Source organism: Oncorhynchus tshawytscha, linkage group LG32, assembly GCF_018296145.1.
Source record: "Oncorhynchus tshawytscha isolate Ot180627B linkage group LG32, Otsh_v2.0, whole genome shotgun sequence".
Lineage (NCBI taxonomy): Eukaryota > Metazoa > Chordata > Actinopteri > Salmoniformes > Salmonidae > Oncorhynchus > Oncorhynchus tshawytscha.
Genome location: NC_056460.1, coordinates 1,479,209 through 1,551,297, shown reverse-complemented (window position 1 = coordinate 1,551,297; position 72,089 = coordinate 1,479,209). Strand labels below are relative to the sequence as shown.

Below are 72,089 nucleotides of genomic sequence, written 5' to 3'. Positions count from 1 at the left end.
AATTTTTGTTTCTTTCTTGTTAACGGAGCTTGCTCATCCAGTGATACACCCGCCCGGTTACCTCCTGCGGGTGTTCTTCTCGTATCAGGCGAGAAGCGTAATGGTGTGGTCTAACACGGGTCCTCGGGCGGAACAGCTGCCGTTGCACTTTGGTCATGCGGCCAAGTGGCTGCGTGTGCACCCTGAGGTTGAAGTTGCCCGAGTAGGTTTAGATCACAGGCACCTGTACGAGGAGGTCAGACAGGCAGGGAGTCCGGCGCCTGTAGTGGGCATCTCGGAAGTGGTCTGGGAGGGAGTGCAGGCGCGGGGTCTGGACAACAGGCTCAAGGACCTGAATTGGTTGAGCCTCCATAAGTGCTTGCCGGTACGTTCCATCATGTACCGGCATAGTTTGGCGCAATCCCCCACCTGTCCAAGATCCTCTTGTGGCAGGGAGGAGACTGTGCGCCATGTCTTTTGGGACTGTGCCTTTGCCGGAGTAGTATGGGCTAGGGCACGGGTGTTGTTAGGTTTGGTAAGGGGGGATTTTGTATTGATGTGGGCCAGGTTAGAGAGAGGTGTAGGGAGAGCGAGAGGGACGGATAGGGACAGGTTTCTGCTCTGGCTTCTCATGAGTTTCTTTAAACGGGGGCTGTGGGAAGCCAGGCAGAACATGGTGAAGACAGGGAGAGATTGGGGGTGGAAGGGATAGTGAGGAGGGTGGAAGGAGATTTGAGGGGGAGGATGAAGAGGGAGGAGAGGAAGTGGGGGCAGCATGCTGCTCGGGAGAGGTGGAAGGGGGGTTTAGGGCTGGGTGTCATTTAGATTTGTAAGGGGATAGATTAGGGACGGGGAGATAGGGAAAGGTAGTTTGTAGGGTGACGGGGAGGGAAGATGCTCCCCTGAGGTTTTGTTTGGGGTTTTTGTTTAGTTAAATTAAAATGCCATTATTGGAGTATGAATTAAAATTATGAGTTGTAAAGAATGAATGGTATTGAAGGTAATACATTATTTTTTATTTAAAAAATAAAAAAACATGCCTCATAGCTCCAGTCTCAAACTTAACCCCGTTCCTGCTGAAGAAGAGGAGAAGGTCTGCTGGATGGAGAAAGAAGCTCTCGTGAAAGAGGAGGCAGAGGAGTCTGTTATAATACAAAAACAAGTAGAGGGTGAGGCTGTTACTGTGAAAGAAGAAGAGAAAGACGTGTCAGTTAAAGAAGAGGAAGACTCGTTCAGAGTGAAAGAGGATGAGGAGGAGGAGGACGACGTTTTAGTGAAAGAAGAGGAGCAGGAGGTGACTGTCTCATCGAACAATGAAGAAGAGGAGGAAACTGGATATCTAGGCCCGGTTTCCCAAACGCATCTTAAGGCGTTCGATGGTTCTAACGATGAACGGGCCCTGATTAACACTAGTAAGTACTGTCTTAAAAACAGAAGCACAAACTCTGGGTTGTTGAACTGATGTTTGTTGTTAAAGGGGAAATTTGCAATTGCTACATCCATATTTTTACTTTTAAATTATTTATTTATAATCATGGATTCTTATAGAATATAACACATGCCTCATGAGCTTAGTTCAACTGTTGTACCCCATCAAAACCCCAAATAAGTTTTTTTACTCCAATGTTTAGAAACAATGTAAACCAACACTGTATAGCCTCAACATGGTTGAAACTATAATGTTGATATCATGGAATGTCAGTCCTTACATCCATAGGTCTGTCTATGAATCTGAGAGTAGTTACATTTCTCCAGCCCCATCCATCTTATTACCAAAATAGTGGTGTAATAGCTTTGTAATTGGTTGAACTGCAGATTGGTTGATTGATTGTTGTGTGGCTTTTTTAAAGGGGCCACCTAGTATTTAAACAAACAAAATGTCTCCACAGAGGCCTGAGCTGTGTTAGAATACTCATACTAACTGCACTATTCCTGATGTTAATATAGTGTGTATATAGTCTGATTATTGGTCATAGTATGATGTAGTTAGTATGCCAAAAGTTCCCGGATGTCGTACTAAATTCGCCAAAATATGACATATACACGCAGTACTTTAAGGGCCCATGATGCAATTCTTCAGAAAATGGGCGTGGCTTCACGTCGTTTTCAGATGTGAAGAAAATGGAGGAAAATATTCAGGCAAAGTCCAACGAGAACGGATACAAATGAACTGCTTTAAATAATTATGACAAATGTTGAGAAATTTAGTAAAGTAATGACTTTTCAAATAAGTTACGTTACACGTTATGTTAGCCACACTATCCTTACAAAATGCATAGCATATCTTTACAGCAGTATGTATCGGTATGTAAACTAGCTACCTAACGTTAGTTGGCTACTTATACATCAAACTTGCCAGTATAGTAACTATATTCTAACTAACTACCCAATGTTTATTGACTTGATTAAAGCGCAGAATAACTGATGAATTTAATAACGCTCAACACCCGTTGAATATGTCCAGGTGTCAGTAAACATCTGCAAAAAAACGCTCAAATTAAATTGTTGCCAGCAGCACAGTTAGTCACCAACGCTCTGGATAACATGAAAACAGCCTAACCAGCTCTGCTAGGGCAAGTAAAATGGTAAGAGTGAGGTTTTCTCTGATTTGTCTAGTAAGCTATCCAACGTTAGCCAGTTAGCTTGGGTGCTTTACTGTCATTGTGAGGTCAGAACACTTGGATCGACCCTACTCCTCAGCCATATAGTATTAGTTTACAAACAGTGGCGTTATACGAGCTTATGTTTTGGTTTCTGGTGGGGTAATACAGTTGAAACATTTGAGGCATTGCTAAGTTATATTCTTCAATAATCAATGGTTATATAGTAAATGGGTCTTTCTATAACTGCCAGTGTAGATTTCCTGTAGGGGTCAAATTGTCATTAGCTGTGTTAGAATACTCATACTAACTGTACTATTTGTGATGTTAATTGAGTATATAGTATGCTTATTGGTCAAAGTATGATATAGTTAGTATGCCAAAAGTTCCCCGATGTCATACTGGTTAAATATGGTTATATAGTAAATGGGTCTTTCTATAATTGCCAGTGTAGATTTCCTGTGGGGGTCAAATTGTTAGAGCTGTTGATAAGTCATTGTATAATAATCTGGCAATTATTTTCATGCCATTACATTTAAAGGCGAAATATTGTATTTTCTTAGCAAGGCGTTGCTCAAATAATGTTAGCTGCTAATCGCTAGTGAGCGGGCTAGCCAGCTTGCTAAATATATTAAGAGTCCGAGCAAACGTAGCTAGCTAATACTGCCTGGTACCAGTGCTGTTGTAGGCCTAGATAAGCATGTTTGTGCAGCGGTATCTTATCAGAGAGGAGTAAGCGAAGTATGAAAATGTTGGTTAGCTAGCAGGCTACATGAAGTAAGATAACATGTAACGTAACATCTAATTAGGGTCAACTACCATGTCTTCATCTCTGAGGTTTATTGTCAGACGACACTCATCAGGTGTTTTGCCGCCACCTACTGTACAGGGTTGTAAAAAATAACCAACGCAAAAAAAAAATGGGATTAATAAATCATACTAATTACGTAAAATAAAAAATAAACACTAACCAAATTCATTCCACTACCCTGAATTTCAAACAAAAATGGTACTATTCAGATCCCTACACAGGTTCAGGAACCTAGGAGTGGGGGGGACTTCTTGATTCAGTACTCCCTGTAACATTTTGTCTGAAGTCCTGGAGATCCAGAAATCTGTTTGCCGCCTTCACAATGATGTCTAGCTTCTTAGATATTTTATTAGTTTATTATTAATGCAAGTTATCACTGCGGCATTGGGGGCAATGCAAACGCAATTTTGGAAACTGCTAGTTTTGGACGAAGGTTACTAATAATTTATTAATGCAATTTATCACTTGCTCTATAAACACAAAGTCCACCTCTTTCACTATTTGTCTGTTGGATCCTTCTCCAACATGGATTCACTGCAAACTGTGGGACATGAACTACCTTCTCCTCTCTACTCCTTCGGCTATTTTCACTGCCTCCACATAGGACACCTGCTGGATGGGCCTGATCATCCTAGCTACTATGACCTCCTTCATCCGTACAGGGCACCCCGGGAACTCGGGAACGTGATTCCCATCACAGTTACAACATGCTTCATCTGACTATGACATTAATTCCTTCGACTAGCACTTGCCACATGTCCAACCTTTTTTACAATTGTAACACTGCAGCGGCTTCTGTATATCTCACTTACCCAGGTTTTACATAAGATGGGAGAACCACTTCACCAAACCACAGTAAAACCTTCCATCATTAATTTTAATCCACGTGCATCTACCTGAAATGTTTAACCTAAACCACACAAAGCTTTCTCCTTTTGCGCTGCTGACACACAATCGGCATCATACCACTCGAACCGATTCCACTTTACCCAATTCATCCTTCACCATCTTTGAGACCATTAACAGGTCACCCACAAAAACATCCTTGCTGATGATCAAAGTTCAACGTATTTGTAAGACTTTGATTACTTACTGTTTGAGGTGAGGAAAACAACATTACTTTGAGAAGCTCCACAAATCATTAGTGGTGGTGTGTAAATACTATCAGACATCCCCAAATAGGTGCATTGCTCTCTGCATCCACTCTCTGCCCTCTGTTCGCTAAAACGCAATTTGGTTGCAGAAACTCCTCCATGCTAATGCGGAAACCGCTAGTTATACCAATACCATAGACCTACTGTAGGACCCATAACTTCACCTAACAACAACATAGAGCTACAGAAAGGTGCCATATTGTAGACCAAAAGTTGTCTGGCACACTGCTTAGGATTTCAACAACTTTAAAATTGTATTTCTTGCATAAAATCGTCGATGTTACTACTAATGGGAAAACAAGGCAAAATAGGACTATTGTTGTTCACTTGACTGTCTTCAGACAAATGTCAAATAATTAACATTCATTACAGACATCATTGTTTGTACAACATAATGGCTACACTGTTGGCATCACCTTTTTACAGTGTATTTTTGCTGTTTTGGGCCTTAAACCACCTGTCCGACTTTTTGTTCACACAGGAGAAAGACGTGACTATCATGGATCCTCTGGTCTCTCCGCGTCAAAACGCCTCAAGAAACACCAGCAGAGACCCACGGGGAAGACATCTCATTGCTGCTCTGACTGTGGGAAAGGTTGCAAATCTTCATCAGAACTTAAAATACACCAGAGAACACACACAGGAGAGAAATCTTATAGCTGTGATCAATGTGGGAGGAGTTTTACTACATTTAGCGGTCTGACAATACACCAGAGAACACATAGGAGAGAAACCTTATAGCTGTGATCAATGTGGGATGAGTTTTACTACATTTAGCAGTCTGACATTACACTAGAGAACACACACAGGAGAGAAACCTTATATCTGTGATCAATGTGGGAATAGTTTTCCAACATCTAGCCAGATGACTTCACACCAAAGAACACACAGGAGAGAAACCTCATAGCTGTGATCAATGTGACAAGAGATACTCTGATAAAAGATCTCTGATCAAACATCTGAAAATAAATACATGAAGAAGTTGTTTCATGATATCAATTAAAAAATGTCACAATGTAGAATGTTTTAACATTGTAGTAGAAGTCTATATTCCACTACTGAAGAAGCATGACTCAAATCACCTACTCATATTTCAAACATTCAGCCTGACAAAATATACATGTTTTATTATTCCATGCCTCACCATTAAGTGAAGTATTTTAACAAAGTGGTGTACATTTGGTTATGATTTTCATATTTACAATGTATGTAACATTTAGTAATCATAATTATTTATTCAACCAGCTGACCATATTTGGGAACAATTATATTGACAATGTTGCCCTGATTTTAGAATATCAGGATTCATTCTCAGATGTGCTAACCCAAATGCATGACATTGGGGACTGGGCCCGATCCAACAACATGCCAAGATGTTCACAAATGAACCCTGTCAAAAATAATAATCACAGTAGAAGTAAGGTGGAACAGATCAACACTCACGGATATTGCAGGAGTTGGTTGCTGATTGTCTCAAGGGTCGGCAGTCAACACGTTTTGCATTTAGCCAGTGCGTTGCCATGGACCACAATTTATTTTGACTGCACGTTTTTCCGTATTGGAGATGAGTTTTGTTTGGGCTCGTTCCAAGAGGACGAGAGTTCTAGAAGCTAGTGGGTTTTAGGATTCTATTGAAAGAAAAATGATGTAAAAAAAAAAAATGTATATTATTATTTAGAAATATGTGTTTTCTTGTTTTTAATTGTTGACAGCCAGTAGACACCGTGTTTATATTGTAGAAGCATTGTAGTTGATTATGTGAAATGGAAGTTTTCTGTTGGGGGTAAGCAAACATGTCTTGCTAGATGTGGAGAGTCAACACCTTTAGTCGATCCACTTTTTGGTTTGCTTCCTGTTTTTAAGTTTGGTGTGGGTTTTTCTTTTGTTTCCCTCTTCTTGGGCAGATTTAGTGGGTCTCATGGTCGGTGTCTTTTAGGTCCCAGTTGTTACTAGTCAACTTTCAGTGGACACAGAGCAAAACTTCAACATTGTTATAATAATTTTATTGCATCAAATGGTGTTTTTTATGCAACAGAATAGAGGGTTCTTAGAACTATTGTGTCTGTGTGTTCTACTGAGGATGGGCCTCTGGGCGATAACACTGACAGGAGATTTACAATGTCTTTTGGGTGACAAAACCTAACGAGACCGCATTCCAGAGCATGAGTTAATGTTTCTGTTCTATATGGTACCAGGGAGAGATGACCTCACGGCCAGACCCTGGTCTCTACACAGAGTACTGTTTTTACAGCAGATACTTACAATTTTCAGCTGACAGTATCTTTCATACAAATCTTAACCTTGTGACCCATTCTATACATGTTGTTGGTCATGTAGGTTGAAAGGGGTGTATCTTGGCTGTAAAAGAGCTTTGTCTTTTGTATCGTGGCTCTCAACGAATCATCTGGGGGTGATTTGTTGACCAGCCATCATTATCGTAGAGCACTCAATTGATTCACTTTATATTTGTGCGTTGTATTGACCTACTCCCTTATTAATAAGTGAATAAATATTTAAATTGAACTCTGACTTGTGTGGTAAGTTTGTCTCCTCATTTGTTATTAAAGAAATTAACCACATTTGGTGATGGGCATGTTAATCTTCACTTGGTGACCGCTCCCTGACGACCCAGGTAAATCGTGCATGAGGGATCCCTCAAACATGGGATCTCGGGGAGACCACACTTTGGGAACGGAGCAGATGGTCCCACCTTTGATCTGGGAGGCAGCGAGCCGAGTGGATACCACATCTCAAACGCAGTAAAAAAAAAAAAAGAATGACTAGCGAAACACGTAAAGTGGAGTGTGTATTCCTGAGTGAGGGGGGCACCTTGGAGGTGTAAAGAGGGCAGAGTCAACTATCTGTTTGAACTGGATGAAAACTAGAATCTGTGTTTACTAGCTAAGACCATTTATGATATAGTATAAGATAGTAAGGTGCCCCTGTAATTTTTTAAAACCTGGACCCCATTTTGGAAGTATTGAAAGATGTAAATGTATGAGTTGCATTATCCTAGGAACTAACCATGAGATAGAAATGTGAAAATATTCCTGCAGGTTCAAATATTGTTGAAAAACAAATTGATTAGATATGTTTGGGAATAGCATTGTGTGACAGAGTTGTGGAAATGAGTCTTAATCTGACGTTTGATAGTAACATATAGAAATATGCTTACTCAGATTATTGAAATTTGGATAATAAGCGGGATGATATTTTAGAAAGCAGCAGAAGGTCTATAGTTCCTGGGAGGCTTAATTTTCCCGTGGTCTCTGGGAGGTTAGAGAACCGTTGACGATCCCATGGTCATTGTCTGGGAAACAAAAGTATTAAAACAAATTCTGCTGGGAGTATGTTTGGAGAGCTGCTTCTTCGCTATGGAGAGTCCTTGAAAAAGCAAATTGAATGGTTTTCAAATAATACCAAATAGTACCAAATAATTTCTTACATTTTATACGGATTCTGTGAATATATGAAAACATGATGAATTGTATGTGTGTTTAATGATTACTAGAGATTTGATCAAGTAAAACTGGGAATATAATCATATACAATTTAAGCAACCCATATGTAGACAAATGTAGGTGTTAAATTGGTATCTTTAATGGATCATTTGATAAAGATGAGGTTTAAGCATTATTCAACAGCCTACAAAGTCTGGGAAGTTGTCTCAGAAACTGATGGGAGTGTGTCCACTTTAGGGTAAGTAACCCTAAGGATGAAACTATAAAACTCTTATTGGATTTTCTCCGTCCGGGTACTACATTTGAAATAAAACTGCCCTTAAGGCCTGTGGGGGTCTTCCCAGTATGAGAGGAGTTGCTAGATTTATTGAATAAACCTTTTTCCCATCAAGTTCGAGTGAACCAAAGTGTCTGACTAACTGTTGATGTTGAAGGAGCGTCCCGTCCACTAGATTATACGTCACAGTGTCAGAATCACCTGAAAGACACATATCGCCGTCTGCTGACTGGAGTTAGAATCGCAGTTGAGAAAATACTTTCAGACAAAAAGCTAAAAAAGTTAGTTGAAGAACCTTTTGTGGGAACCCATATAAGTTATTTGGTTCCTCAAATAACCTTTTGGGGTTCATTTTTTAAAACTCCCTGTCCACCCTCCCTGCATTATAAAAACCTATTTTAAAAATAATAACAACAATATTGATTTAAATAATTGTGTATTTAGTGGCACCACAAATGTGAACTAATATTTACAAAACAATTTACCAAACAAAACACATTACAAAATTGCAACATTTCTGCAGACATGTCAGACCATAATAAATAATAAAATGACTTTGTAAAGTGCTTTTCATGACATTCATTACAAAATCTAAAATAATGATGTACAATGTCGTGGAAATTTCCTCTGTTTCCCAAATCATGAGCGCAAACCACAACACAAGTCAGAGTTAGTTATCAAAGTCCATCATTAATTATATGAGCTTTATCACAACCCTGTGACTCTCAGGTAATTCAGTGTCTATCAATGAATTCTCTGAGAGCCCCTTCTGCATTGCAACTGCGATCCATTAATAGCAAAGAACACACATAGTCAGACAGCATAGACATAATAAATCGTTCAGCTTTGTCTCCTTACTCAAACCCTAGAACCATAAACCAATCCTCCATATCAACAGGCATATATCAAATTGTCATTTAGATACAACCAACTCTAAATACAACCTCCTGGACAAGCTCACGGAGAGGAGAATGATTGCTATAGGTTAAGATAGGGACAACATTAGAGGGAGCATAGAATGATTCCAGACACTGCCATCCTCCTTTCCCCGATGGGAAAAGTAGGGAGTGACTGGCACACAGACACAGTGGAGCAAAAGATATGTTTACACATGATGACACTTTGACCTCTCCCCTCTCTGCGGCCCATGCAACTTAGTCTTGACATAGAACAGATACTGCAACCCTGCCACAGTATTATACAAAAATAACATTCTTGATGAGAAGTAACTTACAAACATATGATGAATATAAAACATCTTACCTATGTTACCAACCAATTCTGATTATTCCACAACAACAATAAAAACAACATACATTAAAAATGAATCATAGGTAAACTAACAACATCGTAGACCTGATGCTAAATGCAGATTTTTCAGCTTTAGTGTGTATATCATATCCACTTAGTTATGTTAGGAAGTTTGCCATCTTTGTGACCGGCCCTGGTAACTTCACCCAACTTCTCTTATCCCCAGAACACAGTAACTTAAGAACAAAAAGTGTTTTTCTGACATTTTTGGGAAATTTAAGGGAAAATAAAAAATACAGCCATAGCAGAGCCCCAAGTCCCATGGAGACGTCCTCGAGGGCGTGGATGTTCTCCCCATCAAAGGCCAGCGGGATTTCACTCTCGTGATGAAATGGATTTCCACCGATGTGCAGTAAAGGAGTGAAGAGCGGTGAAATCTGTGTCAACAAAAGTAAGAAAAGATTAATACACATACAATTAACAAAGAACATAACAAATTTTCAGCAGTAGTTTTATATAAGCATGCACACCTATGTTTATGAAGAAACAGATGATTGGTGCATAGGCATACCTTGTCACGGACATAAAGGTAGGGCAAGAGCAGAATCGCTGCTGTGGTCTCCAGTCCTAGTAAAGTAAAGCAATGATCTTACTACACTTCCTAATTTTATTACAAAATACATTAGAGAAAGGGAAGGAATAAGAGCAAATACCTCTTATGTATTGTCCTTCAGGGACTGTCAAAATAGCAGGATGATGTCCTCACCCTTGCCTCTCTACCTCTGCTAGTCCTTGAAATCTCGTTTTGTCTATATTCCATGGACTTGATTAATTTCTGAGAAGATCTGAAAAGATAATGAAGATAATTAACGAAGACATGTAACGTTTCCAAAATGGGACAGTATTGTCCATGTAACGTTCCCAAAATGGGATAGTATTGTCCATGTAACATTTCCAAAATGGGATAGTATTGTACATGTAACGTTATGCCCCCTTGTGAGTTAATAGTATTACATGCTGTAGCAGGCTATATAAAGAGGAAGACCTCCATTGACGATTCAGTTCATTGTAACATCTCGTCAGGACAGGTCACCGTCCTTACTTAGTTAGTTAGCTAACGTTTGCTAGTTCATTATCACAAAACTGAGAACTGCTCTAGATTGGAAACTTACGTTAATGAGTGTAAAGCCATGTTGGCTTTATGGAAACGATATACAATATATGGGAACGAATATAGTTGAGGGAAATAATCCAAACCTAGTTGTGCCTAGTTAGGACATAACGTTATCTAGCGAGATAACGGTACTGTACTGTAGCTCATAAAACGCCGACGGTCAAACCCGGCTTTCTAATATTTACGGTAATTAACTATAGTAACGTTACGGAAGATATTCACAGAAAACTATCATTGTCTTCGTTATTCATTATTAGTATGTTATATTATAATAATAATTATTTCTAGACATGTTCAGAGGCAAACATCAACCCAACTTAACCTTTTTAACTTGTTGTCGCATCCAAACTTGTAATTTTCAGTTGTAATTGCGAAGTTCCCGGAAGAAGTCCAGCAACAACGGAGGTTCCTCGATGAAACCCACCTTCTAACAAGTTCTTTGAAGAACCTTTTGATCTGACATTCTGTTTTTTTTATTGACCAAGAACCCTACGGTTCTTAGGGGATCTGAGAACAACTCCAGTTGAACCCTTCATTTTTAGAGTTGTAGTCGGCTCTATTTACTCTTAGATTCAAAACATGATGATTAGCATCAACGATCAAGTCAGCTGCTGCTGCTCCAATACAGTATGAGATGAGACGGTGAACTGTTGTTGAACTGGGCAGTCAGCTGCTGCTGCTCCAATACGGTGAACTGACGTTGAACTGGGCAGTCAGCTGCTGCTGCTCCAATACAGTATGAGGTGAAACGGTGAACTGATGTTGAACCAGGCAGTCAGCTGCTGCTGCTCCAATACAGTATGAGGTGAAACGGTGAACTGATGTTGAACCAGGCAGTCAGCTGCTGCTGCTCCAATACAGTATGAGGTGAGACGGTGAACTGATGTTGAACCAGGCAGTCAGCTGATGCTGCTCCAATACAGTATGAGGTGAGACGGTGAACTGATGTTGAATTGGGCAGTCAGTCATTCATTCTGTACTATGAGTTTGGTCTAACATTGTTACTGCACATTGTGGTGGACATTCTAACCAATCAGGAGAGACTTTGTCATTTCTTCAAACAATCAACCTTTATTTGATAAGAATTGCAATAATGTAGCTGGTCAGCCCTACACTCTGAGGTGGAAGGCCGAGAGCTCGATGACACAAGGAGTTCAGAAGCCTTATATAGTCAAACTATCTTGTGCATATAGAAAACACGTGATCTTGGTATGTGTCCGTGTGTGGAGAATGAGACACAGACTAACTGTGAATTGGCCGTCTCGTTCTGTAGCAACAGCTAGTTATTCTAGTCTTCTAGTGAGGTGTCAAAACAACAGGAAATAAATCTAGACACAGTTCCTCTGAAGTAGATCAACGAATCCCTGAATTGGGCCAAGCGCCTTTGGCCTGTCTGTCGAGAGGGTGTGTGGTTGCACACATGCACAAACATACACATAAACGTCTCAACCTTAAAAACATCCTTGAACACATTAGAAGTTATTATCAAAGATTTTTCCTTCACAAAATTGATAAATCAGATCCAGCCTGAACTGTGTGATGTAGTAGGGAGTTGTAGTTTCTCTAGAGATAAATCAGAACCAGACTGAACTGTGTGATGTAGTAGGTGATGTAGTTTCCAACAGGCCAATATTCTACATAATTTAGCGCATAAAACGTAATTGACTATAATGACCATAATTTATTGCCTTGTCTGTGTTTCTTTTACACATGCTATGTAAGAGAGAATGCACAATGGTCAATGCTATCCGGGATCCTTGTGACATCCCTATCCTAAACCCTAACCCCTACCTTAACCATTTTCAATGTCAACTTCAATGGGCTAGGGACTTCCCAAGGATGCATCTCTACCTGAAAAAACATTATCTAAGTGATTGATAGTTGGTATTCAGCAGTCATAAAGCCTTATTTACTTTTATGAACTACTAAAATAGTGATTTTGTTAGCCAGCAGCTCTACACTTTATTGAGTGACTGATCCATTCATCCTTCATCAGCCTTACTCTCCTCTGAAGACCCAGTGAGGGTGGAGCTCAGTCAGAGAGCTGTTGAGGAACTGGTTATGAAGAACACTTCTACAGCCAGAGTGGTGAGAGGTCACACATGGTAAATATTTCATCACGTTAGCATAAGGGATCATGTTCCATCATCTATGTTAATTTACATTTGTGCAAATTGTCCACTAATATTGGTGTACTTTCTCACCCCTTTCGGCTGTATGAAAGTTAATTTCCCCTCAGAGACACACATTTGGTCTTTGATATTATGATTCCAAGAACACAGGATGAGATGTTACTATCCTTTGTGCAAGCACTTCCAAGAGTTAATGAACAATGAGCCTGATGAAATTTGGGGAGCGCATCGTCAGTAGTGTACCTTTGGTTCCTAGGGTGTTTCGGCCTTTCACACTATACACCCTCCCCAAAGACGGCCAGCGACAGGGTGATCAATCCTACGCTTGCATCCCATTCCCAATTAGTCATAGGAGTTGCCTTGTTGATGATAGCCAACATCCCATGGGACTATGCATGGCAGGGGCGTCCTCCTCCCTGAGTCAAGCATTGTTGACCGCATACATCCTGGCCCTCTCACTTCGGGGCCCAGCTGGGGTCTTTCCTCTTCATCCAGAGCCACTGACTGCTGCCTTCTGCCGCCTCCGATACAGCTTTGATTGCCGAACGCTGGCTCTGGCCCTTAATTCCAAGGTCTCTAAGCAGTCTGGTTGTAGATGTTGCCACAAAACCTCTGCAGGCCACCTGCACTGGTCGGACTTCTGTGTTCCAGCCATGATGCCGTGCTTCGGCAGCTAGATCGGCATAGCGCAGATGCTTTCGCTCATAAGCCTCATCTACTGAGTCCTCCCAGGGTACTGTGAGCTCAATGATGAAGCCATTCTTGAGCGAACGGGACCAGAGCACCATGTCAGGTCTTAGGGTGGTGGTTGCAATCTCCGGAGGAAACACAAGTTGCCGGCCAATGTCAGCTCGCTTGTCCTCCAGGGCGGACGCAAGTTTTTTAAGGACTTGGTTGTGACGCCAAGTGTAGCGTCCTTGGGTGAGGCTTGTTTTACACCCTGTGAGAATGTGCCTGAGGTTGGCTGGCATGGAACAGAGGGCACAGTCCGGATCTTCACCATACCATTGGTGAAGATTAACTGGAGTTGGAAGGACGTCATATGTTGCTCTGATGGAAAAGCTCAACCGCCTCACTTCCATGGCCCACAGATCCTTCCAGCTGATCTTCCTCTTCTCCACACTGTCCCATCGAGTCCACTGTCCCTGTTTGGAAAGAGAGGCTGCCTTGGCCCACCTTGCAGCCTCCTCCTGATGGCGTACTTCCTGCACTACCATCTTCCGCCACTCTGGTGCAGTGGCCTTACTCCAAGCAGCACGGCTAGTTAGCCCAAGGCCTCCTCTCCCTTGCTGAACATGACCCACAATGTCAGCATGTCTGAGGGCTGCTGTTGCCTCCTGGACTGCTTTTCCTGGCCTCCATTTGCGCCCAGTTGCCAAGGTCGGCGCGTTGTTGCTCACCACTGGGTCTCGAGATTCATTCAGTGTCATCTGGAGCCTGGTTTTTGAACACTTGAATTCCTCTGTTAGACTGGTGAGGGGCAGCTTGAGTAGCCTGTGACTCCTCTTTCCATCTTCTCCACTGTTGAGATTGGAACCTCATACACTGCTAAGGGCCACAACACCCGGGGTAGGAGACCAAACTGTTGACACCAGGCCTTTAACTTTCAGGGTAGCTGGGTGTTGTCGATGGACTGTAGGCTACTACTGATCTCTTTGCGCAGCTGTTGCACCTGGTCTTTGTCCTTCAGGCTTGCATCATACCACCTTCCAAGGCTTTTTACCGGCTGCTCAGACACTGTTGGGATTTGGTCATCTCCGATGAAGAATTTCAGGTCAGAGTGTACTGCCATGAGGTGGTGAACTCTGAGGTGGTGAAGCAGAACTGCAGATCCTAGAAATACGACTTCACCAGGGTTGTGATGGTGTCCGGTATGTGGAAAAATCTGAAGGCAGACCACAGGAGTTCATGGGGCACAGAGCCAAATGCATTGGCGAGGTCGAGAAAGACTACATGGAGGTCCCTTTTCTCCACCTTGGCCATTTGGATCTGGTGCCAGATCATGCTGAAATGTTCCAAGCAGCCAGAGAACCCTGATATTCCTGCCTTCTGTACAGATGTATCGACGTACGCATTCCTTTGCAGGTACTCGGCCATCCTCTGGGCAATGACCCTAAAGAAGATTTTACCCTCGACATTCAGTAAGGAGATTGGGCGGAATTGGCTGATGTTCACTGCATCCTTCTCCTTAGGGATCAGGACCCCGCCTGCCCTACGCCACACTTTGGGTATTATCTTATTTTGCCAAGCTGTTCTCATAAGCCTCCAGAGGAACCTCAGGACGTCTGGTGCGTTCTTATACACTTTGTACGGGACTCCATTTGGCCCCGGGGCTGATGCTGTTCTTGCCCGTCGAGCTGTGTTTTCCACCTCTTTCCATGTCGGAGGGCTGGTCTCAATATGATGTTCCGGGGGTTCAATGGGTGGGATATCTGATGAGACTTTTAAGGAACTTGAAGGGATCTTTATAGAATCGAGTTCTAGTTTGTTCTTTCTTCCTTCTGCGTTTCCGTAGGTTCTCTGCTCTACGGAGGGATGCCAACCGGGTTTTGATATCAGCCTGAAGTGCCTCTATGCCCTCCGTTTCCACTTCTGAGGCCTTCTTCCACTGTTTCTTAAGCTGTCACCTTTCTTGAACGAGGCGCTTGATTTCTTGTTGCCTCCTGGAAACTGGTGGGGTTGGAACCTTTCTCCCACCTTTTGCCTCTTCCACTCCAAATCTTTCTGTCCCGTACTCATAGATAATGTCCCCCATCCTCTCCAACATCTTCTCCACTGTGCCTCGAAGTTTCTCGAGGGTCAAGGAAACAGTATTCACTGTTTCCCACAACTTCTTGTCACTGGCGCCAGGTCACTTCACATACGGTCTGTGCCCTGGTAGTCTCCTCTCGACTGCAGGTCTGGGAGGCTCGGTGAGTTCCACTCCTGTTGTTGGTTCCACCTCAGTTGTTACTTCAGTGCTTGAGTTTACGTCCTCCATGACAGTGGTACTGATGCACTGCAAACTATGGTTTGCGTCCAGTTGCTGTGCTTCATTCGACTGATTTGATCGCTTTCGCAGAAAGTAATCAATGCGAGGCCTCTGTCTCTCTTTACCCAAACACCCCTTCTTCCCCTGGTGGATCCTCAACCCATGGTGAAGGTCATTTGTGTAAAATGTATTTTTCCACACTCATTCACCCCATCTCTTTACATTGCTTATGCTTATTTGATGGTCTGACTGCATCCAGACTATGTCAAAGGCCCATCCTGGTAGATCTGAACCTAATGCAAATTGAAGTGATCAGATGACAGAAGTCACATTTAGGTGCCATATCCATTACTTTGAGTTTTTTTTATATATTATGACTTAATGTGTTTCTTTGTGTTGCAGGGGCAGCCAAGAAATGTAACGGCAAGACCACAGAACATGACCTAAGCAGTGGGAGACCACCTCAAGCCCCTGGTAGAGCCGGGGGTGGTGTTTACCACTCCACCACACCTTCAGCAAAAGTGGGATTGATACTTTTTTCATACCAAGAGGGACCAAGAGTCTGTGGATTGGTTGGTCATTGGGTTAATTTGTTTTGCAATATGTTCAAAACAAATCAAGCTTTATTTATACAGCACATTTCAGACATGGATGCAACACAATGGCTTCACAGGAAAAAACAATGAAAAAAACTGAAATATTTAGTACACAAACATAAGATAAAAAAATAATAACAACTTAAAGACTAAGAGCATCCTAAGGAAATGCCATTGATAAAAATTTTAAAAAATCCAACCCAAAATATAAGCTAGTTTTTAAGGAGGGGCTCTGAAAGAGAGTGTCCATTGAAAATTGACAAGTAACAACAACTGGGACATAAAAGACACCCACCATGAGACCCACTAAATCTGCCCAGGAAAAGGAAAATAAAATAAAAACCCACACCAAACTTAAAGACAGGAAGCAAACCAAAAAGGTGGTTAAAATAATTTATTACAATCAATACCATTCATACTATTACAAAATCATAATTTTCATTCATTCTTAATAAAATTCTATTTACAAAAACATCAAACAAAAACAAACCTCAGGGGAGCATCGTCCCTCCCCGTCATACCTAACCAATACCTAACCCTTTCCCTATCTCCCCTTCCCTAATCTATCCCCTTACCAAACTCACTCTAACACTCCCAGCCCTAAACCCCCTTTCCACCTCTCCCGTGCCGCATGCTTCCCCCCACTTCCTCTCCTCCCTCTTCATCCTCCCCCTCAAATCACCTTCCACCCTTCTCACTATCCCTTCCACCCCCCAATCTCTCCCTGTCTTGACTAAATTCTTCCTGGCTTCCCACAGTCCCTTTTTAAAGAGACTCATGAGAAGCCAGAGCAGAAACCTGTCCCTATCCGTTCCCTTTGCTCTCCCTACGCCTCTCTCTAGCCTAGCCCATGTCAAAACAAAATCACTCCTAACCACACCTAGCATCACCCGTGCCCTAGCCCATACTAGTCCGGCAAAGGCACAGACCCAGAAGGCATGGCGCACAGTCTCCTCCCTGCCACAAGCAGATCTTGGACAGGTGGGGGATCGCACCAAACTATACCGGTACAAGATGGAAAGTACCGGCAAACGCTTATGAAGGCTCAACCAATTCAGGTCCTTGAGCCCGTTGTCCAGGCCCCGCGCCTGCACTCCCTCCCAGACCACTGACGAGATGCCCGCTACGGGCGCAGGACTCCCTGCCTGCCTGACCTCCTCGTACAGGTGCCTGTGGTCTAAACCTACTCGGGCAACTTCAACCGCGGGGTGCGCACGCAGCCACTTGGCCGCATGACCAAAGTGAAACGGCAGCTGTTCCGCCCGAGGACCCGTGTTAGACCACACCATTACGCTTCTCGCCTGATACGAGAAGAACACCCGCAGGAGGTAACCGGACGGGTGTATCACTGGCTGAGCAAGCTCCGCTAACAAGAAAGAAACAAAAATTGAGTCCAGCTTGAGGGGGAAATGTGGTACCACCCTACCTCCCTCCCCGATGGGACAGATCATGCGTGCCCTGGCGACCCACTCGCACCTGCCACTCCACATAAACTGAAACACAAGCCTCACTAGAGGCCTCCTCAGACAAGCCGGCAATGGGTAGATATATGCCAAATACAAAAGAGACGGCAACACATCCACCTTTAGGACCAGTACTTTGCCCATAAAAGACAAATACCTAGCCTTCCACATTGCTAGCTTCCTCTGTACCACTGCGATACGCATGTTCCAGTTTAGCGTCGCTGAGCCGGAGGTCTCAAAATGAACCCCGAGAATCCTCAGGGCCCCTTCACAGAGAGATAACCCCCCAGGCACATCCGTTCTACCGCGCCATCTTCCGAAAAACTTGACGGAAGACTTTTCCCCTGTGCAATCCGTACAATCCGCACGCGTCCTTTCTTTCCTCCCCCCATCCCCCGCTCCCCCCCAGCTGCAGACGCGTATGACCTGTGACGATCCGGGCAATCACGCCACAGGTGTTCTCTGGAGCCACACCCGTGGCAAGCCTTGGGCTCGTCACACTCCCTGGCCTCGTGCTCTTCCGACCCACAAAAACGACATTTCTTGTTACTGCACGAGGCCAGGGTATAGCCGTAGGCCATACAACGCCTGCAGAACGGGGGCTGACGTGCATAGTATAGGGTTCCCCTGTCAGCCCCCAGGGAGAACATTGCCGGAGGATGGAGGTAGCCATCCACACTGGAAGCCTCTCTTCCCATTCCAGAAACCCAGGGAGTCCCTGAGGTACCTCGCTGAGGAGACATTGTCCATGTACCTCCCCAGAAAGGCCCTCACTTCTTCGTCCTTCGTCCTTCACGTGCAGATTGTACATGGTTACGGTGACCACCCTGAAGTTGTTTCTTGCCAGGCTGGTCACCGTGTAATGACACAGGGGACCTTCTTCTTTCCCTTCCGTCACCGTCTTCATAATCTCATTGTGTTTTTCTTCCAAATATAGGGTTACATCAAACCCCTTCTCCATTGGGTTCCCCTGAAGGCATAGGACATCTTTAACCTTCAATTTTAGGTGCCCCATTAGGATGTTCCTCCCGAAGGTTTCTCTCCCCCAAGGCTCCATCTCTTTTCCCCGCCAAGAAAAGCGCACCGTGTTGGACAGTCCAATCCCCGGAACCGACGGTCCAGATGTACTTTGCGCCATCTCCTCACGGACGATGGCGCACCCGTCCCACCACCTCAAACTTATAAACAGGAAGCAAATAATCAAAAAGGTGGAGCAACTAAAGGTGTTGACTCTCCACATCTATCAAGACAACTGGAGCACTGGGCCAGACACTCTTAAATAGAACCTGGACCAGCTCAGGTGAAACACCTTCCCACTAACGAGATGGACAAGCCAGCACAAGTGTAACACATAGTGACTAACGAGGTGACACCAATCAGTGCGTCCTACGTGCTAACGAGCAAGACGTGCAAAAGTCAAACCTCAAAACATAAAATGGAAAAACCAAAGACTAACACCTTAAGAGAATGCTTACCAACAGAAAACAACTTCCATTTCACATTATACTAAAATGCTACACCTTCACTAATATAAACATGGCGTCTACTGGCTGTCAACAATTAAAACAAGAAAAAAATGTTTTTTTCCCCACTAGCTTCTAGAACTCCCGTCTTCCTAAAACTCACTAGCTTCTAGAACTCTCGTCCCTCTGAAACGAGCCCAAACAAAACCTTTCTACAAAACGGAAAAACGTGCAGTCAAAATAAATTGTGATCCATGGCAACTCACTGCCTTAACGCAAAACAGAAAACGTTTTGGCTGCCCACCCTTGAGACAATCAGCAACCAAGTTGTCCCTACCAAGGACGTGTCTGATTTCAAGCGGAAACTCTTGCAATATCCGTAGTAACTTTCCACCTCATTGCGGAGCTTCTCTCTTTTCAGGGTTCACTAGATAGGCATGTTGTTGGATCAGGGCCCAGTCCCCAATGTCATGCTCTAGTACATTTGGGTTGGCACATCTGAGAATGAACCCTGATATTCTAAAAGCAGGGAAACAATGTCAATATAATTGTACCAAATTGTCAGTTGGTTGCATTAATAATAATCATTACTAAATGTTACATGAATTGGAAATATTAAATATTTGGTTACATAGTCTTATTTTCAATGGCTTTTCAATGACATTTTGACAGGTGGGATATCCCCAATGTTAAAACACAGTTTTAACGTGTCCAAATCAATAACCAATATGCAGAAACAGTTTGGGATAAATTAAAAACCTAAACATAACATGTGCTATTTACACAAACATCTGCCACAATAATCATATTTCTTGTATTTATTTAAACAAGCTCCTTAAAAACTGCACAAGCACCAGCAACGCTGTTGTTTTGACAAGTAGCAATAAATCACTGATATCGATTTGGGGGGAAATCAGGTTGTAAAAGGGTTGTTGAAACTAACACGACTAAAAAAAACACATGGAAATGGGAGATATCTTTTACCTCACTGGTTAAAGGACAACCTGCAGAAGACAGTCATCTACAGATTGGAGTGATGCATTTAAATTTAGGGGTCGCTAAACTAAGGAACGCAACACTTATTTGTCATCACTCATCGATATCATGTTGAAATCCATTGTGCCGAGAGGAGAGAGATGAGGTTGCACGTCCTGTTAGTTTTAACAGCTCAAAAACCACACGGAATCTGGGAATAATGTGTACATCACTGGTTAGAGGACAATTTGTAGAAAACAGCTAGCTACATTCTGAAGTGATGCATTTTGATTGAAGTGGGTCACCAACATGGTAAGTGTTACAAAGCTCTTTTTGTGTTAGTCACTTTTTGTTAAATCACATAAATAGTACTCTTTCAATTCAGAGCCTGGATTTTTCCAAAGGCTAATATCCATATCATGCTGAAATCAATTGAATGGGGCAAACGTTTAGGATTCTACATTGTGAAATTCCTTAAAATACTCCTACTACAATGTTAAAAACATTCTACATTGTGACATTTTTTCATTGATATCACAAAATAACTCCTTCATGTATGTATTTTCTGATGTTTGACCAGAGATCTTTTATCAAAGTATCTCTTGTCACACTGATCACAGCAAAAAGGTTTCTCGCCTGTGTGTGTTCTCTTGTGCAGAGTCAGAGTGCCAGATCTACCAAAACTCTTCCCACATTGATCACAGCTATAAGGTCTCTCTCCTGTGTGTATTCTCTGGTGCAATGTCAGCTCTCCAGATTGACCAAAACTCTTCCCACACTGACCACAGCTATAAGGTTTCTCTCCTGTGTGTGTTCTCTTGTGTAGATTGAGAGAGCCAGATCTACCAAAACACTTCCCACATTGACCACAGCTAAGAGATTTCTCTCCTGTGTGTGTTCTCTGGTGTGACACCAGGTGGCCAGATTGACCAAAACTCTTCCCACATTGAACACAGCTATAAGGTTTCTCTCCTGTGTGTGTTCTCTGGTGTGATACCAGATGGCCAGATCTACCAAAACACTTCCCACATTGATCACAGCGATAAGATTTATCTCCTGTGTGTGTTCTCTGGTGTGAAACCAGATGGCCAGATTGACTAAAACTCTTCCCACATTGATCACAGCTATAAGGTTTCTCTCCTGTGTGTATTCTCTGGTGTAAAGTCAGAGTACTAGATGTAGTAAAACTCTTCCCACATTGATCACAGCTATAAGGTTTCTCTCCTGTGTGTATTCTCTGGTGTAAAGTCAGAGTGCTAGATGTAGTAAAACTCTTCCCACATTGATCACAGCTATAAGGTTTCTCTCCTGTGTGTGTTCTCTGGTGCACTGTCAGCTCTCCAGATTGACCAAAACTCTTCCCACATTGATCACAGCTATACGGTTTCTTTCTTGTGTGTGTTCTCTGATGAATTTTAATGCCTGATGAGGTGAATCTCTTCCCACAGTCAGGGCAGCAGTGAGTTCTCTTCCCTGTGGATCTCTGCGGGTGTTTATTGAGGTGTTCTGATCTGGAGAGACTCTTCTCTGCCTCTTCAGCATCACGAGGTTGTTGAGGCTCCCCAGAGGATCCACGATAGTCATGTCTCTCTCCTGTGTGAACAACAAAGTCAGACAGATGATTAAAGGCCCACAACAACGGTAATCCACTGTAAAATGTGATGCCAACAGCATAGCCATGATGTTGTACAACAATTGACATCTGTAATGCATGTTAAAATTACTTGACAATTGTCTTAAAATGAGCAAGAATAGTCATATTTTGTCTTGTTTTCACATTAGTATTGACATCGATGATTGTAGGCTAGAAATAAGTAATTCATGCTGTTGAAACTCTAAGCAGTGTGCCAGACGGCTTTTGGTCTCCAATATAGGCCCCTTTTGTGTTTGCTAAAATTGAGGCACGAGGACAATTTGATTGCAGAAACTCCTCCCTGCTAATGAGGAAACTGATAGTTATGGATGTACTATCTGCCTGGAGCAAAAATGGTGAGCAAAGATTTTAGTTTTTCACAATGTATTCTGACTGTGAATGGGGGAAAACTCAGGGGAGTAAAACCTCCATTTCCAGGTTGCTTATGAGTACAATTCACACTACTTTGGAGTACAATTGTATGGCTCGTTTTGAATGTCCTGTTTAATATATTGTTTGCTACAGTATCAAGAACTACGTGTAAATATTGAAAAACCGTGTTAATGATAGTATCCATTTGGGTGTTCACCTTTATTTAACCAGGTAGGCCAGTAGAGAACAAGTTCTCATTTACAACTGCGACCTGGCCAAGATAAAGCAAAGCAGTGCGACAAAAAAATAACAGTTACATACACTTGGGATAAACAAATGTACAGTCAATAACACAATAGAAAAATCTATATACAGTGTGTTCAAATGGAGTATGGGTGTAAGGCAATAAATAGGCCATAGTAGCGAAGTAATTACAATTTAGTAAATTAACACTAGAGTGATAGATAGAAGAAATACTGGGGTGCAAAATAGCAAAAAAAGTAAATAAAAAATGGGGATGAGGTAGGCAGTTGGATGGGCTATTTACAGATGGGCTGTGTACAGCTGCAGCAATCGGTAAACTGCTCAAATAGCTGATGCTTAAAGCTAGTGAGGGAGATAAGTCTCCAACTTCAGCGATTTTTGCAATTCGTTCCAGTCATTGGCAGCAGAGAACTGGAAGGAATAGCGGCCAAAGTAGGTGTTGGCTTTGGGGATGACCAGTGAGATTTACCTCCTGGAGCGAGTGCAATGGGTGGGTGTTGCTATGGTGACCAGTGAGCAGAGTTAAGGCGGCCTAGCAAAGACTTATAGATGACCTAGAGCCAGTGGGTTTGGCGACGAATATGTAGCGAGGGCCAGCCAATGAGAGCATACAGGTCGCAGTGGTATATGGGGCTTTGGTGACAAAACGGATGGCGCTGTGATAGCAAACTGGATGCAGTCTGAGTAGAGTGTTGGAGGCTATTTTGAAAATGACATCGCGAAGTCAAGAATCGGTAGGATAGTCAGTTTTATGAGGGTGTTTGGCAGCGTTAGTGAAGTAGGCATTGTTGCGAAATAGGAAGCCGATCTAGATTTAATTTTGGGTTGGAAGGAGAGTTTACAGTCTAACCAGACACTTAGATTATGTGGAAAACAAATACCCAAGTCAGAATCGTCCAGAGTAGTGATAATAGTCAGGCTGCGGCTGCAGGCAAGATCGGTTGAAGAGCATGTATTTAATTTTACTAGCGTTTAAGACAAGTTGGTGGCCACAGAAGGAGCTTGGTATTGTATTGAAGGTTTGGAGGTTTGTTAACACAGTGTCCGAAGAAGGGCCAGATGTATACAGAATGGTGTCGCCTGCGTAGAGGTGGATCAAGGAATCAACCGCAGTAAGAGCAACATCGTTGGTATATACAGAGAAAAGAGTTGGTTTGAGACATGAACCCCGTGGAACCCCCAGACTGCCAGAGGTCCGGAACACAGGCCCTCCGATTTGACACACTGAACTCTATCTGAGAAGTAGTTGGTGAACCAGGCAAGTCAGTCATTTGAGAAACCAAGGCTGTCGAGTCTGCCGATAAGAATACGGTGATTGACAGAGTCGAAAGCCTTGGCCAGGTTGATGAGGAGGGCTGCACAGTACTGTCTTCTAACGTTGGCGGTTATGATATCGTTTCGTACCTTGAGTGTGGCTGAGGTGCACCCGTGACCAACTCAGAAACCGGATTGCACAGTGGAGAAGGTACAGTGAGATTCAAAATGGTCAGTGATGTTTGTTAACTTGGCTTTCGAAGACTTTAGAAAGGTAAGGCATGATGGATTTAGGTCTGTAACAGTTTGGGTCTAGAGTGTCACCCCCTTTGAAGAGGGGGATGACCGCGTAAGCGTACCAATCTTTAGGAATCTCGGACGATGCGAAAGAGAGGTTGAACAGAGTAGTAATAGGGGTGGCCACAATGATGGCAGATAATTTAAAAAAGAGAGGGTCCAGATTGTCTAGCCCAGCTGATTTGTACGGGTCCAGGTTTTGCAACTCTTTCAGAAAAACTGCATTTGGGTGAAGGAGACGCTGGGGAGGCTTGGGCAAGTAGCTGCCGGGGTTGGGGTAGCAAGGGAGGAAAGCATGGCCAGCTGTAGAGAAATGCTAATTGAAATTCTCAATTATCGTGTAGTTATCGGTGGTGACAGTGTTTCCTAGCGTCAGTGCAGTGGGCAGCTGGGAGGAGGATTCTCCATGGACTTTACAGTGTCCCAAAACGTTTTGGAGTTAGAGCTACAGGATGTAAATTTCGGTTTGAAAAAGCTACCCTTTGCTTTCCTAACTGACTGTGTGTATTGGTTCCTGACTTCTCTGAAAAGTTGCATATCGCGGGGACTATTCGATGCTAGTGCAGTAGGCCACAGGATGTTTTTGTGCTGGTCGAGGGCAGTCAGGTCTGGAGTGAACCAAGGGCTATATCTGTTCTTAGTTCTACATTTTTTGAAAGGGGCATGCTTATTTAGCCAAACCCACTGGCTCCATGTCATCTACAAGACCCTGCTAGGTAAAGTCCCCCCTTATCTCAGCTCGCTGGTCACCATAGCATGACCCACCTGTAGCACGCGCTCCAGTAGGTATATCTCTCTGGTCACCCCCAAAACCAATTCTTTCTTTGGCCGCCTCTCCTTCCAGTTCTCTGCTGCCAATGACTGGAACGAACTACAAAAATCTCTGAAACTGGAAACACTTATCTCCCTCACTAGCTTTAAGCACCAGCTGTCAGAGCAGCTCACAGATTACTGCACCTGTACATAGCCCATCTATAATTTAGCCCAAACAACTACCTCTTTCCCTGCTGTATTTATTTTGCTAAATTTTCACCCCATTATTTTTGTTTCTACTTTGCACATTCTTCCACTGCAAATATTCCATTGCAGTGTTTTACTTGCTATATTGTATTTACTTTGCCACCATGGCCTTTTTTTTTGCCTTTACCTCCCTTATCACCTCATTTGCTCACATCGTATATATAACTTGTTTCTACTGCATTATTGACTGTATGTTTGTTTTACTCCATGTGTAACTCTGTGTTGTTGTATGTGTCGAACTGCTTTGCTTTATCTTGGCCAGGTCGCAATTGTAAATGAGAACATGTTCTCAACTTTCCTACCTGGTTAAATAAAGGTGAAAAAGAGACTACATTTACCAGGTGCTCGCTTGATGTCCTCCGTCAAAATTATTGTGTAATCTCCAGCTGCGTGTATTTTTCCATTTGCTTCCGAGGAGAAACCCAACTGCCACGAATGATTTATCATCGAATAGATATGTGAAAAACACCTTGAAGATTGATTCTAAACAACATTTGCCATGTTTCTGTCGATATTATGGAGTTAATTTGGAAAAAAGTTTGGCGTTGTAATGACTGAATTTTCGGGGGGTTTTCTTAGCCAAACGTGATGAACAAAACGGAGCGATTTCTCCTACACAAATAATATTTTTGGAAAAACGGAACATTTGCTATCTAACTGAGAGTCTCCTCATTGAAAACATCCGAAGTTCTTCAAAGGTAAATGGTTTTATTTGAATGCTTTTCTTGTTTTTGTGAAAATGTTGCCTGCTTAATGCTATGCTAGCTATCAATACTCTTACACAAATGCTTGTGTAGCTATGGTTGAAAAGCATATTTTGAAAATCTGAGATGACAGTGTTGTTAACAATTAGGCTAAGCTTGTGAGTGAATATATTTCTTTCATTTCATTTGCGATTTTCATGAATAGTTAACGTTGCGTTATGGTAATGAGCTTGAGGCTATGATTACGCTCCCGGATACGGGATTGCTCGACGCAAGAAGTTAACCAAGTTCAATTCTTCCCAAAGGGTCGTTACAGCTGTAGATCAGACAAAAACATGTCCTCACCATTACAAGTATATATACCCCACTTTGGACACTCCTCCTTCTCTCCAATCCTTACATCTTCGGGGTCGACAGGAAGAGGGTAACAGGATACTAAACCCTTACTACTCCCTTCAGGGGATCTGACTTGACCTCCTGACCTCAACCCCTCCTTCACCTAATCCACAGATGTCCATCCTCTTCCCCTAAAGCAATCCTGTGATCTCCTCCCGTCCACCCAGCACATTCCAGTCACTATGTCTTTCTACCGATCTCACTCCTTTATATACTCTGCGTCTGAACTATCATGTCTTGAATAAGTTCAAAGTTTAGAATCCAACAATAATCATAAAGTTACACTCCCTTTCAGTCAGTCAACTTCGGTAAAACATACAATGGGAAAAGACAATCATTCCCCATGCCGATCCAAACGGATACTAAATGAAACAGCCCCATGGCAGACCACCCAGACCTGACCCCGCAAGATGCGTCAGTTTTGCCAATTTATTAATTGTCTTTTGTTTGAAACACACCTGTCAATGTTGAGTAAGGATGCACACCTAATTATGCATATAGAAGTAGGACTAGTCTACCTGGCCTGCACAAGAATGTAGGCCTATAAATGTGCACATTTGGGGATGTCTGATAGTATTTCTGATTGTCTTAATGCACCACCACTAAATGAGCTGTGGAGCTTCTCAAAGCAAATGTTTCTTCACCTCAAACAGCAAGTAAACTAAGTCTAATCAAAATCAATTGCATACGACAATTGTTCCTTCAAAGTATTTTCATAAAATATTTTCACTCGGCATGAAAGGGAAAAATGTAATGATCTGATCCAGTGGAAATGTCATAAAATACCTGATTACTCTTAATCCTTTGCACAACTAGCCGACAGCTGTGTCTGTCCCAAACTAACAGGCGCGGGAAACTCTGAGGGCCCAGAATATTTTATACAATGTTGCAAGCTTGCTAGCACAAGTTTTGGAGGACCCAGTTGATAGTTGATACAATGTTTCAAGTTTGTTGTAGACAGGCCATGTGCAGCAAATGTGATTTCTAGGATATTTATTTTTAATCAGGATATTTTCTACCTGCAGGCTGCATTGTTTTTATTTGTTATGTAGGCAATTTTTTTTACCTTGTGGGCAATGGCAATAAAAGTTACTTTTAGATTTGTATAATTTTCATTTAGATTTAGATAGAATGTAGTATAATCACAGACAATGATTTTGAGATACTATTATAAAATTAAATGAAACTGTTCCACAAAAATGTGCATATGAAAATCATAACTGGCACGCAGATCGGTAGAAATAGTAAGATACATTGTCACTCTAAATGGAAAAGTTTAACAACCGCTGGTGTAGTTAATTACTGAAAACTTCGGGAGCAAAACGACAGAATTTACAAAGTCCAGCAGCAGCAGGGGGAGGAGGAGAGTTTTTCTCGGTTATATTGATGACTGGCTCCCTCAAATAACTTGTGTATCTGTTATTATTTAATCAAACAGCATGCTTAAAGCATCAGACAAGTTACGTGCATATAGTTGATTTTATTAAAACACATGGAGCGATTGGTAGAAAGAACAGATGACTCTTGGTTGACCAAGATTTATTTTAGTTGGGGACAGCACTAGAACATGATTTTGGGGCTCCCGAGTGGCACAGCGGTCTAAGTCACTGCATCTCTGTACTTGAGACGTCACTACAGGCTGTATCACAACCGGCCGTGATTGGGAGTCCCATAGGGTGGTGCACAATTGTCTCAGCGTCGTCCGGGGTAGGCCATCACAGGAAATAGGAATTTATTCTTAATCTTAACTGACTTGCCTAGTTAAATAAAGGTTACAATTAAATAAATAAAATAGTGTTTTCTGACAAACCATTTTTTACAAATCCATCCAGGCACCAACTTTGAGAAGGGTTTAAAACAAAGGTTTCAAACCAATTCATGAATATTATTGAATCTAGGTATGTTTCGCCTTTCATGTAATGGCATGAAAAAAAATTGGCTGAATATTATACAATGACTTATCAACAGCTCTAATAACTTGATCCCCACAGGAAATCTTCACTGGCAATTCTAGAATATACTATATATCCTAGAAACCTGGTTAAACTATCAATGACTTCCGCGACGCATATAAGGCCCTGCCCCGCCCCCCTTTCGGAAAAGCTGACCACGACTCCATTTTGTTGATCCCTGCCTACAGACAGAAACTAAAACAAGAGGTTCCCACGCTGAGGTCTGTCCAACGCTGGTCCGACCAAGCTGACTCCACACTCCAAGACTGCTTCCATCACGTGGACTGGGATATGTTTCGTATTGCGTCAGATAACAATATTGACGAATACGCTGATTCGGTGTGCGAGTTCATTAGAACGTGCGTTGAAGATGTCGTTCCCATAGCAACGATTAAAACATTCCCTAACCAGAAACCGTGGATTGATGGCAGCATTCGCGTGAAACTGAAAGCGCGAACCACTGCTTTTAATCAGGGCAAGGTGTCTGGTAACATGACCGAATACAAACAGTGCAGCTATTCCCTCCGCAAGGCTATCAAACAAGCTAAGCGTCAGTACAGAGACAAAGTAGAATCTCAATTCAATGGCTCAGACACAAGAGGCATGTGGCAGGGTCTACAGTCAATCACGGACTACAGGAAGAAATCCAGCCCAGTCACGGACCAGGATGTCTTGCTCCCAGGCAGACTAAATAACTTTTTGCCCGCTTTGAGGACAATACAGTGCCACTGACACGGCCTGCAACGAAAACATGCGGTCTCTCCTTCACTGCAGCCGAGGTGAGTAAGACATTTAAACGTGTTAACCCTCGCAAGGCTGCAGGCCCAGACGGCATCCCCAGTCGCACCCTCAGAGCATGCGCAGACCAGCTGGCCGGTGTGTTTACGGACATATTCAATCAATCCCTATACCAGTCTGCTGTTCCCACATGCTTCAAGGGCCACCATTGTTCCTGTTCCCAAGAAAGCTAAGGTAACTGAGCTAAACGACTACCGCCCCGTAGCACTCACTTCCGTCATCATGAAGTGCTTTGAGAGACTAGTCAAGGACCATATCACCTCCACCCTACCTGACACCCTAGACCCACTCCAATTTGCTTACCGCCCAAATAGGTCCACAGACGATGCAATCTCAACCACACTGCACACTGCCCTAACCCATCTGGAGAAGAGGAATACCTATGTGAGAATGCTGTTCATCGACTACAGCTCGGCATTCAACACCATAGTACCCTCCAAACTCGTCATCAAGCTCGAGACCCTGGGTCTCGACCCCGCCCCTGTGCAACTGGGTACTGGACTTCCTGACGGGCCGCCCCCAGGTGGTGAGGGTAGGCAACAACATCTCCTCCCCGCTGATCCTCAACACTGGGGCCCCACAAGGGTGCGTTCTGAGCCCTCTCCTGTACTCCCTGTTCACCCACAACTGCGTGGCCACGCACGCCTCCAACTCAATCATCAAGTTTGCGGACGACACAACAGTGGTAGGCTTGATTACCAACAACGACGAGACGGCCTACAGGGAGGAGGTGAGGGCCCTCGGAGTGTGGTGTCAGGAAAATAACCTCACACTCAACGTCAACAAAACTAAGGAGATGATTGTGGACTTCAGGAAACAGCAGAGGGAACACCACCCTATCCGATGGAACAGTAGTGGAGAGGGTAGCAAGTTTTAAGTTCCTCGGCATACACATCACAGACAAACTGAATCGGTCCACTCACACAGACAGCATCGTGAAGAAGGCGCAGCAGCGCCTCTTCAACCTCAGGAGGCTGAAGAAATTTGGCTTGTCACCAAAAGCACTCACAAACTTCTACAGATGCACAATCGAGAGCATCCTGGCGGGCTGTATCACCGCCTGGTACGGCAACTGCTCCGCCCTCAACTGTAAGGCTCTCCAGAGGGTAGTGAGGTCTGCACAACGCATCACCGGGGGAAAACTACCTGCCCTCCAGGACACCCACACCACCCGATGTTAGAGGAAGGCCACCATAAAGATCATCAAGGACATCAACCACCCGAGCCACTGCCTGTTCACCCCGCTATCATCCAGAAGGCGAGGTCAGTACAGGTGCATCAAAGCTGGGACCGAGAGACTGAAAAACAGCTTCTATCTCAAGGCCATCAGACTGTTAAACAGCCACCACTAACATTGAGTGGCTGCTGCCAACACACTGACACTGACTCAATTCCAGCCACTTTAATAATGGGAATTGATGGGAAATGATGTAAATATATCACTAGCCACTTTAAACAATGCTACCTTATATAATGTTACTTACCCTACATTATTCATCTCATATGCATACGTATATACTGTACTCTATATCATCCTTATGTAATACATGTATCACTAGCCACTTTAACTATGCCACTTTGTTTACATACTCATCTCATATGCATATACTGTACTCGATACCATCTACTGTATCTTTCTAGAATATACTATATAGCCTAGAAACCTGGTTAAACTATCATTATGACATCATGGATGAATTATAGAATATACTATATATCCTTGAAATCTGTTTAAAACCATAATTTTGACCTCATTGATGGCCAGTCTTTGTATTTATGGTGTAGTGAATTCAGGGGATAGTCCAGAGCTAAACTCGTTTTATCCACGTTTTGAGGCTATACAGTGTTGATTTACATTGTTTCTAAACATTGGAGTAAAAAAAGGTTATTTGGGGTTCTGATGGGGTACAACAGTTGAACTAAGCTCACGAGGCATGTGTTATATTCTTCAAGAATCAATGGCTATAAATAAATAATTACAAAGTCAAAATATGGATGTAGCTATTGCATATTTCCCCTTTAACACCAAACATCAGTTCAACAACTGCAGTTTGTTCTTTTGTATTCAAGACAGTACTTACTAGTGTTAATCAGGGGCCGGTCTCCCAAAACCATCTTACGGCTAAGTTCATCGTTAGAACCATTGGATGCCTTAAGATGCGTTTGGCAAACCGGGCCAAGAAATCCAGTTTCCTCCTTTTTGGATATGACAGTCATCTCCCCATCCTCCTTTTCGATCTAACAGTCATCTTCCTCTTCTTTCACCTATAAACTCATCTCTCTTCTTTCACTGTAACAGCCTCACCATCCTCTTGTTTTACTCTGAAATCCTCGTCTTCCTCTTCTTTCACACAACGGCCCCAGTCCACTTCTTTTTACTGTGATACACCCTCTTCTTTAGCAGAAGGAGAGTAGCTTAGTGAGCTCATGGTCGGGGATGTAAGCTAGCTAGGCTAATGCTAACTTAACCAGCCCGCTAGCTGACTAATAACAACACCGTAAATATGAAATTAAATCGGATAACTAACTAGACGACAGAAGTGGGTTTAAAACACAGTGGCTAATATACACGAAAGCGTCTAAAGAGCTCTATTGGTTCGGCTATTTTGTCTAGCAAGCTACCGAGGTGTCTGACTAACTGTTGCTGCTGTTGAAAGAAGCGTTCCGTCCACTAGATTATACGTCACACCAACAGCATCACCTTAAATTCCCAGACCGCCATCTGCTGACTGGAGTGGGTAACGCAGTTGAGTAAAATGTATATTTAATTTTCAGACAAAAAGTTAAAGACGACGCTAGTCCTAAAATATTAATTACCCCCCCCCTAAATAAATCAATATCAGTCAATAGATTTTTTTTCTGCGATTTATTTTTTTCGTCAACCGTTCCATCACATTAAGTTTCTTACCGGGCGGCACTAGGACCGGGGAAGGCTGCTGTTGCTGCTGCTGCAACAAGAGATATTTTCCTTAAGTAAGGCTTCTCTCCATTAACTCAAGTTCAACTGAGGCACATCTGCAACTAAAGAGCGGTGGAGGAAGACAATTGTAACTGCTGCTGCTGCTGCACTAGTGAATGTCAGACTTTCTTCAGCAAAGATGGCGGACATAAATACTAGGAGAGGGGTACCCCTACACAGAACTGAACTGGATCAAAGATGGCGAACAGAAATACTAGGAGAGAGGGGTACCCCTACACAGACCTGAAATGGATCAAAGATGGCGGACAGAAATACTAGGATGGAAGCAAATGTAAGGGATTATAATGTCATAATGAATCATGCAAAAACATGTACAGTTGACAGGAATGTTTGGTAATGTAGAGACAAACGATAAAGCATTTTCTTATCATAAAGTTCATTTATGAAAATCGAGATTTAGCAGGCTAGCTTTATGGGTGTTGTGACATGAGTTTGAAATTGTAATTCTGGTTGTTTTAGGGACTCCTGAAACAACCAGCAAACCAGGCTGTCGTTTTGTGAAACAGTGGGTGTATAGAATCTAGCTAGCTGAAGAATTTACAGCAAATTGAATGTACAATTGTGTAAGCTTGTCTTGCTGATATTTACCATGCAGATAGATTAAATAACGTAGCCAGCTATGTTCTTGCTTATTGTGCAGTGGATGATTAAAATCCCTGTATGCCCATGGATGTGTAGCTAGCTATCTAGCCGATCTGTGTATGGACCCAAACGTTTGGTATACATATTAGTTCAGAACCTAGCTATGAACCTCAGCTATCATAGCCAGTTGTATCAACTTCAAAACAGCCTGAATGACATTAATGAAGCCTATGGATTGAGTAGAATATAATATCATGTTGTACCAAGGATGAAAGTCATATATACATGTAGTTATTACCATGCATGAGATCCCCACATTGTAGCCTGTATATTTAATATATTCACTGATCATGTACTCTACCTTCGCAAATAAAGGTGCATTTCAGGTATGAATGTCTTTGAGATTATTTTTCAGTCATATCCAATACCAGGAGTATCAAATTCCAGTCTTTGAATGACTCTGTGTCTGCATGTATGTAATACAATTATACACTTCAACAGTGTTTACCAATCGTGGTCCTGGGACATCAATGGTTACACATTATAACTAATAGACTAGAAACAGGATTTAACTAGTTAATTCATATATACAGAAATATAATGTTAAACACTACACTACACTTCCTATGCATCATGTAAATACTCTAACACCGGTTCATCTCAACATCTAATGCCCTTCATCTGTATTGATCTGATAAACACAGGATAGGTGGAGTATTTTATCAAAATACACATCATTTCAACCAGTAGAGAATGTGAAACGCTTTATTGAAAAGCTCATTATCCAGGTGTTATAAATACAAGTTCAATCTGTACTTCAATGCACATCTGATGTGCATTATAAAAACAGGAAGAAAGAGGAGGTGGCGAGAGGTGTTACAGACAGAAAGGGAAAGAGTTAAGCTCAAAGGAGCAGGGAAGGCAGCACAGGATTAATGAATCACAGTGCTACATAAATATTCTCTCAGTTCATCACAATTACATAATAGTGTCTAGTCGGCACAATGGTTATCTTAAAAAGCAGGTGAGGTGGCGATGATGGGACTGGGGGTTGGCATCCTCTCACATCAAAACATATCTGCAGACGAGAGACAGATGGAGAGAGAGAGCATGTTTAAGCCTTGTTAGTCATCAATCAGGAGGTGAAATGCAAAACTGACCTTGGATCATTAACTCTGGGACTACAGCATCTATCTGTATTTCAATGTAAAGCATCTCATTAATAATACTTCCTGTATAACATTAACTGACCTTGGATCATTAACTCTGGGACTACTGCATCTGTCTGTATTTCAATGTAAAGCATATCTTAAATAATACTTCCTGTTGACCTGACCAAGTGACCCCTCACATCTGATCATGCTTACTTACTTACTTTATTGTCCCCATAGGGAAATTCTGTTGCAGTGTCATGTACACATTCAAAGTGGTGTTTAAATACAAAACACGATTGACAACTTTCATAACAGTTACGCACCAATAAGAATAATAATAGTAAGAAATGAGAAACAAAACTTTTAAAACAATAAATCAATCAATTTTTTTTAAAGAAGAAAAGACTAGCCTGCTGGCCTTACGGGGTCAATGGGAACATTCGCCGGAGCTATTTAGGAGGGATATCACACCTGGCACAAATTATTGTCTTGTTCTATTCCTCCTGCTGGGGGGTGCCCTATACCTGCGCCCAGATGGGAGTAATTCAAAGTCCAGGTACAGGGGGTGGCTTGGGTCTAAAATGATTTTGAGAACCTTACAGAGGGCTCTGACCTTAAAGATCTCATCCAGGCCTGTCTGTTTGACTCCAAGTACCTTGCTTGCTGTGGTAATAATGCTTCTCTGGCTGATAGTGGCATTGCCAAACCAACAAACAATACAAAAAGTTAAAATACTCTCAATAAAGGATTTGTAAAACAGAGTCAGTATAGTACAGTCTATATTAAAAGAACCCAACTTTTTTTTAGAAAGTACAGTCTCTGTTGGCTCTTTTTGTAGATCAGGTCTGTACATTTACTCCACTGAAGCTTATTGTCCAAAAGGACACCCAGATATTTACATTCCTCTATGATTTCTATATTCTGACCTCTGATAGATGTTGCAGAGGTAGGTGTTGTACGCTTCCTGAAGTCCATGCACATCTCTTTGGTCTTGTTGGTATTGAGGACCAAGTGTGATTCCTCATACCACTCTACAAAGTCATCTAGGACCGGGCCATGATGTTCCTCGTCATCATGCAACAGGTTGATCAAGGCAGTGTCATCAGCGAACTTAACGAGGTGTCTGTCAGTATGGGAACTAGTACAACTATTAGTGTACAAGATGTACAGAAGTGGGGACAAAACACATCCCTGAGGAGAGCCTGTGTTGGTATTGCGTATATCCGACACATGGGGACCTATTTTGACTCACTGTGAGCGTTGGCTCAGGAAGTCCAACAGCCACAAAACTAGCCCCGTCTAAGGAGAAGTCCCAATGAGTCTCTGTGCCAGAATGTAAGGCTGGATTGCTGTGCCCTCGATGTAGCCAGTTCAGATGCAGGAGGTGTTCACCGACACAGCTGATATAACCTAGAGGATTTAGGGAGAAGGGGAGAGAGGGATGAAGTGAAGGAGAGAGACTGTTATTGAGAAAATAAGGTTGTTAAAGTGACAGTGTTCAACAGGAACGTGTGTGTGTGTGGCCTCACCTGGTGTCCACACCACACTAAGTGGCTGCAGAGTACTTTATGCTGAAAAATATGAACGGACCCACAAGGACAAACAATTATAGCGTAATTATAGAAATTATTAAGTGTCTTAATATACTCCATGGTTGGCCCTCTTGCCTATTTTTGAAGGTGGAAGGAGCCACAGTTATACATCTGAACCTGCTTACTGCACAACACAATCCATCAATCAGATTGATACATGAGTGTGTAGGTGTTGGTTATAGGGTGTCTAATTGTTCTACATTTTTTCAATATAGGTGACTTAAAATAGCCTGTTTTGTTTTTGCATAGACATCACACCCTTACCTAAACTGCACCCTCACATGAGAAGTAGAAATCAAAGGGAGAGAAACTGTGAATTGTATAACTGCAGTTGACATACCTAAATAAATGGAAGACTACTCTTATTGCAATGTGAATGGCTCTTAAAAGAGCCTTTGGTTGTGCATAGTGTAGTCTATGGTGTTGCCAGGGAACAGCACCCTCTTTGAAGAAGTAGGAGGTGAAGATCTCCTGCACACGGATTGCCTCTCTTGCTGTGTTGTTGGACCCCATCCTTGAAACATCCTGCAGAGCAGCAGAATTCTCCTCTGGGACACGGTGGTGAGCTGCGGATCCGCTCCTGGTCCTCGTGTCCATCCTCATGAAGTTACGCAGGACACAGGTAGCCTTCACACACCTGAATTCCTCCAGGAGGCAGTCCCAGATGAACCTGGTAAACCAACCTTGCAGTGCCCTACCTGGTAACTGTAGGCAATCGTTTTGAAGGAATCTCCAGTTACAAGGTATCTGTAGGAATATGGAAGACAATGTAATTATTAGACTGTTACATCTCCGGGTCATTGTGGATTACTAAAGTATAATATCCCTGATAACAAATCATGATAATATTGGATTGATAGATACATGGGCACACATATGTGCATGTGTAGCATGTGACAATAACAGGATCATATCAAGGATGGCATCACAAATGAATACATAAATACCACTTGAGTTGATCATTTGATTCAGCTGTGCAGTGCTAAGGCAAAAACAAAAATGTGCCTCTTTTGAGTCCCCAGGACTGAGAACCACTGCTCTTCATTGGGACCTCTTCATATGTAGACTGGCTTTCATGTAGCTTTTTATCTGAGGACAGAAAACCTCACAAGAAACAGACTTCATTATAGTCAAATTACACCACACTAAATATTATTTTACTATTACCTCTGTCCTCACTTCTAGGGACTGGAACTACACAAAAGTACCTGCCCTATCCAGAATAGCCTCCTCTCTCACTGACAGTTGGGGCTGCTATCCTTTCACCCTCCTCCATGGCTGTTAGCTAGCTACCTACAAATGCATTTGAATTTTATTTTTTATAGTGATAAATACATCAAGATAGCTAGCTAACATGAAGTTAGGTAGCTGTTAGTATTTAATTCACTTAGCTATGCTCAACCGGTGTCGCTCATTCAGCCGACAGAAAATCCCCATTAAGCAACGAGTCGGAGTCAGAGGCCGAGCCTTCTCTTGTCTCTACTCCTCCCGTTATGCAGTCTGAGATGCAGAAGCTTCCCACCATTAGCTCTGACAAATTGAAAACTCAAGTCATTGGCGACTCCATTACCCGCAGTATTAGTGTCACGTTTTATCAAGGTGGGTGGAATCAGGCGCAGAGAGCAGGTTTCAGATATTTGACAATTTATTCTCCGGCTGCACGAAAAACACGGTCAACCCAACACACAGGGTGAATAATCCGTACATACCTACACGTGACTGAAGCTTATTGTCCAAAAGGACACCCAGATATTTACATTCCTCTATGATTTCTATATTCTGACCTCTGATAGATGTTGCAGAGGTAGGTGTTGTACGCTTCCTGAAGTCTATGCACATCTCTTTGGTCTTGTTGGTATTGAGGACCAAGTGTGATTCCTCATACCACTCTACAAAGTCATCTAGGACCGGGTCATGATGTTCCTCATCATCATGCAACAGGTTGATCAAGGCAGTGTCATCAGCGAACTTAACGAGGTGTCTGTCAGTATGGGAACTAGTACAACTATTAGTGTACAAGATGTACAGAAGTGGGGACAAAACACATCCCTGAGGAGAGCCTGTGTTGGTATTGCGTATATCCGACACATGGGGACCTATTTTGACTCACTGTGAGCGTTGGCTCAGGAAGTCCAACAGCCACAAAACTAGCCCCCGTCTAAGGAGAAGTCCCAATGAGTCTCTGTGCCAGAATGTAAGGCTGGATTGCTGTGCCCTCGATGTAGCCAGTTCAGATGCAGGCGGTGTTCACCGACACAGCTGATATAACCTAGAGGATTTAGGGAGAAGGGGAGAGAGGGATGAAGTGAAGGAGAGAGACTGTTATTGAGAAAATAAGGTTGTTAAAGTGACAGTGTTCAACAGGAACGTGTGTGTGTGTGGCCTCACATGGTGTCCACACCACACTAAGTGGCTGCAGAGTACTTTATGCTGAAAAATATGAACGGACCCACAAGGACAAACAATTATAGCGTAATTATAGAAATTATTAAGTGTCTTAATATACTCCATGGTTGGCCCTCTTGCCTATTTTTGAAGGTGGAAGGAGCCACAGTTATACATCTGAACCTGCTTACTGCACAACACAATCCATCAATCAGATTGATACATGAGTGTGTAGGTGTTGGTTATAGGGTGTCTAATTGTTCTACATTTTTCAATATAGGTGACTTAAAATAGCCTGTTTTGTTTTTGCATAGACATCACACCCTTACCTAAACTGCACCCTCACATGAGAAGTAGAAATCAAAGGGAGAGAAACTGTGAATTGTATAACTGCAGTTGACATACCTAAATAAATGGAAGACTACTCTTATTGCAATGTGAATGGCTCTTAAAAGAGCCTTTGGTTGTGCATAGTGTAGTCTATGGTGTTGCCAGGGAACAGCACCCTCTTTGAAGAAGTAGGAGGTGAAGATCTCCTGCACACGGATTGCCTCTCTTGCTGTGTTGTTGGACCCCATCCTTGAAACATCCTGCAGAGCAGCAGAATTCTCCTCTGGGACACGGTGGTGAGCTGCGGATCCGCTCCTGGTCCTCGTGTCCATCCTCATGAAGTTACGCAGGACACAGGTAGCCTTCACACACCTGAATTCCTCCAGGAGGCAGTCCCAGATGAACCTGGTAAACCAACCTTGCAGTGCCCTACCTGGTAACTGTAGGCAATCGTTTTGAAGGAATCTCCAGTTACAAGGTATCTGTAGGAATATGGAAGACAATGTAATTATTAGACTGTTACATCTCCGGGTCATTGTGGATTACTAAAGTATAATATCCCTGATAACAAATCATGATAATATTGGATTGATAGATACATGGGCACACATATGTGCATGTGTAGCATGTGACAATAACAGGATCATATCAAGGATGGCATCACAAATGAATACATAAATACCACTTGAGTTGATCATTTGATTCAGCTGTGCAGTGCTAAGGCAAAAACAAAAATGTGCCTCTTTTGAGTCCCCAGGACTGAGAACCACTGCTCTTCATTGGGACCTCTTCATATGTAGACTGGCTTTCATGTAGCTTTTTATCTGAGGACAGAAAACCTCACAAGAAACAGACTTCATTATAGTCAAATTACACCACACTAAATATTATTTTACTATTACCTCTGTCCTCACTTCTAGGGACTGGAACTACACAAAAGTACCTGCCCTATCCAGAATAGCCTCCTCTCTCACTGACAGTTGGGGCTGCTATCCTTTCACCCTCCTCCATGGCTGTTAGCTAGCTACCTACAAATGCATTTGAATTTTATTTTTTATAGTGATAAATACATCAAGATAGCTAGCTAACATGAAGTTAGGTAGCTGTTAGTATTTAATTCACTTAGCTATGCTCAACCGGTGTCGCTCATTCAGCCGACAGAAAATCCCCATTAAGCAATGAGTCGGAGTCAGAGGCCGAGCCTTCTCTTGTCTCTACTCCTCCCGTTATGCGGTCTGAGATGCAGAAGCTTCCCACCATTAGCTCTGACAAATTGAAAACTCAAGTCATTGGCGACTCCATTACCCGCAGTATTAGTGTCACGTTTTATCAAGGTGGGTGGAATCAGGCGCAGAGAGCAGGTTTCAGATATTTGACAATTTATTCTCCGGCTGCACGAAAAACACGGTCAACCCAACACACAGGGTGAATAATCCGTACATACCTACACGTGACTGAAGCTTATTGTCCAAAAAACACCCAGATATTTATATTCCTCTACGATTTCTATATTCTGACCTCTGATAGATGCTGCAGAGGTAGGTGTTGTACGCTTCCTGAAGTCTATGCACATCTCTTTGGTCTTGTTGGTATTGAGGACCAAGTGTGATTCCTCACACCACTCTACAAAGTCATCTAGGACCGGGTCATGGTGTTCCTCGTCATCATGCAAAAGGCTGACCAAGGCAGTGTCATCAGCAAACTTAACGAGGTGTCTGTCAGTATGGGAACTAGTACAACTATTAGTGTACAAGATGTACAGAAGTGGGGACAAAACACATCCCTGAGGAGAGCCTGTGTTGGTATTGCGTATATCCGACACATGGGGACCTATTTTGACTCACTGTGAGCGTTGGCTCAGGAAGTCCAACAGCCACAAAACTAGCCCCCCGTCTAAGGAGAAGTCCCAATGAGTCTCTGTGCCAGAATGTAAGGCTGGATTGCTGTGCCCTCGATGTAGCCAGTTCAGATGCAGGAGGTGTTCACCGACACAGCTGATATAACCTAGAGGATTTAGGGAGAAGGGGAGAGAGGGATGAAGTGAAGGAGAGAGACTGTTATTGAGAAAATAAGGTTGTTAAAGTGACGGTCACAAGACGCAGGCCTCCTAATTGTCCCTAGAATTTCTAAGCAAACAGCTGGAGGCAGGGCTTTCTCCTATAGAGCTCCATTTTTATGGAACGGTCTGCCTACCCATGTGAGAGACGCAAACTCGGTCTCAACCTTTAAGTCTTTACTGAAGACTCATCTCTTCAGTGGGTCATATGATTGAATGTAGTCTGGCCCAGGAGTGTGAAGGTGAACGGAAAGGCTCTGGAGAAACGAACCGTCCTTGCTGTCTCTGCCTGGCCGGTTTCTCTCTTCCCACTGGGATTCTCATCCTCTAACCCTATTACAGGGGCTGAGTCACTGGCTTACTGGTGCTCTTTCATGCCTTCCCTAGGAAGGGTGCGTCACTTGAGTGGGTTGAGTCATTGATGTGATCTTCCTGTCTGGGTTGGCGCCCCCCTTGGGTTGGGCCGTGGCGGAGATCTTTGAGGGCTATACTCGGCCTTGTCTCAGGATGGTAAGTTGGTGGTTGAAGATATCCCTCTAGTGGTGTGGGGGCTGTGCTTTGGCTAAGTGGGTGGAGTTATATCCTTCCTGTTTGGCCCTGTCCGGGGGTGTCATCGGATGGGGCCACAGTGTCTCCTGACTCCTCCTTTCTCAGCCTCCAGTATATATGCTGCAGTAGTTTGTGTGTCGGGGGGCTAGGGTTAGTTTGTTATATATGGAGTACTTCTCCTGTCCTATCCGGTGTCCTGTGTGAATTTAAGTATGCTCTCTCTTTCTCTCTTTCTTTCTCTCTCTCGGAGGACCTGAGCCCTAGGACCATGCCTCGGGACTACCTGGCATGACGACTCCTTGCTGTCCCCAGTCGACCTGGCTGTGCTGCTGCTCCAGTTTCAACTGTTCTGCCTGCGGCTATAGAATCCTGACCTGTTCACCGGACGTGCTACCTGTCCCAGACCTGCTGTTTTCAACTCTCTCGAGACAGCAGGGGTGGTAGAGATACTCTTAATGATCGGCTATGAAAAGCCAACTGACATTTACTCCTGAGGTGCTGACTCGCTGCACCCTCGACAACTACTGTGATTATTATTATTTGACCATGCTGGTCATTTATGAACATTTTAACATCTTGGCCATGTTCTGTTATACTCTCCACCCGGCACAGCCAGAAGAGGACTGGCAACCCCTCATAGCCTGGTTCCTCTCTAGGTTTCTTCCTAGGTTTTGGCCTTTCTAGGGAGTTTTTCCTAGCCACCGTGCTTCTACACCTGCATTGCTTGCTGTTTGGGGGGTTTTAGGCTGGGTTTCTGAACAGCACTTTGAGATATCAGCTGATGTACGAAGAGCTATATAAATAAATTTGATTTGATATCCATAATCTTTGGTGTAGCCAACCCAACTCTCACATGGCACTATTGGGGGGCACGGTGTGTAGTAAAACATTACTACATGAAAATCACAGTATGCGTGCCCCCCAGTCTGCGGTCAGCAGATAGACCCTTCTGAAATATATACGTTAAGTTATTTTTTGGAAACGGAACGGAGAAAACAACGGGTAGCAATAAATTGAATGCGGTACTTACTGGTGTTAATCAGATCTCCTATCTCCACCTCTTCTTCTTTCAATGTGACAGTAATCTCCCCTTCCTTCTTCATTCCAAAAACTGTATTCCTCCTCTTCTTTTACTGTAACATCCTCTTCCTCTTTCACAAATGGAATAGACAACAGCTGGAAATTATAGGCAATTAGCAAGACACCCCCAATAAAGGAGTGGTTCTGCAGGTGGTGACCACTTCTCAGTTCCTATGCTTCCTGTCTGATGTTTTGGTCACTTTTGAATGCTGGCGGTGCTTTCACTCTAGTGGTAGCATGAGACGGAGTCTACAACCCACACAAGTGGCTCAGGTAGTGCAGCTCATCCAGCATGGCACATCAATGCGAGCTGTGGCAAGAAGGACTGCTGTGTCTGTCAGCGTAGTGTCCAGAGCATGGAGGCGCTACCAGGAGACAGGGCAGTACATCAGGAGACATGGAGGAGGCTGTAGGAGGGCAAAAACCCAGCAGCAGGACCGCTACCTCCGCCTTTGTGCAAGGAGGAGCAGGAGGAGCACTGCCAGAGCCCTGCAAAATTACCTCCAGCAGGCCACAAATGTGCATGTGTCTGCTCAAACGGTCAGAAACAGACTCCATGAGGGTGGTATGAGGGCCCGACATCCACGGGTGGGGGTTGTGCTTACAGCCCAACACCGTGCAGGACGTTTGGCATTTGCCAGAGAACACCAAGATTGACAAATTCGCCACTGGCACCCTGTGCTCTTCACAGATGAAAGCAGGTTCACACTGAGCACATGTGACAGACGTGACAGAGTCTGGAGATGCGGTGGAGAACGTTCTGCTGCCTGCAACATCCTCCAGCATGACCGGTTTGGCGGAGGGTCAGTCATGGTGTGGGGTGGCATTTCTTTGGGGGGCCGCACAGCCCTCCATGTGCACGCCAGAGGTAGCCTGACTGCCATTAGGTACCGAGATGAGACCATCAGACCCCTTGTGAGACCATATGCTGGTGCGGTTGGCCCTGGGTTCCTCCTAATACATGACAATGCTAGATCTCATGTGGCTGGAGTGTGTCTGCAGTTCCTGCAAGAGGAAGGCATTGATGCTATGGACTGGCCCGCCCGTTCCCCAGACCTGAATCCAATTGAGCAAATCTGGGACATCATGTCTCGCTCCATCCACAACGTTCTGACCTTAGTTCAGTGTTTATTAAAACCATTTTAATATGAACACTTACCACGCTGCACCTTGGTCCTCCTCTCTATCTCCAGATGACATCCGTTACAGAAACACCCACCAAAAAAGGACCAAGCAGCGTGGTATTGGGCAGCAGCGATCTCAGGACTCCTGGACATGGGAGGACGTTTTGGACGGCAAGGGTTGCTACACATGGGAGGAAATCCTGGTGGGAGGGGATCGCCTCCTATGGGAACAGGTGGAGGCAGCCAGGAGAGCGGAGGCAGCAGGTAATGGGAGCCAGCGCTTCGAGGGAACACAGCTGGCAAGGAAGCCCGAGAGGCAGCCTCAAAAATGTATTGGGGGTGGCACACAGGGAGTGTGGCAAAGTCAGGTAGGAGACCTGCGCCAACTCCCCGTGCTTACCGTGGAGAGAGAGGGCGTCGTGCTGGTCAAGCACCGTGTTATGCGGTGGAGGGCACGGTGTCCCCAGTACGCGTGCTTAGCTCACGCTAAGCGCTACATCCCGGCTCCCCATATCAGCCGGGCTAGAGTGGGCATTGAGCCAGGTGCCATGAAGCCGGCTCTGCGCATCTGGTCTCCAGTGCGTCTCCTCGGGCCGGCGTACATGGCACCAGCCTTACGCATGGTGTCCCCGGTTCGCCAGCACAGCCCAGTGCGGGCTATTCCACCTCGCCGCACTGGCCTGGCTACGGGGATCATTCAACCAGGTAAGGTTGGGCAGGCTCGGTGCTCAAGAGCTCCAGTGCGCCTTCACGGTCCGGTCTATCCGGTGGCAGCCCCCTGCACCAGACTGTCTCTCCGTCTTCTCCCTACAGGTGCTCCCGCCTGTCCAGCGCTGCCAGAGCCTTCCTCCTGCCCAGCACCGCCAGAGTCTCCCGTCTGTCCTGAGCCGCCAGAGTCTCCCGTCTGTCCTGAGCCGCCAGAGTCTCCTGTCTGTCCTGAGCCGCCAGAGTCTCCCGTCTGTCCTGAGCTCCCGTCTGTCTGGAGCCGCTAGAGCCGTCAGTCAGCCGGGAGCTGCCAGAGCCGTCAGCCAGCCAGGGGCCGCCAGGGCCGTCAGTCAGCCAGGCAATGCCAGAATCGCTCTTCACTCCGGAGCTGCCGGAGTCTCCCGCCTGTCCGGCGCTGCCGGAGTCTCCCGCCTGTCCGGCGCTGCTGGAATCTCCCGTCCATTCGGGATCCATGGCGTGGGTCCCCAGTCCAAGGTCGGCGGCAAGGGTCGCCGCTCTAAAGAGGTCACGGAGGCGGCCCGAGGCGCAAAAAAACTATGGTGAAGTGGGGTCCACGTCCCGCGCCAGAGCCGCCACCGCGGACAGACGCCCACCCAGACCCTCCCCTTTAGGTTCAGGTTTTGCGGCCGGAGTCCGCACATTTGGGGGGAGGGGGTACTGTCACGTTCTGACCTTAGTTCCTTTGATTTGTCTGTGTGTATGTATGATCAGGGCGTGAGTTGGGGTGGGCAGTCTATGTTTGTTTTTCTATGTTGATTTTTGAGTTCGGCCTAGTATGGTTCTCAATCAGAGGCAGCTGTCAATTGTTTTCCCTGATTGAGAATCATACTAAGGTAGCCTGGGTTTCACTTTTGGTTGGTGGTGTTTTTTTCCGTGTGAGTGTTTGGGCCACACGGTACTGTTTCGGTTTTGTATATTTCACGTTTATTATTTTGTTCCAGTGTTCAGTTGTGTTTTTTGAATAAATCAATATGGACACTTACCACGCTACGTTTTGGTCCGATCCTTACTCCTCCTCAGACGAAGAGGACGATATCCGTTACAGGGCTGAACAGAGCTCTATAATATATAATGTTTATAGGCTGATGCCTGAAGTGTTCCAGGACCAGTGGAAGAAGATCAGAGCTCTATAATATATAATGTTTATAGGCTGAACAGAGCTCTATAATATATAATGTTTATAGGCTGAGGCCTGAAGTGTTCCAGGACCAGTTGAAGTTGAACAGAGCTCTATAATATATGTTTATAGGCTGTTCAGAGCTCTATTATATAATGTTTATAGGCTGAACAGAGCTTTATAATATATGTTTATAGGCTGATCAGAGCTCTATAATATATAATGTTTATTGGCTGATCAGAGCTCTATTATATATAATGTTTATAGGCTGATCAGAGCTCTATTATATATAATGTTTATAGGCTGATCAGAGCTCTATAATATATAATGTTTATAGGCTGAGGCCTGAAGTGTTCCAGGACCAGTGGAAGTTGAACAGAGCTCTATAATATATCATGTTTATAGGCTGATCAGAGCTCTATAATATATAATGTTTATAGGCTGATCAGAGCTCTATAATATATATCATGTTTATAGGCTGAACAGAGCTCTATAATATATAATGTTTATAGGCTGAGGTCTGAAGTGTTCCAGGACCAGTTGAAGACCAAAGATCCAGCACCATATTTGACAGTAGGTGCAGGGTTCTGTTCTGCATTCTAATTTAGACTCTAAACCCACTGGTGTTACCAAGGAGCTCTATGTTCATGTCATCCAACATGTAAATGACTGGAGACAATAAAAGGCTGAACAACATTGGTAATTGGATTGAAAGCGGTGCTGTAGTCAGATTACTGGGAAATAGAGGTGTTTAGCCACGCCCACCAGTGGTGGGTTTGGTGTAAGAATGAGAACACAGGGCCATCTCAGGCCCCACACTTTAACCCCATTTGGAAACCTGTGGTTTGAATTGAAGAGGGCAGTCCATAAGGACCTGGAAGGACTCTGTAAGGAGAATGGTATAAGATCACTATGTGTTCTAGAACTCATCAAACATCTGGTAGGATTCTGTATGGAGAATGGTATAAGATCACTATGTGTTCTAGAACTCATCAAACATCTGGTAGGATTCTGTATCGAGAAATGGTCTAAGATCCCTCATACGGTGTTCTCCAATCTCATAAAACATTTCATCATCGCAAGGTGAGGTATCGAGAGGTAGTAATCAAATCAAATATTATTGGTCACATACACATGGTTAGCAGATGTTATTGTAGCGAAATGCTTGTGCTTCTAGTTCTGACAGTGCAGCAATATCTAACAAGTAATCTAACAATTCCACAACAACTACCTAATACACACAAATCTAAAGGGATGGAAGAAGAATATGTACATATAAATATATGGATGAGCGGCATAGACAAGGTGCAATAGATGGTAAAAGATACAGTGTATACATATGAGATGAGTAATGTAAGATATGTAAACATTATTATTAAAGTGGCATTGTTTAAAGTGACTAGTGAGTCTCTATGTAGGCAGAAGCCTCTCCGAGTTAGTGATGGCTGTTTAGCAGTCTGACAGCCTTCAGATAGAAGCTGTTTTTCAGTCTCTGGGTCCCTGCACTGACCTTGCCTTCTGAATGGTAGCGGGCTGAACAGGCAGAGGTTAGAGGCTCGTCTGGTTGTTATATTTAAAGGCTATTTTTTAAAAACCTTTATTTAACTAGGCAAGTCAGTTAAGAACAAATTCTAATTTTCAATGACGGCCTAGGAACAGTGGGTTAACTGCCTGTTCAGGGGCAGAACGACAGATTTGTACCTTGTCAGCTCGGGGATTTGAACTTGCAACCTTCCAGTTACTAGTCTAACGCTCTAACCACTAGGCTACCCTGCCACTATATAGTGTTTACATTTATCAAGGGTGCCAATAATACTGGACCTGATTGTATATCTTAAATGACCACGTTTTCACTAATTTGATGACTAATCACCAAGTAATTCAAAAAGGTCAGGGGACCCTGGCTGGAAGTATGATGTAATGCCACTTTCCCACGGTATGGCTGAGCAGACCCCTATCAGGCCATTTACGCACAACACTTGCGGTACAGTTTTGGAAGCATAAGGGCCTAATCTTTCATATCAGCCAGAAACTATTTTTTAAACTAAAGGTTAAATTGATACACACCTTTATAGGGTTAAAGTTATGTTCCCACTCGGCCATATCTCCATGTTCCATGGAACACAGAGGGGTTCAACTGTGCTAAATAGGTCTCTAACATGATCTTAACACCCGCGTGGAATGGAAGAAGGCCTCCAGAAATGTGTCGTAACTGAAAAATACAGTCGGCTGCAACTGTGACGAATCACTGAAACATACTGTCAGCTGCAACTGTATTAAAACACTGAAACATACTGTCAGCTGCAACTGTGATGAGTCACTGAAACATATTGTCAGCTGCAACTGTGATAATTACTGAAACATACTGTCAGCTTTAACTGTGATGAATCTGGTTAAAATAGTGTGCTGTAAGTGTGAAATTATTTTGATATGATATGAAAGTATTATTTGAAATTATTTTAGATGTGATATAAAAGTACTATTTGAAATGATTTTGATGTGATATGAAAGTATTATTTGAAATGATTTTGATGTGATATGAAAGTACAGCGATTTATGTTTCTAGAGATGTATCGCAATTGAGAACCGATTCACATTTAGATGGAATATTTGACTATTTTGGCTGCCCGAGCCAGTCTACCTCTGAAAATAACATACAGTCCTTGGACCTTGAGGAGTAACGGGGGCAGCAATCAGCAGTAGAAACAATAAAGTGAACTCCCTGCCCGTTTCAGTAAAAAGCTGAGGGATGAGGCTGGAGAAATGCAACCATCCATGATATCAACATGATAGTTTTAACCATGTTTTGAGGATATACAGTGTTTGTTTATATTTACTGACAAATATTAGTTTGAAAAAACGTGTATTTTGGGTTCTGATGGGGTACGACAGTTGAACTAAGCTCATGAGGCATTTCTAAGTGAATTCTTCAAGAAACAGATGGGTACATATCATTAATGTATACGTCCCAAAATGGATGTAACAACTGCTGATTGCCCCTGTTACGGATACAGTTATCCTGTGTGTGTGTTTCTTTTCTCTCCTTCTCCCCTCACAGGTGAAAATCATCACTCCCCAATCAGTCAACAATCAATCATCAATCAGAAGACACACCTCCTCCTATTTCCTACCCTATCACAGTTCCTTCCCCATGGTTTAAAAACCCCATCATTTGTTTGCTTTAGAGCTCAATCTCTCTGTAAATGCCATGTCTGTAGGTCTCTGTGTTTCACTCTCGCTTTGTGTCTTAACCTCTCTTTTGTTTGAGCACCTCCATAGCACTTTGTCATCCCTTGTGAGTATTGTTTTGGTTATGGTGTTTGTTTGTTGCTGGTGGGAAAAGGGGGAAACAAGACAAGTCGCCCATGGGCATACATTACCCGTAGGTAAACTTTGTTAAATACACTAGTTAGAACTGGGCGGACCACCCACTGTATTTTTGGTTAGTTAGCTGTTGTTAAAGTAGGCTAGTCTAGCTTAGGGTTTTTTTGTATATTTATTGTTTCATTCCTTGGGTCCAGCTCAGCCCCTTTTCCTGCTCCCCCCCCATTACCGTGTGTTTATAAATAAACCTGGAGTTTGACAGTAGATTTCTGTTGTCGTGGTTATTTCGTTCACACTTGTACTTTGTCACAATAATAATTTGCATGAGTTATGTTACGGGTCTCATTACCATCCCCCCTAGACTGTCGGGCCAAAAGGGATTCGTAACAGCCCCTTTAAGACTACATATTCAGCTAATCTAATAGGAGATATTGAGGACTACAGTATTTCAGGCATTGTCATTGGATGAATTTGATCAATTATAAGGTTTTGTTGATGGTCCACTCTTGCTGTCCTACACGTTACAGTGAAGCTTCAGCCATTCCTACAGAACAACATTAAAGTGTAGAACTCCTTTATTGCATATTGGTTCAACGACTGCAGAGACGGTACTTACTGGTAAACAGATCTCCAACCTCCACTTGTTCCTCATTCTCCTCTTTCACTCCAAAAACTGCATTCTCTTCCTCTTTTACAGTAACCTCCTCTTTCACTCTGATCGGTCTTTCTCTTCTCCTTTTCACTGTAACAGCCTCACCATCTACTTGCTTTTGTATTGTAGCTTCTTTCTCCGTCCAGCAGACCTCCTCTTTATCAGGAGGAGAGTAACTTAGTGAACTCATGGTCGGAGATGTTAGCTAGCTAGCATTAGTGACTAGCCTAGTTCTAAGCTAATTTAGCAAACCAGCTAGCTGACAAACATAAATATATAATTAAATGGGCCAACAAGTACATACGGAAGAAGTGTTTAATACACAGCGACTAATATACACCAAAACAGTGTAAAGAGCGTGAAATTTGTAGTTATCTTTGCTAGAAAGCTACCGAGGTGTCTGACTAGCTGTTGTTGAAGGAGCGTCCCGTCCACTAGATTATACGTCACACTGGCAGCGTCGCCTGAACCTAAAAGACGCACATCGCCATCTGCTGATTGGAGTGGGCAAGTTTCTTTTCATTTATTTAATAAAAGTTTAATATTATATTAAGTCGTTCAAAGAGACGCATGTGTTGATTGATTCGTGTTTAATGAGTGAGCATTTAAAACAAACTTTACACCCACTACATATTTGCATTGAACCATACTTCTGACATGGATCATTTTGACCCCAGAGGCATATCTTTTATCATAGCCAAAATGTGGTTTATTCAATTCTTCCAATTTTCATGACTTTGTCAATCAACTTGTTATTAATAAATCTAAATCATGGTTTAGTGTTTCTGTATCAAAATGGACTTAACAAATTCAAATCCTCTGGAGTAATTTTGACCCAAGCCAAAAGCACCTTTGATAAATAGGACATTTATTTCAAATCAGATTCACATTATATTGGTCACATACACATGTTTTGCAGATATTATTGCGGGTGTAGCGAAATGCTTGCGTTTCTAGCTCCGACAGTGCAGTAATTTCTAACAAGTAATATCTAACAATTTCACAACATGTACCCAATACACACAAATCTAAGTATTTGAATCTAGGTTTTTCTGTAGACATGATCCATCCCACCAGAGGGTGGAGGGGTACCTTATCAGTGGTTTTGACCAGATAGACACCTGCAGACACACAGTATAGTGCCTCCCTTGTATTCTCCTAAGATTGGATTTTTCTATACCATGTATCACATGACTGTGTACAACTGCCAGCGGTAGAAATTTGCCAGCGATATACAGTGCATTCGTAAAGTATTCAGACCCCTTCACTTTTTCAACATTTTGTTACATTACAGCCTTATTCAAAAAAAAATTCCCCTCATCAATCTACACAACATAATGACAAACCATTTGCAAATGTATTTAAGTGTTCAGACCCTTTGCTAAGAGACTTGAAATTGCTTTCAGGTAAATCTTGTTTCCATTGATCATCCTTGATGTTTCTACAAATTGATTGGAGTCCACCTGTGGTAAATTCAATTGATTGGACATGATTTGGAAATGCACACACCTGTCTATATAAGGTCCCACAGTTGTCAGAGTGAAAACCAAGCCCTGAGGTCAAAGGAATTGTCCGAAGAGCTCTGAGAAAGGATTGTGTTGAGGCACAGATCTGGGGAAGGATACCAAAACATTTCTGCATCATTGAAGGTCCCCAAGAACACAGTGGCCACCATCATTCTTAAAAGGAAAAAGTTTGGAACCACCAAGACTCTTCCTAGGGCAGGCCACCCAGCCAAACTGAGCAATTTTGGTATTTTATTAGGATCCCCATTAGCTGTTGCAAAAGCAGCAGCTACTCTTCCTGGGGTCCACACAAAACAATAGACAAGACCAGCTCAAGTACAGAAATACATACATTTGGGAGAAGGGCCTTGGCCAGGGAGGTGGCCAAGAACCCGATGGGTCACTCTGACAAAGCTCCAGAGTTCCTCTGTGTCGATGGGAGAACCTTCCAGAAGGACAACCATCTCTGCAGCACTCCACCAATCAGATCTTTACGGTAGAGTGGCCAGACGGAAACCACTCCTCAGTAAAAGGCACATGACAGCCTGCTTGGAGTTTGCCAAAAAACACAGAAAGGACTCTGACCATGAGAAACAAGATTCTCTGGTCTGATGAAACCAAGATTAAACTCTTTGGCCTGAATGCCAAGATTCACATCTGGAAGAAACCTGGCACCATCCCTACTGTGAAGAATGGGGGTGGCAGCATCATGCAGCGGGGAAGTTTTGCAGAACATAGAACAGGGGAGAAATAATTAGGGTTCTACATTGTGACATCTAAAATACTCCTACTACAATGTTAAAACATTCTACATTGTGCCGTTATTTCATTGATATCAGGAAACAACTCCTTCATGTATGTATTTTCTGATGTTTGATCAGAGATCTTTTATCAGAGTATCTCTTGTCACATTGATCACAGCTATGAAGTTTCTCTCCTGTGTGTGTTCTCTGGTGTGATACCAGGCTGCTTGACTGAGTAAAACTCTTCCCACATTGATTACAGCTATAAGGTTTCTCTCCTGTGTGTGTTCTCTGGTGTGATACTAGGCTGCTTGACTGAGTAAAACTCTTCCCACATTGATTACAGCTATAAGGTTTCTCTCCTGTGTGTGTTCTCTGGTGTGATATCAGGCTGCTTGACTGAATAAAACTCTTCCCACATTGACTACAGCTATAGGATTTCTCTCCTGTGTGTGTTCTCTGGTGTAGAGTCAGATGGCTAGATGTAACAAAACTCTTCCCACATTGATTACAGCTATAAGGTTTCACTCCTGTGTGTGCTCTCAGATGTACTATCAGCCAGCTTGAGTGATTAAAACTCTTCCCACATTGAGTACAGTTATAAGGTTTGTCTACTGTGTGTATTTTCAGGTGGGATTTTAAATCTGTTGAACTAACAAAACTCTTTCCGCAGTCAGAGCAGTGGTAAGGTTTCTCTCCTGTGTGTGCTCTCAGGTGTACTATAAGACAGCTTGAGTGAGTAAAACTCTTCCCACATTGATCACAGTTATAAGGTTTCTCTCCAGTGTGAATTCTCTGGTGAGTTTTCAGGCAGCTTGACTGAGTAAAACTCTTCCCACATTGGTCACAGCTATAAGGTTTCTCTCCAGTGTGAATTCTCTGGTGAGTTTTCAGGCAGCTTGACTGAGTAAAACTCTTCCCACATTGATCACAGCTATAAGGTTTCTCTCCAGTGTGAATTCTCAGGTGTACTTTTAGTGATTCTGATCTTAAGTAACTCTTCCCACAATCAAAACAGTGGTGAGATTTCTCTCCTGTGTGTACTTGCTGGTGTATTTTAAGTTCTGATGAAGATTTGCAGCGTTTCCCACAGTCAGAGCAGCAGTGGGATTTCCTATCTGTGCGTCTCTGCTGGTGTTTCTTGAGGTGTTCTGAAGTGGAGAGACCCTTCTCTGCCTCGTTAGCATCATGATGTTGAGGCTCCCCAGAGGATCCACGATAGTCACGTCTCTCTCCTGTGTGAAAAACAAGTCAGACAGATGATTAAAGGCCCACAACAGCAGAAATCCACTGTTAAAGGTGATGCCAAAAGCGTAGCCATGATGTTGTACAACAATTGACGTCTGTAATGAATGTTAAAATTACTTCAGAATTGTCTTAAGACAGTCAAGTGAGCAACAATAGTCCTATTTAGTCATATTTTCACAATAGTAGTAACATCAATGATTGTAGGCTAGAAATAAGTAAAAGTTGTTGAAATCCTAAGCAGTGTGCCAGGCTACTTTTGGTCTCCAATATAGGCCCCTTTCTGTGTTTTCTAAAATTGCAACAAGGGTGATGCACACGCAATTTGGGTGCAGAAACCTCCCGGGATTATAAATCATTTCATATTTCAGGTGAAACATGGAAACTAAAATGTCTCATGACATTTCATAAACTGATGACCAGATAATTGTGTGAATAATCCCACTAGGCTACTCTGTAATGTGTTGTCATTCTAAATGTCCTGAATAAAGAAAAATAGCTCTGTGTGTTGTACAATAGCATATACATCACGGAACAGTTCTCTACACATTATGAGCTAAGTATCTCTGTGTCCAGACAGACTAACGAGACCCTACTATAAATCAAGCAGACAATAACATTATAAACATCAATTTGTTAGGGATGTTGGAGCCAACGTGGAGCACGGCATAACCGTCTTTACCAGAGTAATGAATGAAGAAGCATTTTGATTGTTGTTGCATGTCGTGATGTTTGTCATTTGACTGGCATGCAGAAAATGATTTCATGGATCAGCTGATGATAGTTGAACATGTGACTGTAACTAAACAGCTACTGTATTAAGTATTATGTGTAATTATTGAAGAACAGCATTAATGAGTGTCGATTTGGGTGTTGTGAATCAACTTAAGGTGACTCTCGGATTTAGCAAACTGAAATAATTTAGGATTTCTGTGCCCATGAAAACTGTTCTTCCAGCGTAAGGAGACACTAAATGTTACGTAGTTAGAGAGCAATTCAGAGACCTGAAAACAAAAAAATGTCCGACAGCAAGATCCAGTATTTAAGTTTCACATATGACAAGCTTAACGTTATGACTATAACTACTGTCCCCTGAAGGAGGGAAACTAATAACAACATACTATTAAATTCACATGTTATGACTATAACTACTGTTCCCTGAAGGAGGGAAACTAGGTACTATTAAATCCACACGTTATGACTACAACTAATGTAGCACGCAGATCGGTAGAAATTGTAAGATAAATTGGCACTCCAAATGGAAAAAAGTTTGCAGATTTTACCGGAAACTTCAGGGGCATAACGTCACAATTTATGATCTCTGGCTTCTTCAAGTCATTTGTGTTAATTATTTAATCAAACGCTTGAAGCATCAGTTCAGTTCAAGTTCTGCACATACAGTTTTTTTTATAAATTTGATAAAACACAAACAGTTGATTTGATTAAACATATACAGTTGATTTTACTAAACACACGTGTGTCTATATAGAAAAATATATGTCATAACATTTCAACCTACCAATTGGTAGAAAGAAAAATCTACTTTTTATTTATTTATCTGGGACAGCCCTAGAACATACAACATACATGCATTCAGACCCCTTCCCTTTTTACACATTTTGTTACGTTACAGCCTTATTCTAAAATGGATGACATTTTTAAAAGTGCTCAATCTGACATTACAATACCCCTTAATGCCATCACAATACCCCATAAAAGTGAGAAAAAAGATTAGTGGTCGTATCTCTCCAGGTCATGCCAGTAGGTTACAGTAGCTTGAAACTCTCTAGGTCATGCCAGTAGGTTACAGTAGGTTGTAACTCTCTAGGTTATGCCAGTAGGCTACAGTAGGTCGTAACTCTCTCGGTTATGCCAGCAGACTACAGTAGGTTGTAACTCTCTAGGTTATGCCAGTAGGTTACAGTAGGTTCTAACTCTCTAGGTTATGCCAGCAGGCTACAGTAGTTTGTATCCAAGAGGAAACAATGATCAAAGAGTCGAATTTGGTCAACAACAAAATTAACGGCTATTTGCTATGTGAGGTTTACTTGATCCAACAGAAGTTTCGTGGTGCTTAAGTTATGTGGACACGTGACATACCAACAACTTTGATAAAAACACTATAGGAGTTATCTCCAGATCGCTATGGATATTCATGCTAGTAGCTCTCTCTAGCCACTTCTACCGGGTGGACTCTATAGAACAGTGTGTTCATCTCTGTCAGATATGAACCTCTACAAGGTGAACTGTATAGAATGTTGTGTTCATCTCTGTCAGATATGAACCTCTACCAGGTGGACTGTATAGAACGGTGTGTTCTAATAAAACACTATAGGAGTTGTCTTCAGATTGCTATGCATATTCATGCTAGTAACTTAGCATCTCACTCCATTGAATACAGGCAGTTGACGTCAACAACCCTCATAGAATATATATACAAATTTAAAAAAGATTACGATAACAAGAAGTATCCACCAATCCAAAGAAAGTGCAGGCGGGAGCTAGAGAACCCTCAGTGCCGCTTTGTGGACAACGACTCCCCTTGTTTGGGCAGAGACATCTTGTCAGTATATCCATAATCTTTGGTGTAGTCAACCCAACTCTCACATGGCACTATTGGGGGGCACGGTGTGTAGTAAATCATCACTACACTAAAATCACTACATGCCGTGCCCCCCAGTCTGCGGTCAGCAGATAGACCCTTCTCAAATATATATGTTTAGTCACTTTTTGGAAACGGAACGGAGAAAACAAGCTTGTTGTCTACGTCTTCTGATTCTAGACATATCAGTTATCATCCTAGGGCCCTCCGTTGAAGAGGTATTGACGAGCCAACTCCGAATATCCTAAGTTAAAAACACATTTAAGGCGGTACTTACTGGTGTCATTCAGATATCCTATCTCCACCTCTTCGTCTTTCAATGTGACAGTAATCTCCCCTTCCTTCTTCACTCCAAAAACTGCATCCTCCTCTTCTTCCACTCTGAACGCGTCTTCCTCTTCTTTAACTGAAACGTCTTTCTCTTCTTTTTTTACTGTGACATCCTCTTCTTCCTTCTCCTCTTTCACGACAATGTTCAGCCCCAGAGCTTCTTTCTCCGTCCAGCAGACCCCCTCTTCTTTAACAGGAGGGGAGAAGTTTAGGGAGCTCATGGTCGGGGATGTTAGCTAGCTATCATTAGCAACTAGGCTAGTGCTAACTTAACCAGCCAGCTACTATAGCTGACTAATAAAAAAATAACGTAATATTAAATTAAATAGGTTAACAAGTAGATACGACAGAAGTGTGTCTAAAACACAGTAGCTAATATACACCGAAAGCGTATAAATAGCTTGAATCTTTCGGCTATGTTGGCTAGAAAGCTACCGCGGTGGTTGATGAGCTGTTTCTGAAGAACCGTCCACTAGATTATACGTCACGCTGGCAGCGTCGCCTGAAAGACGCACATCGCCGTCTGCTGACTGGAGGGGAAACGCAGTTGAGGATCATATTTTATTTTCAGACAAAGATGATATTTAAATGGATTTAATTAAATTATACTATTATATTGAGACATACAAAGACCTGACTGTGTTGATTGATTAGTGCGAACAAAACAATGTTTACTACAGCACATTTAAGTCCGTTTCATTAAGTCAAACAACATCTTAATAAGTAGCCAGCTACTGAAGGTCTATACTGCTCCTACGTGGTGTAACAATACATCATGTAGATGTATATAATGAACAGACTAGGTCTATACTGCTCCTACATTGTGTAACAATACATTATGTAGATGTATATAATGAACAGACTAGGTCTATAATGCTCCTACATGGTGTAACAATACGTCCATTCAAAAGTTTGGGGTCCCTTAGAAATGTCTTTGTTTTTCAAATTAAATCAAATCAAATTTTATTTGTCACATACACATGGTTAGCAGATGTTAATGCGAGTGTAGCGAAATGCTTGTGCTTCTAGTTCCGACAATGCAGTAATAACGAACAAGTAATCTAACTAACAATTCCAAAAAAAAAAACTACTGTTCTTATACACAGTGTAAGGGGATAAAGAATATGTACATAAGGATATATGAATGAGTGATGGTACAGAGCAGCATAGGCAAGATACGGTAGATGATATCGAGTACAGTATATACATATGAGATGAGTATGTAAACCAAGTGGCATAGTTAAAGTGGCTAGTGATACATGTATTACATAAGGATGCAGTCGATGATATAGAGTACAGTATCTACGTATGCATATGAGATGAATAATGTAGGGTAAGTAACATTATATAAGGTAGCATTGTTTAAAGTGGCTAGTGATATATTTACATCATTTCCCATCAATTCCCATTATTAAAGTGGCTGGAGTAGAGTCAGTGTCATTGACAGTGTGTTGGCAGTAGCCACTCAATGTTAGTGGTGGCTGTTTAACAGTCTGATGGCCTTGAGATATAAGCTGTTTTTCAGTCTCTCGGTCCCAGTTTTGATGCACCTGTACTGACCTCGCCTTCTGGATGACAGCGGGGTGAACAGGCAGTGGCTCGGGTGGTTGATGTCCTTGATGATCTTTATGGCCTTCCTGTAGCATCGGGTGGTGTAGGTGTCCTGGAGGGCAGGTAGTTTGCCCCCGGTGATGCGTTGTGCAGACCTCACTACCCTCTGGAGAGCCTTACGGTTGAGGGCGGTGCAGTTGCCATACCAGGCGGTGATACAGCCCGCCAGGATGCTCTCGATTGTGCATCTGTAGAAGTTTGTGAGTGCTTTTGGTGACAAGCCGAATTTCTTCAGCCTCCTGAGGTTGAAGAGGCGCTGCTGCGCCTTCCTCACGATGCTGTCTGTGTGAGTGGACCAATTCAGTTTGTCTGTGATGTGTATGCCGAGGAACTTAAAACTTGCTACCCTCTCCACTACTGTTCCATCGATGTGGATGGGGGGTGTTCCCTCTGCTGTTTCCTGAAGTCCACAATCATCTCCTTAGTTTTGTTGACGTTGAGTGTGAGGTTATTTTCCTGACACCACACTCCGAGGGCCCTCACCTCCTCCCTGTAGGCCGTCTCGTCGTTGTTGGTAATCAAGCCTACCACTGTTGTGTCGTCCGCAAACTTGATGATTGAGTTGGAGGCGTGCATGGCCACGCAGTCGTGGGTGAACAGGGAGTACAGGAGAGGGCTCAGAACGCACCCTTGTGGGGCCCCAGTGTTGAGGATCAGCGGGGAGGAGATGTTGTTGCCTACCCTCACCACCTGGGGGCGGCCCGTCAGGAAGTCCAGAACCCAGTTGCACAGGGCGGGGTCGAGACCCAGGGTCTCGAGCTTGATGACGAGCTTGGAGGGTACTATGGTGTTGAATGCCGAGCTGTAGTCGATGAACAGCATTCTCACATAGGTATTCCTCTTGTCCAGATGGGTTAGGGCAGTGTGCAGTGTGGTTGAGATTGCATCGTCTGTGGACCTATTTGGGCGGTAAGCAAATTGGAGTGGGTCTAGGGTGTCAGGTAGGGTGGAGGTGATATGGTCCTTGACTAGTCTCTCAAAGCACTTCATGATGACGGATGTGAGTGCTACGGGCGGTAGTCGTTTAGCTCAGTTACCTTAGCTTTCTTGGGAACAGGAACAATGGTGGCCCTCTTGAAGCATGTGGGAACAGCAGACTGGTGTAGGGATTGATTGAATATGTCCGTAAACACACCGGCCAGCTGGTCTGCGCATGCTCTGAGGGCGCGGCTGGGGATGCCGTCTGGGCCTGCAGCCTTGCGAGGGTTAACACGTTTAAATGTCTTACTCACTTCGGCTGCAGTGAAGGAGAGACCGCATGTTTTCGTTGCAGGCCGTGTCAGTGGCACTGTATTGTCCTCAAAGCGGGCAAAAAAGTTATTTAGTCTGCCTGGGAGCAAGACATCCTGGTCCGTGACTGGGCTGGGTTTCTTCCTGTAGTCCGTGATTGACTGTAGGCCCTGCCACATGCCTCTTGTGTCTGAGCCGTTGAATTGAGATTCTACTTTGTCTCTGTACTGGCGCTTAGCTTGTTTGATAGCCTTGCGGAGGGAATAGCTGCACTGTTTGTATTCAGCCATGTTACCAGACACCTTGCCCTGATTAAAAGCAGTGGTTCGTGCCTTCAGTTTCACACGAATGCTGCCATCAATCCAAGGTTTCTGGTTAGGGAATGTTTTAATCGTTGCTATGGGAACGACATCTTCAACGCATGTTCTAATGAACTCGCACACCGAATCAGCGTATTCGTCAATGTTGTTGTCTGACGCAATACGAAACATCTCCCAGTCCACGTGATGGAAGCAGTCTTGGAGTGTGGAGTCAGCTTGGTCGGACCAGCGTTGGACAGACCTCAGCGTGGGAGCTTCTTGTTTTAGTTTCTGTCTGTAGGCAGGGATCAACAAAATGGAGTCGTGGTCAGCTTTTCCGAAAGGGGGCGGGGCAGGGCCTTATATGCATCGCGGAAGTTAGAGTAACAATGATCCAGGGTCTTTCCACCCCTGGTTGCGCAATCGATATGCTGATAAAATTTAGGGAGTCTTGTTTTCAGATTAGCCTTGTTAAAATCCCCAGCTACAATGAATGCAGCCTCCGGATAAATCGTTTCCAGTTTGCAGAGAGTTAAATAAAGTTCGTTCAGAGCCATCGATGTGTCTGCTTGGGGGATATATACGGCTGTGATTATAATCGAAGAGAATTCTCTTGGTAGATAATGCGGTCTACATTTGATTGTGAGGAATTCTAAATCAGGTGAACAGAAGGATTTGAGTTCCTGTATGTTTCTTTCATCACACCATGTCACGTTAGTCATAAGGCATACGCCCCCGCCCCTCTTCTTACCAGAAAGATGTTTGTTTCTGTCGGCGCGATGCGTGGAGAAACCCGCTGGCTGCACCGCTTCGGATTGCGTCTCTCCAGTTAGCCATGTTTCCGTGAAGCAGAGAACGTTGCAGTCTCTGATGTCCCTCTGGAATGCTACCCTTGCTCGGATTTCATCAACCTTGTTGTCAAGAGACTGGACATTGGCGAGAAGAATGCTAGGGAGAGGTGCACGATGTGCCCGTCTCCGGAGTCTGACCAGAAGACCGCTTCGTTTCCCTCTTTTTCTGAGTCGTTTTTTCGGGTCGCTGCATGGGATCCACTCCGTTGTCCTGTTTGTAAGGCAGAACACAGGATCCGCATCGCGAAAAACATATTCTTGGTCGTACTGATGGTGAGTTGACGCTGATCTTATATTCAGTAGTTCTTCTCGGCTGTATGTAATGAAACCTAAGATGACCTGGGGTACTAGTGTAAGAAATAACACGTAAAAAAACAAAAAACTGCATAGTTTCCTAGGAACGCGAAGCGAGGCGGCCATCTCTGTCGGCGCCGGAAGTGATTTTTGAAAGAAAAGCACATTTTTTATAAACAGTGTGCAGGCCTTCTTGTTCTTTAACAAAGATTTTGTAAACAGTGTTTTTGCATGCAGCAACTCAACCAGTCTCTGAACAGTTGATGTTTAGATGTGTCTGTTACTTGAACTCTGTGAAGCATTTATTTGGGCTGCCATCCGAGGTGCAGTTAACTCTAATGAACGTATCTTCTGCAGCAGAGGTTACTCTGGGTCTTCCTTTCCTGTTGCGGTCCTCATGAGAGCCACCCATACCTTGTCACAACACAACTGATTGGCTCAAACACATTAAGAAGGAAAGAATTTCCACAAATTAACATTTTACTAGGCACACCTGTTTATTGAAATGAATTCCAGGTGACTACCACATGAAGCTGGTTGAGATTATGCCAAGAGTGTGCAAAGCTGTCATCAAGGCAAAGGGTGACTTTCCAGCCAATTGTGTCAAAAATAGGTTCATTACTCAAGGCTTTGAGCAACACAGAATTTAGAACAGCCAAATTATTATAGATGGTGTTCCACACCCCGTAGAGCGTGCTCAGCGTAGCCTTTATGTCATTATTATAGATGATATTCCACACAACATAGAGCGTGCTCAGCGTAGCCTTTATGTCATTTACTAAATGTTAGTGGAATTCTAAATTCCTCTGTATTATTTCCCAATCAGAATTAATTACTCCGTCAATGCATTCTATGGGATTGTAAAACCCATATTGTTATAGGAATGGACAGAGCCCCAGTCTTAAACTCAGGTAACAGAGTTTAATTCAAGAGAGTACTGACTTATAATACAAAGAGCATTTGATTTTAAAGAGAGAACATAAAATTACGTCATCAGTTTCACACACTCTCTCCGATCCCCACAATAGCGCAGTGTCGTCAGGTCTGGAGATGTCTTCTACTCCCCTCATAAAACAAACATTCCAATCTGTCTAAAAGATATACTTTTCTCCACTAATGGAACCTCAAACAAACATTCTTATCTGTCTGAAAAGATATATGCCCTCCTTTCTCCCTTAAACCCGCAAGGTACAGACAATTAATTCGTTCTACTTAAATTTTCAGTAACAGCTTAACCAAGAACCCATACATTTCATACCATAACGCAATAGTATTAAAAGAAATGGTTCTTAAAGAAATGTATACATAATTAATAATTTCAACTATAATTTCCTCCAACACTAAACCACTGGCCGTGTTCGAGAGCATCAAATCCATGCTGCATCGTGGGTAAATGGTGACTGGCTGACTGATTTATAAATAATAATGAGTAGTTATTTATGATGCAAGGATCAGATCAGATCAGTCAGTCGGCAGTCACCTGCACTGTCGCCTGCAATGTCGAACAAGCACAATACCAAACCAATCAAATCAAATCAAATGGTTTTTGTCACATTCACTGAAAACAACAGGTACTGAGTCAATGCGCAGGCGTACAGGTTAGTAATGAGGCTATATACAGGGGGTACCAGTACTGAGTCAATGTGCGGGGGTACAGGTTAGTAATGAGGCTATATACAGGGGTACCAGTACTGAGTCAATGTGCGGGGGTACAGGTTAGTAATGAGGCTATATACAGGGGGTACCGGTGCTGAGTCAATGTGCGGGGGTACAGGTTAGTCGAGGTAATTGAGATAATATGTGCATGTAGGTAGGAGTAAAGTGACTCTGCATTGATAAAACAGCGAGTAGCAGAAGCGTAAAGAAAGGGGGTGGGAGGGTCAATCTAAATAGTCCAGATGCCATTTGACTACTTGTTCAGCAGTCTTATAGCTTGGGGGAGAAGCTGTGAAGGAGTCTTTTGGACCTAGACTTGGGGCTCTGGTACCGCTTGCAGAGAGAAGAGTCTGTGACTTGGGTGACTGGAGTCTTTGACAATTTTTGGGGCCTTCCTCTGACACTGCCTATAATTTCCTCCAACATCTTGGATGGCAGGAAGCTTGGCCCCAGTGTTGTATTCTGCTGTACGCACTACCCACTGTAGCGCCTTACGGTTGGATGCTGAGCAGGAACTGTTTTGGTGTGTTTGGACCATGATTGTTTGTTGATGTGGACACCAAGGAACTCTCAACCAGCTCCACAACAGCCCCGTCAATGTTAATGGGGGCCTGTTCGGCCCTCCTTTTCCTGTAGTCCACGATCACCTCCTCTGTCTTGCTTACATTGAGGGAGAGGTAGTTGTCCTGGCACCACACTGCCAGGTCTCTGACCTCCTCTGTCAGGGAGAGGTTGAAAATGTCAGTGAAGACAATTGCCAGTTGGTCCGCGCATGCTCTGGGTACACGCCTTGGTAATCTGTCTGGCCCCGCAACGTTGTGAATGTTGACCTGTCTAAAGGTCTTGCTCACATCGGCTATGGCGAGTGTGATCACACAGTCATCCGGAACAGCTGGTGCTCTCAATAATGCTTCAGAGTTGCTTGCCTCATAGCGAGCATAAAAGGCATCTATCTCGTCTGGCAGCTCGTTTCCACATTTTCTTCAGGTGAATGACAGGGACTTGGGCCTGGTCTCCTGAAAGCAGTATATACTTCGCATCAGACTCGTTAAAGAAAAAATAATTGTCAAGTTCGAGGTGACTAATCGCTGTTCTGAAGTCCAGAAGCTCTACCGTGCTAACGGGTTCCCACTAGAGAACACAATCCCACAGTGCATGAAAGCATGAGGTGTGGCTAACGTTAGCAAGCTTGAGCTAGATACCAAGCTAGCATACAAACTTGGTAGCACAGAGTAGATACTCCACATGACGTTGAGATATAGTGCATTGTGGGTAGTTTAGAAGATATCCAGAAATAAGTCACAAAATATGTAATACAGCAAAAACATAACTGTTTGTACTTATAGGTAACTAGATCATGACAACAACTCAGTTACTAAGGCTTTAACCACACTGTATTGTTACTCTGGTGAGTAAAAACTCATTCCTACACTTTAACGTGTCTGAAATAAAATATACATTTTACTCAACTGCGTTACCCACTCCAATGCTGCTGGTGTGACGTATAATCTAGTGGACGGAACGCTTCTTTCAACAGCAGCAACAGCTAGTCAGCCACCTCAGTAGCTTGCTAGACAAAATAGCCGAACCAATAAAGCTCTTTACACGCTTTCGTGTTTATTAGCTACTGTGTTGTAAACCCACTTCTGTCGTCTAGTTAGTTATCCGATTTAATTTCATATTTACTGTGTTGTTATTAGACAGCTAGCGGGCTGGTTAAGTTAGCATTAGCCTAGCTAGCTAACATCCCCGACCATGAGGTCACTAAGCTACTCTCTTCCTGCTAAAGAAGAGGAGATCTGCTGGACGGAGAAAGATGGTCTGTGCCTGAACGTTGTTGTGAAAGAGGAAGAGATCACAATACAAAAACAAGTAGAGGGTGAGGCTGTTACAGTGAAAGAAGTAGAGAAAGACGTTACAGTTAAAGAAGAGGAAGGCGTGTTCAGAGTGAAAGAAGAGGAGGAGGATGCATGTTTTGGAGTGAAAGAGGAGGAGGAGATGACTGGATATCTGGGCTCGGTTTCCCAAATGCATCTTAAGACATCCAATGGTTCTAACTGTGACTGGGCCCTGATTAACACTAGTAAGTACTGTCTTAAAAACAGAGGCATGAACTCTGCAGTTGTTGAACTGATGTGTGGTGTTAAAGGGGACATATGCAATAGCTACATCCATATTTTGACTTTTTAAATGTGTTTATTTATAGCCATTGATTCTTGAAGAATATAACACATGCCTCATGAGCTTAGTTCAACTGTTGTACCCCATCAGAACCCAAAATAAGCTTTTTTTTTTACTCCAATATTTAGAAACAATGTAAACCAACATTGTATAGCCTCAACATGGTTAAAACTATAATGTTGATATCATGGATGGTCAGTCCTTCCATCCATAGGTCTGTCAATGATTTTGAAAGTAGTTACATTTCTCCAGCCCCATCATCATCTTATTACCAACACACTGGTGGAATGACAGCTTTGTTATGGTTTCAACTGCAGATTGGTTGGTTGATTGTGTGGCTTTTTTAAAGGCGCTATCTAGGATTTAAACTGCAACAAAATGTCAGCCCTGAGACTTGGTTTGGTAAACAGCTGAGGTATGGGGGCTAGAGAAATGTAACCACTCTCAAATTCATAGAGAAAGCTATTGTAGCAACCGTAACCCTACACCTAGCTACCCCAACAAGAAGTTCAGACTTCTTGGCATAACAGTTATAATGTGTTGACTTGACAGTTCCTGGACCCAGGTTTGAGTCCAGCTCTGGGCTACCCCCTGAATTGACTACAGTGTAAATACAAGGACTGGTTGTCCATAAGGTCAAAATGATAGTTTTAACCAGATTCCGAGGTTCTGCAGTGCTTGTTTACAAACAGTGGCATTATAAGAGCTTATGTTTTGGTTTCTGGTGGGGTAATACATCATTTAAACTATGCCACTTTGTTTACATACCCTACATTACTCATCTCATATATATATATATATATATATATATATATATATATATATATATATATATATATATATATATATATATATATATATATATATACTGTACTCTAAACCATCTACTCCATCTTGCCTATGCCGTTCTGTACCATCCCTCATGTTAGAATACTCATACTAACTGTACTATTTGTGAAGTACATTGAGTATACAGTATGCTTATTGGCCATAGTATGATTTTTTTTTTTATTAACTTTTTTTCCCCCTCACTTTTATTTAACCAGGTAGGCAAGTTGAGAACAAGTTCTCAGTTCTCATAACTGCGACCTGGCCAAGATAAAGCAAAGCAGTTTGACACATACAACAACACAGAGTTACACGTGGAGTAAACAAACATACAGTCAATAATACAGTAGAAAAAGTCTATATACAATGTGAGCAAATGAGGTGAGATAAGGGAGGTAAAGGCAATAAATAGGCCATTGTGGCAAAGAAAATACAATATAGCAATTAAAACACCGGAATGGTAGATTTGCAGTAGATGAGTGAGCAAAGTAGAAATACTGGGGTGCAAAGGAGCAAGATAAATACAGTAGGGGATGAGGTAGTTGTTTTGGCTATTTATAGATGGGCTATGTACAGGTGCAGTGATCTGTGAGCTGCTCTGACAGCTGGTGCATAAAGCTAGTGAAGGAGATAAGTGTCTCCAGTTTCAGAGATTTTTGTAGTTCGTTCCAGGCATTGGCAGCAGAGAACTGGAAGGAGAGGTGGCCAAAGGAGGATTTGGCTTTGGGGGTGACCAGTGAGATATACCTGCAGGAACGAGTGCTACGGGTGGGTGCTGCAATGGTGACCAGCGAGCTGAGATAAGGCAGGACTTTACCTAGCAGGGTCTTGTAGATGACCTGGAGCCAGTGGGTTTGGCGACGAGTATGAAGTGAGGGCCAGCCAACGAGAGCATACAGATCGCAGTGGTGGGTAGTATATGGGGCTTTGGTGACAAAACGGATGGCACTGTGATAGACTGCATCCAATTTATTGAGTAGGGTGCTGGAGGCTATTTTGTAAATGACATCGCCGAAGTCGAGGATCGGCAGGATGGTCAGTTTTACAAGGGTATGTTTGGCAGCATGAGTGAAGGATGCTTTGTTGCGAAATAGGAAGCCAATTTTAGATTTAACTTTGGATTGGAGATGTTTGATGTGAGTCTGAAAGGAGAGTTTACAGTCTAACCAGACTAGAGGTCGACGATTATGATTTTTCAACGCCGATACCGATTATTGGAGGACCAAAAAACCCGATAGCGATTAATCGGCCGATTATTTTTTTTTATATATATATATAATAATTTGTATTTCTAATAATGACAATTACAACAGTACTGAATTAACACTTATTTTAACTTAATATAATACATCAATAAAAATCCATTTAGCCTCAAATAAATAATGAAACATGTTCAATTTGGTATAAATAATGCAAAAACAAAGTGTTGGAGAAGTAAAAGTGCAATATGTGCCATGAGAACATTTGAAAGTTGGTGGTTCCTTTTAACATGAGACTTCAATATTCCAAGGTAAGAGGTTTTTGGTTGTAGTTATGCCTTTGACTATTGGATGTTCTTATAGGCACTATAGTATTGCCAGTGTAACAGTATAGCTTCCGTCCCTCTCCTCGCCCCGAACCAGGAACACATCGACAACTGCCACACTCGAAGCAGCGTTACCCATCGCTCCACAAAAGCCGTGGCCCTTGCAGAGCAAGGGGAATAACTACTCCAATCTGAGAGCGAGTGACGTTTGAAACGCTATTAGCGCACACCCAGCTAACTAGCTAGCCATTTCACATCGGTTACACCAGACATTGGGCTGACAGGCTTGAAGTCATAAACAGCGCTGTGCTTGCGAAGAGCTGCTAGCAAAACGCACAAAAGTGCTGTTTAAATGAATGCTTACGAGCCTGCTGTTGCCTACCATCGCTCAGTCAGACTCCTCTATCAAATCATAGACTTAATTATAACATAACACACAGAAATACAAGCCTTTCGTCATTAATATGGTCAAATCCGGAAACTATCATTTAGAAAACAAAACGTTTATTATTTCAGTGATATACGGAACCGTTCAGTATTTTATCTAACGGGTGGCATCCCTAAGTCTAAATATTCTTGTTATATTGCACCTTCAATGTTATGTCATAATTACGTACAATTCTGGCAAATTAGTTCGCAATGAGCCAGGCTGCCCAAACTGTTGCATATACCCTGACTCTGCGTGCAATGAACGCAGGAGAAGTGACACAATTTCACCTGGTTAATATGGCCTGCTAACCTGGATTTATTTTAGCTAAATATGCAGGTTTAAAAAATATATACTTCTGTGCATTGATTTTAAGAAAGGCATTGGTGTTTATGGTTAGGTACAGTCGTCCAACGATTGTGCTTTTTTTGCAAATGCGCTTTTGTTAAATCATCCCCCAGCGTTGCATCGATTATATGCAACGCAGGACACACTAGGTAATATCGCTAGATAGTAATATCATCAACCATGTGTAGTTATAACTAGTGATTATGATTGATTGATTTTTAAGATAAGTTTAATGCTAGCTAGCAACATACCTTGGCTTCTACTGCATTCGCGTAACAGGCAGTCTCCTCGTGGTGTGCAATGTAATCAGGTGGTTAGAGCGTTGGACTAGTTAACTGTAAGGTTGCAAGATTGGATACTCCGAGCTGACAAGTTGAAAATCTGTCGTTCTGCCCCTGAACAAGGCAGTTAACCCACCGTTCCTAGGCCGTCACTGAAAATAAGAATGTGTTCTTAACTGACTTGTGTGAAGCATTATATCTGCTTGTTGACTTGTATCATATCCGTATTAACTTGCTCTGCATTACACATGCAGCCATTAGCCATTTCTTTCCCACAGTTTAAAGCAGCAATTGGACAAGGCCATCCAGGCCCACCCAGCTTAGCACTAACTCATCACGACAACCACCAGCTGCATGTACACACCTAACCTTGAGAAACAGGAACAGATAAGCACACACACATAATCTTCTTCTTAGCTGAACATTGTGTGACAAAGAACGGCACGACGAGACTCAGAGGGATGACGGACGGCCCAACAGGACCAATCCGAGAAGACAACACCCCAACCCGGACCAACCAGAAGACCAGAACTTCTAGACTCAACCTACTTTCTGTACTGTATATAACATACATGCACTCTGTTATCAGGGCTTCTTTTTGCTGGTTCATCATGAGCTATCAGAAAGGCCCGTAAATACGCTGTATCAGATATCTTCACTCATAATTAAACTGTCGCTTGTTATACAATCTACTACTGAGTCCGAATCGATCCTTCACTGTCTCGCCCTCCTGCATATCCCTTATCAACACTTGCCTAGTTATATAAAGGTATAAAACATTTTTTAATTTTTTATTAATAATAATTGGCACAATCGGCGCCCAAAAATAACGATTTCCGATTGTTATGAAAACTCGGCCCTAGTTGTTATGAAATTGTTATGAAAACTCGGCCCTAATGATTAATTAATCGGTCGACTTCTAAATCAGACACCTAGTTATTTGTAGCGAATAGCGGTGACGCAAGTAGCAAGTAGCTCATGGATGTGAGTTTTAACAAGACTGTATCTCCAGTAGGGCAACATCTGTAAAATAGCGCCTACTTGGTAGTGTGTGCAGGTGCTCGACCAGTCGGCGAAAGCCCACATCCTCCGCGACAGAGAACGGTTGATTGTCAAGGGCAATGAATTTCATTATCTTGTCGTTAATGGATTTCCATTATCTTGGCATCTTATTTGATAAGATGGTTGTTGCTGTCAGGGGGAGGTTGAGGTGATGTTATGGGTCCTACAGTAGGTCTATGTTGTTAGGTGAAGTTATGGGTCCCACAGTCATTCTATGTTATTGTTAGGTGAAGTTATGGGCAATTTGTTAAACACTTAGTGGACGAAACCTCATTCTCAGGCTGATGGCAAAGCTAGCCAAAGAGCATTTTACTGGTTTAAGTGTTTTTTTAAGTATAAAGCAGTTGATTTGCAACAATAACACAATAACACACAGGACATTCAAACGAGCCTTACAGTTATAATCCAAAACTAATGTGAAATGCACTCATAAGCAACCTGTAAATGGAGGCTATTTTTTGCTGTCAGCCTATGAGAACTCTCCTGAGTTTTCCGCCACGGTGGTGAATTAGTGAATAGACACAGAGCTTAATGTGAGTTTCCTTCAGTAAAACACCTGTTCTTGCATTCAGAATACTTTGTGAAAAACTAAAATCTTTGCTCACAAGTTTTGCTCCAGGCAGATATACTACGTCCATAACTGGTGGTTTCCTCATTACCAGATATACTACATCCATAACTAGTGGTTTTCTCATTACCAGAAATACTACATCCATAACTAGGGGTTTCCTCATTAGCAGATATACTACATCCATAACTAGTGGTTTCCTCATTACCAGAAATACTACATCCATAACTAGTGGTTTCCTCATTACCAGAAATACTACATCCATAACTATTGGTTTCCTCATTAGCAGGTAGGAGTTTCTGCAATCAAATTGCGTGTGCATTGCCCTCGTGCTGCAATTTAAGCAAACACAGAAAGGGGCTTATATTGAGATCAAGTCGTCTGGCACACTGCTTAGGAATTCAATAATTTTAATAACTTTCTTCTAGCCTACAATCATCGATGTTTCTACTGATGTGAAAACAAGACAAAATAGCACTTTCTCACTTGACTGTCTTAAGACAACTGTCAAATAATTGTAACATTCATTACAGACGTCAATTGTTGTACAACATCATGGCTACACTGTTGGCATCACCTTTTACATTGGATTTCTGATGTTGTGGACCTTTAACCATCTGTCTGACTTTGTTGTTCACACAGGAGAGAGACATGACTATCTTGGATCCTCTGGGGAGCCTCAACGACCTCATGATGCTGACAAGGCAGCTGCTCTGACTGTGGAAAGAGTTTTGTTTCTGCAGGATGTTTAGAATCACACCAGAGAATACAAACAGGAGGGAAACCTTATAGATGTAACATATCTATTCCCACATTGATCATATCTTGCAGTCTTACTAAACAGCCGAGAACACACACAGGAGAGAAATCATATAACTGTAAACAATGTGAGAAGACTTATAGTCAGTCATTCAGCCTGCTATCACACCAGAGAACACACACAGGAGAGAATCCTTAAAGCTGTGATCAATGTGACAGGAGATACTCGGATAAAATATTTCTGATTAAAACCTGTTAAACCTCTTAAGCTTCCCCCCTACTTTTTCGGAAATTCTGTTAAAAATCGCGCAACATTTTGGCGTCCTGCTACTCAGGCCAGGAATATAGTATATGCATATGATTAGTATGTGTGGATAGAAAAAACTCTGACGTTTCTAAAACTGGTTAAATCACGGCTGTGACTATAACAGAGCGTGTGTTTCATCGAAAAGCGCAAGAAAAACTGATCACCGAAAACTGGAAAAAATATCAATGCGCCACTTGCATGTATTGTCTATGGGACAGCAAATTAAATGGGGCTGAGATTGCAAGTCCTACAGCTTCCACACGATGTTGCCAGTCTTGTCAATTGCCTGGGCGTTGTTTCTTGGTCAAACGAGTAAGAGAGACCCCATTCCTTCCGGTCTCCGACAGGAAGTTTTGGAAGAGAGATTTCCGAACATGATTTGAAGACGTGGAGCTATTGAATACACATCGCCCCGTGATCAATTTGATAGATTATTAACGTTTACTAATACCTAAAGTTGGATTACAAAAGTATTACGAAGTGTTTTGTGAAAGTTTATCGTCGACTTTTTTAATTTTAAAAAATGACGTTGCGTTTTGAAACGGTGTTTTTTTTCTGGATCACACAGTTTCCATAGATGGATATTTTGGGTATATATGGACCGATTTAATAGAAAAAAAGACCCAATAGTGATGTTTATGGGACATATAGGAGTGCCAACAAAGAAGCTCGTCAAAGGTAATGAATGTTTTATATTTTATTTCTGCTATTTGTGTAGCGCCGGCTACGCTAATTATTTTGTTTACGTCGCCTTCTGGTATTTCGGGGTGTTGCATGCTATCAGATAATAGCTTCTCATGCTTTCGCCGAAAAGCATTTTAATAATCTGACTTGTTGGCTAGATTCACAACGAGTGTAGCTTTAATTCAGTACCCTGCATGTGTGTTTTAATGAACGTTTGAGTTTTAACGAGTGCTATTAGCATTTGGTGTAGCGCATTTGCATTTGCTTGATGGCTAGATGGGACGTCTGCGTGTCGGGTGGGCTTAAGAGGTTTTAAACATCAGAAAATACATACATGAAGGAGTTGTTTCATGATATCAATGAAATAATGTTTTAACCTGTTGAGACAGCTGGTTCCCAACTGGGAACCAGCCCTCCCACCGTCAGCAGGAATGTGGCGCATGGAACGCAAAAAATATTCTTAAAAATATTTAACCTCCACACATTAACAAGTCCAATAGCTCAAATGAAAGATAAACAACTTGTTTATCTAGCCAGCAAGTCAGATTTCTAAAATGTTTTACGGCGAAAACATAGCACATATTTATGTCAAACCACCACCGAAGACACACCGAAGACCAAGCTAATTTCCATAGCCAAATTCCACAAAATATGCAATCACCAAACGCAGGATTAAAAGAAAAATAATTGCACTAACCTTTTGAAGTCTTCATCAGATGACAGTAATATAACATGTTACACAGTACATTTTTTATTTTCAATAATATGCTATATATATCCATAAATCTGTTTACAATGACGGCATGTTCAAAAAAATGCTACTCAAATGTCCGGAGAAATGACGATAGCTCCAGCATATGCCGTCAGCTAACATGGAATACACAACATAAACTTAGACTAAATATGCATGTTCTACATATGTATAGAAAGATACACTTCTTCTAAATGCAATCGCTGTGTTACTTTTATTTTTAACGTTACAGATTTCGTTCACTAGGCTATAATATGAGTCGGCGCTCAGGAATTAGCATTTTTACTCCTCTACTTCGGAGTCCACAGAAACCCATAATAAACACATAAATCTTCCCTTACCTTTGCTGTTCTTCCATCAGTAGACCTGGAAGGGTTTATACTTACCAAAAACAGCTTTAGTTTGGAAGTCTGTGTCTTTCGGTGATCAAACACGACACATTTCGGTTGAAATGCAGCCAAAAGTCAAGTGGGTGCGCACCAAAACGTCAAAATTACATATTATATGTCGACTAAACTTGTAAAACTATGTTCAGAACACAGCATTAGCATGTTATCTAGCTTCATAGCAATTTTCAGGACGAAGAGAAACACACGAGTCGTTCAATCAATCTTGGAACAAAGACAGAGCGCGCGTGAGAGTAGGCTGTTTTCTCGCGTGACCGCAAGGTTTCGGCCCGCCAAACCCCTCGTGAGCGCTCGATTCTCGCAATGAGAAGCCCCATTGAAAGCTGACACCGCGCTGAAGAGATAGGAACTGTTCCCAGGACTGTAAGTGCTTGGGAAGGGTGGGGGCGATGACGTCAAAGTTGGGCCAACTTTGATGATGACAAGAGAGACTTTGGGAGAATGAGTGCCCTGAGAGTTCTGCTTTACCTAGAGACATAATTTAAACGGTTTTAGAAGCTTTAGAGTGTTTTCTATTCAATAATAATTTTTATTTGCATATATTAGCAATTTTTGACAGATTTTTTTTCTGTTTACCATGGGCACCCAAACTCCCCAAAGGGGGCAGCAATCAGCCCTATCCATTGTAGTAGGAGTATTTTAATGATGTCACAATGTAGAACCCTAAATGTTTGTCCCATGTTCTATTGATTTTAGCCTCAGAGGGAAAATCCAGGCTCTGAATTGAAAAGTGTACTATTTATGTGGTCTAAAAAAAGTGACTAACAAAAGAGTTGTGTTGCACTTACAGCATTGGTGACCCACTTGAATCAATATGTAGCTAGCTATTTTCTACAAGTTGTCTTCTAACCAGTGATGTTTACATTATTCCCAGATTCCGTGCGGTTTTTGAGATGTTAGTTTTAATGAACAAAGTGGTATACATTTGGTGTTGATATTTTATATTT

At 42.8% G+C, this 72,089-nt stretch overlaps 1 protein-coding gene across 1 annotated transcript; it reads right to left on the bottom strand.

Moving 5' to 3' along the window:
- Positions 1 to 20,135: 20,135 nt before the first annotated feature.
- On the bottom strand, positions 20,136 to 31,226 carry LOC112230426 (zinc finger protein 239-like). The gene is made up of 2 exons (XM_024396732.2): positions 31,079 to 31,226; positions 20,136 to 21,900 (listed from the first exon to the last, which is right to left on the bottom strand). Exons 1-2 carry the CDS (start codon positions 31,212 to 31,214, stop codon positions 20,858 to 20,860), a joined length of 1,179 nt encoding a protein of 392 aa, XP_024252500.2. The 5' UTR covers positions 31,215 to 31,226; the 3' UTR covers positions 20,136 to 20,857.
- Between the last annotated feature and the right edge of the window lie 40,863 nt (positions 31,227 to 72,089).

Coding starts and splice junctions, on each gene's coding strand:
- LOC112230426 (XM_024396732.2), bottom strand. CDS start 31,214: ATGACTGTCATATCCAAAAAGGAGGAAACTGGATTTCTTGGCCCGGTT. Junction 21,901..31,078: donor CCGGCCCCTGATTAACACTA/GTAAGTACTGTC, acceptor TTGTTCACACAG/GAGAGAGACATGACTATCGT.